This window comes from Podarcis tiliguerta, assembly GCF_965153285.1.
Source record: "Podarcis tiliguerta genome assembly, chromosome: 7".
Taxonomy (NCBI): Eukaryota; Metazoa; Chordata; class Lepidosauria; order Squamata; family Lacertidae; genus Podarcis; species Podarcis tiliguerta.
The window spans coordinates 12,964,808-13,030,455 of NC_139540.1; the positions used below are offsets into that span (position 1 = coordinate 12,964,808).

A 65,648-nucleotide genomic window follows, 5' to 3' on the forward strand; every position below is an offset into this window, starting at 1 on the left:
TAGGAGGGGTGCTGGGTGGGGAATCAATTTTGATCAAAGCGAGGCAGTCAAATGACTGATGTGCCAATTTTGCTTCATCCACTTAGTGTAGTACCTGAGAATATCAAGGCAGCTCAGTCCTTTTATCTCCTAGGTTTCCTTCCACAAGAATAGAGAAGATAAAAAATTTAAGCACCACCCAACAAAGAACTTCTGAGGATGAAAGCAAAATGTTGAAATCCAAGTGGCATTTCCTTATTCATGTGACATACATATATATCTATCTCACACACCAATTTTGTGTGCAAGGGATTCCTGCTCCGCAGCTTGATAACATTTTTGCAAGTCCATTCACCTAAAGATGTACAAAAGCACCCCAACAAGGCATTTCTGAATGCCTTTCCCACATTTTGCTTCTCCGCAAAATTGATTGGCTGTTTTCCCTCTTGCAGAAGCCTCCGCCTTCAAGTCTAATGTTCCCTTCAGGCAGAATTCAGCAGCAACTCTAATGCCAGATCTCTTAAGCTTCTCCCACTGCATTGAGAGTTTCATATGAAAGAACGGCTAGGTCAGACCAAAGGTCCATCTCATCCACCAGCCTGCCTCCAACAATAGCTGCCTAAATGCTTCCAAGAAGCATCCCCTGCACAGTCATTATGTGAGTCCATCAAGATAAGGTAAGGGGTTATTGAACTAGAGTCACACAGAATGCAAGAGCAATAGAAGAATTCCTGTTATTTCTCAGAACCTGCAAAAGGGAACAGTCACTTGTGGACTGACTTTGAAAATTGGAGTACCGGAAATAAAATGTTGCAGTCAGTGTGGAGTGCTCGTGTTTGGGACTCCAGCCAGCCATGCCCTTTTCCAGGACACTCTATTCCAGGCATGGGCAAACTCAGCCCTCCAGACGTTTTGGGACTACAATTCCCATCATCCCTGACCACTAGTCCTGCTAGCTAGGGATGATGGGAGTTGTACTCCCAAAATATCTGGAGGGCTGAGTTTGCCCATGCCTGCTCTATTGCATTCCTCTCCCCGCTGCCCCATTAATTGTCTGCTTTTCCCTCTCAGAAAGTCAGCCAAAAGGGTTGCCCACCTGTCAATCACCTGTCAATCATAAGGGCATCAGGTGATGCTTCCCTTGGTAGCCCCGATTGTCTAATAGTCTTCAGCAGGCATTTGAAAATTAATAAGGGAGGCACCTGTTGAATCTTCATTGGAAGAGCATTTCGCAGACTCAGATTTGTAATATTGTAAAATGGGGCTGACCAACTAGGAAAAACTCAGTAACACTCCATTAGATGATCTCAGTGACTGGGTTGGGATATAAGGGCTCATGTCACCCCTAAAGTAAAGGTAAGGGGACCCCTGATGATTAGGTCCAGTCGTGGCTGACTCTGGGATTGCGGCGCTCATCTCGCCGAGGGAGCTGGTGTACAGCTTCCGGGCCATGTGGCGAGCATGACTAAGCTGCTTCTGGCGAACCAGAGCAGTGCACGAAAATGCCATTTACCTTCCTGCCAGAGCGGAACCTATTTATCTACTTGCACTTTGACATGCTTTCGAACTGCTAGGTTGGCAGGAGCAGGGACCAAGCAATAGGAGCTCACCCCATCGCGGGGATTCGAACCGCCGACCTTCTGATGGGCAAGCCCTAGGCTCTGTGGTTTAACCCACAGCACCACCCGCGTCCCAAGAGTACCCCTAAAGTACCCTAGGCCTAATTTATTCAGGGCTTTGAAAATGAATTTTGAAAGTTAATAAATGATTAAAAACAAGGATTTTCCCAACATGCGTTGCACTCAGAGTTGTTGGCATCTGTCTGTCTCAAGAGACAATGGAGTGTGCCTTCAGGGTGAAGTCAAACCATTGCATTAGCAGCACTGAAATGCCCCCCACTCCCACAAATACATTTAAAATGACAAAGACTGTTAAACTGGATATGCCATTGCTGTGAACAGTGTTTTCTCTTCTTGCTGTGAACAGGAATTTGCCCTGCATCCTATTCCTAAGCAGCAAGTTGAGTCCAGTTGCTGCCATCCCCTTGGCTTGGCAAGCTTTGCCAGACTCCCAGCTGAGCATCCCTTTCAAAAGGCTGGCATGGTTGGCAAGAGAGAGAAAGAGAGATGTAAAAAAAATAAAATCTAATTGCACCTCATCTGCCACCCAAATGATGCCCAGCAGGATGGCACGCGAATCTTCCAGCCAAGCCTCGGTTTTCTGGCATTCAGGTTGGTTGCTTCTCATGTCTCCCAAACCGAAGCCAAACTAAGGGTTGAGCTGGTAAGGTTGGATGTTGGACTTAGAGTGGAGGGAAGCTGGGTTTAACTCCCCACACTCAGCCATGATGCATCCTAGGTATTATTATTATTATTATTATTATTATTATTATTATTATTATCCATTCTTTATCATCACACTTTCATCCAGGGATGTCGAATAACTTACAGAAAAATCATTCAGTCGAAAATCTAACAATAACATGCATCAAAATCATCCTCCTATTCGTTATGCATATACTTTTATCCCTACTCATTTATCCCAAAATTTTTTCCTTCCTCCCTTCCCTTTAAACCCCCCCCCCCAAAAAAATTGTTCTCTCTTCAAATCTTTAACCATGTGCACAGATTATTCATTCTAATTTGGATGCTTGGGTTGGCTTCCCCCCGTGCTATCCAATTCCTATAACTTGTCCATTTATTCAAAATCTTTTGACATTTGTTTTCCCATGTATCTTCCATCATTACCTGTTCAAATATATCAGATTGTATATATTCAAAAACATAGTCATTCCATTTTTCCATTGTCCATTTATCCTTTTCTTTCCCTCCTGATGGAATAATAAGCATACTAGCTAAGATCATAATTTTATACCAATCTTGCTCTTTTCTTTCTATTTTACTATTCCCCAGTATTCCTGAGATAAGCATTTCTCTATTGACTTCTATCTTAACCTGAAATACATCAGGAATAACCTTTATAATCTTTTTTTCAAAACTTACTTTATTCAAAATTAAAACAAAACATATTATCCAGAAACATATCATCCTTATTCCCCCCCCCCATTTTTCCTCCCTCGCCCCTCCCTCCCCCACAACCCCCCCCTGACTTCCCTCAGTTCCAGTCTTTGATTTCTCTGAGAATGCTGTTTTCTGCATGTTACACAGTTGTATAGATCCTCAAACTATTTAGCTGATTATTATCAATAAAAAGTTTGTGAATGTTTATTCAAAGCCAGCCAAGGAGTCCAGTTCGCTTTGTTGCGTCTTCAAATACTTTGTAAAGGGTTCCCATTCATCTTTAAAGTCACAGTTATCCTTGTTCCATAGCTTATATGTCAGTTTTGCCAGTTCTGCATAGTCCATCAATTTTTCTTGCCATGATTCTTTAGTTGGGGTTTCTTCAGTCTTCCATCCTTGTTCTTCAGTCTTCCATCCCTGTATAAATAACCTTTATAATCTTTTGCCAATATCCCTTTACCCAAATACACTCCCGCCACATATGTGCATATACCCCTAACTCTTGACCGCAGTGCCAGCACTTAGGACTCAATCCTTTAACTATATATGCTAGTTGCACCCATGTGTGTTGAGCTGTTTGGCTGAAGGGGAGAATGGCATGCAGATATGTGATAATATTTGGCTCAGTTTTGTTGTCATCCATGTCTTGAGACCCAATGGAGTGCACATCCAGGGGTGAAGTCAAACCACTGTGTTAGCACTGAAGTGACCTTTCCAGGTGCAAGCTTGGGCAGTGTGTCCAGCGGTCCTGGGCTGCCCAGATGACAGCCTCGCTGATGTAGTCCAAAGGAAGGCAGAGCAATATGTTTGCTTGGCTTCAGGAGATACCAGAAGGAGGTGCACAAGGTACCAATCAACTGTCCTAGGGACTCCAATTCGAATTTCTGTAGGGATTACTCCTTAGATTTCCCACAAGGCAGCAGATGTTTGGGATCAGAGTTTTCCTTCTCCTAGATGGGCTACCTTCCCAGGTGGACGAGCCCCATCTGCCCCTCGCTTCCCTCCATAGAGCATGCAGAAACTACCTTCTTGACCATTGGATCCACTATTGGTCTTGTTGACTCAAGCTACCAGAGCCTGTCTTTCAATGCAGGGGAAGTCCCTAACTCATAGAGGGTTTGCAACCCATCGGCTACCCTCACCTGTTTTAGCCAGCCAGTCTCTGTCGTTCCCAGGATGTGGCCGCTGTTGCATGATTACAGCTTCTAGGAACCATAGATGAGAGCTGAGTGGAAGGTGGGTGGACAAACTACCCTGGAATAAGCATGACGTGTTCCCCACCAGAGGTCCTATCCCTTCCCTAATACCCCATACACCCTTTGGTGAGTGGTTTCTCACTAACATGACTCCTATCCAGATCAGAAAGTTGTGGGCAGGGCAGAACTAGGGCTAGGAGTCTAACAGGACACGAAAGCTGAAACCAAGCCATTAGTCAGAAAATAAGAACTACCGGGCAAACTTGGAGGGAGCTAGGAGATTTTCATCCATCTCCCCATATAAAAGGGCCTTGAAGCTTTTATGACAGCTGTTGCTTCAGCAAGGAAGCAACTCAAACTAAGAACTCATGCAGGAGCAGGAGGCTTCACCCATTCCTGGCTCTCAGTCAGGCCCTGATCCGTGCAGGTGTACTTTGGTGGCAGTTGTGAAGCCCCTTCCTGGCTCACCTTCTCCTCTGTTCTTGTGGTCCTGGAGAAGAGGCAGTGTCTGAGAGCTGGCCAGGAACCTAGCCAATTGGTGTTGAGACCTCCAGTCCTGGGGTAGGAATGTTCAGTCTAGTAACCACTTAGGGTCATTGGCCACTTGGAGATCTCAGACAGGTCTATGCAGGGCAGATCCCGGGGAAAGCTAGGCACCGGGACAAAGAATACAAAAACACATCAGAGCTCAGGAAGAAATAATTGATGGAGTGGTGCTCAGTTGGAACAGGAAGCCCTCTTATCCGCCTGTCTAGGAGTGACCAGCCTTGGAGAAGGCAATCAGTTCAGGTTCTGAAAGTCCTTCCCTGAGAAACTGCTACATGCAATTTAACAGTTCATGATATGGGGGTGTTCCACACAGACCAACACTTTTCAGCTGAACATCAACTTGCAGAAGGCTTTCTTTATTATTATTTATTTTATTTTATTTATTTATTATAACATTTATACCCCGCCCTCCCCAGCCAAGACCGGGCTCAGGGCGGCTAACACCAGATCTAAAACAATTGATTGAAATACAACTTTAAAAACAAGATTAAAATACAACATTAAAATGCAACTTCATTTCAGCAGAAACTCAAAAACTTTTTTGGGGATGAAAACGTCAAGTCTTCACCAAGGCTAACTATCCAGACTGGTCCTACGTGTGCCAGAAAAAAGCCATGGAAGTCCCCAAGCAGGAGTTCCATCACAGAAGGAAAAAGGAAAAAAGAAAGAGGGGGAGGGAATCAAATTGGCTCCAAGCCAAAGGCCAGGCAGAACAACTCTGTCTTACAGGCCCTGTGGAAAGAAATGAGATCCTGCAGGGCCCTGGTCTCATGAGACAGAGCGTTCCACCAGGCAGTGATAAAAGGACCCTGGCTCTGGTTGAGGCTAATCTGACTTCCTTAGCGCCTGGGACCTCTAGGGTGTTGCTATTTATGGACTTTAAGGTCCTCCGTGGGGCATACCGGGAGAGGCGGTCCCGTAGATACGAGGTTCCTAGGCCGTGGGTTATCCTGGGTTAGGAGGACCTGTTAAAGGATTTACCAGGAGGATCGTCTCAGAGACTGAACTAGAACTACATTCAGAACAAAAGAAACACGAGAAAATAAAGAAGGGAAAAAAGTTGTTCCTATCCCACTCATCCATGGAAGGTGACTTTCATCGCTTAGATGAGGCCCAGTTCATTATTTGCAAATAGCCTTAATCCCCAAAGGCTCACTGACAACCCCGGGGAGGGTTAATCAACTGGATTCCTCTTGTACACACTGAACTTCTGGAGAAATATGCGAACAGCCACCACCTCGCCCCCTCAAGCAGCGCGAGCTGGCAAAGAACGACGGTGTCCCACTGCTAATATAAATTATTAATGCCTCCTTCGGAGAGACAAATTAATTAATTTCCTGAAAAGTGCAACACTCCAATTCTCTCAAGGGCTTTGGCGCACACAACAGACTCTCCTCCACTGAGACGCTGCTATGGATTCTGAAATGCAAGACTTCCAAACCACACCAGCTTTGATCTGCGGGGTTTTGAACTCACGGTTGTTGGGGGAAGACAGGCGGGGATGTTTCTTCCTGAACTCTCCTGTGCGGTACTGTGGCGCAGCACAAAACGAGAATGAGTGTTTCACTGCAGGAAGCGTTTTCTATCCAAATCAGAAAGGGTGCTTCAAAGTGGAATGGAGCGCTTCATCATTGGGTGTCCCTGTTACTGCATTGTATCGCATCTGTTTAATTCCTTTGTGCCAAATGGAAAGCTCTCCCCATCAAGACCGACTCTCGGAATTAATGCTTGTTGGAAATGTGGAGGAAATAACGGTGACATGATCCACATGTGGTGGACGTGTGAAAAGATTAAGATTTATTGGGGGGAAATATACGAGAGAGGTATAAGAGAGGTATTCTTGTATGCAACCGCAGCGGCTCGTATACTTGTGGCCAAGGGATGGAAAGGTCATGAGGCTCCAAAAATAACAGATTGGCAAATCAAATTACAGGAATTGGTGGAGACGGCTCAACTGACTAGTAAACTCAGAGGAAACTCAAAGGAAAAATTTGTGGGAAAATGGGATGGTTGTAGAAGATATGTTCAAAAATACAATAATAGTTTTGACTCCGTGCTAGCATTCGAGTGATAAAGGAACTAAAAGGAGGTGGACAACAATTAAGGATTTATTATGTTTTCAGAAAGTATTGGAAAATTTATATAGAAAGGTTTATTGTTTTGTGTACATTCGATTGTAAGATAAAATATATGCAAAGGGACTCGACAGGAAATCAAAGTTGAAGAAAAGATTTTGGAAGTTAAAAGGGGAAAAAAATATTTACTTTCATTATTATCATTTTGTGTAAGGGTGTGGGTGTTTGCACATATGTGTGTTTTTGTATGGAATGTTTGGGAGGAAATAAGACGGTAAGTAACAGATAACACATTAAATATTGATGTATGTAATTTTTATTTCTTAATTATATTTAGTGGTAATATGGCTGTATTTTTTTGTAACATAAAATCATTCAATAAAAATTATTTTTAAAAAAAGAGAGAGAGTCGGTCATGGAAATGATTCAGGTCCCATTTGGGTGTTTGCTGTGTGGTTTCTACCTCCAGCTCACAGGCCTAATTCACTTACCAGACTCCCCATTTGGCCTCTGCGGCCATTTCAGCTAAGCCACGCCCACCTGCCCTGCACCTGACACCACAGAATTGTACAGTTGCAAGGTAAAGACCTGGCTCTGCTGAAAGAGTTGGAGGCACCACAGATCATTCCACCTGTCAGCCTGCAAGGGGAGCAGGAGATTGTGATCTGTCCCACAGGGCAGGGGAGGAGAATTGGCGAAAGCCTGAAGGAGCGTCTCCACCTCATCATTCAGCCCAGATGCTGGGGTTCAGCTCTGAGGGCCTTCTGGCAGTTCCTTCATTGTGAGAAGTGAAGCTACAGGGAACCAGGCAGAGGGCCTTCTCGGTAATGGCACCAGCCCTATGGAACGCCCTCCCACCAGATGTCAAGGAAATCAACAACTGTCTGACTTTTTGAAGACATCTGAAGGCAGCCCTGTTTAGGGAGGTTTTTCATGCTTGATGTTTATCTGTTTTTAATATTCTGTTGGGAGCCACCCAGAGTGGCTGGGGAAACCCATCCAGATGGGCAGGGTATAAATAATAAATTATTATTCTTATGCACATTAGCTCCACCTCTCTCGTCCCATACCATCCAACATTTATGGATGGGGAAATGGACAGACACACCCCACAACCCCCCACCCGAACGTCTCACTCTACCACTGGCATGTGACCTCGGACCATGTCCCAGAAGAGGACCTGCTCCTTTTGCTTCATAACTTTATTTCTAGGAGGGCTAGATCCTTGCTTTAAAAAAGTAAGAAGAAACTCAGAGCTTGGGGACCCTGCTGGCCCTAGGTCTGGTACATCAGTGCTCTCCATACCCATATCTTTGTGCCTCTGAATGACATGCACAAGCCTACAGATTTGGGAAGGGGTGAGACCTGTTTCAGACTGGTCAATATGTAGATTATGTAGATATGCAGATGCTTTCCTAACATATTTCATAAGCAACTGCAGAGCACCAATAGGAAAGGGGGGTGGTTGTGCCATGGAATTTCTACTCACTATTGATCCAGAGCAGAGCTCCACTGTATAGTAAACATGTTGTAGTGTAATAAACACGTTAAACACATTGCAGGATTCCCAAAAAAATAGACCAGAGGCAATTTATATTTCATCCAGCAGAGTTTCAGTGATGCTGAAGGCAAATGAGCATAATGGTCACAAATCCAATACAGTCATACCTCGTGTTGCGTTAGGTTCATCTTGCGTCTTTTCAGGTTGCGAATGCAGCAAACCCGGAAGTGTATACTTCCATGTTTTGCCCCACACACATGCACGGAAGCGTTCTGCGTGCTTCACACATGCGCAGAAGCGCTCTATCACGCTCCGCACTTGCGCAGAAGCGCCGCTCTAGTTGTGGACTTTTCAGGGTGCGAATGGCACCCTGGAACAGATTTGTGTCCGCAACTAGAGGTACCACTGTACGTTCAGGATTGCCACTGTCCAGTTGCAGCAGACGTAACTTAAACTTACAATAACTTATAAGTATAAACCTTAACACTAAGCATACTATGTACAGAACACCACACCAGAAGGAAAAGAGATAGAAAGAGAAAGTGAAACCTAGGCTCCTTCTGGACTTATTATTATAGTGAGCATGATCTTGACAGAAAGAGATAACAGAACCAACTTAAACCAGCTGTACTCAGCTTCTCTGAAGGAATAATCCAAACATCATAAACCTTCTGCTTGTTTTTTACACAGAGAAGCTTCCAAAACCCTCTTGAAATAAGTAGACTAGGGAAGATCTCTACACATCAGATCAAATACTTTCTGTACTAAGAAATGCAAACTGACAGCATGTTCCCTACCAACCACCTCAAGTTACTGGTCATTATTCAAAGATTTCCTGCTTGATCTGCCATCTGGGAAGGTGGGGGTGGACTCTTAATTTTATTCCAGGATGTGTTCCACGGTAGTCCTAGCATCGTGTTCTCAAAGCTGGAGCAGCTAACAGGTTACGAGGCATCATGTTCCTACTCCTGACCTTAATATGGATCATTTTGAACCAATCTGGAGTTGAAAGAGGTTGGTCCCCACAGTGTGATAATACAAAATCCATGGACATCTTGTCTTGGCAGAAGCTGTGGCTGTCATAATCCTGTGCTGCCGCCACAGCAGAGCTCAGTGGAGGGAGAAGCGAACCAACCAGCTAGTCTCAGAGGGGTACTTGCCTGGAGGCAGAGTCTGTATACAAAGTTAAGTCCAGTCCTAAGGTCAGGAATATCTCAGTTCACATAGTCAGGGGTCAATAAATCCAAGCATCCAAGGCCACGAGAAGCAAGAAGCAGAAGGTCTGGCCAGGAACGACCAATGTTGTTTCCAGCAACTGACTGAAGCTGGAAAGCCAGTTTAAGACAGCTGGGGGAGGGCTAACCTTTGTTTTGTTTGAGACCCCCAAGGTCCACCATTGATGGATTGGAACAGAAATCACTGCCTTATTAGATCCATAATTCTGAAACCACTCCTCTGGTATTTGAAGAGTATTTGAGGAGGAGGTAGAGAATGTGGTAACGCATATTTGTATAAAAGAAGGTGGGAGAAGGAGAAAGAGCAGCACTTTCAGTTAAGGGGGGAACTACAAAGCTGGAAAGTGTCAAGGATCATTTTCCCCTTCCATGCCCTTTAACTTAGAGACATTCTTCACACTTAAACGACCATCTTTCAACAAATGACATCTTTAGATCAGAATGGCTCAGTCTTTGATCACTCCAAATTTTAGAGAGGCTTGGGTGGACAGAAGAATACTCAAAATGGCACCAGAATTTCCAGACACAATGGCTATCACTCTTAATACCAGTTGCTAAGAATTGCAACACAGTGCTGTTGTGTTCAGGTCCTGCTGCTGGATTTCCCACCAGGGCATCTTGTTTCTCACCTCATTAATGTGAGGATGCTGGACTAGATAGTCCAACAGGGCTCCACTTACATTCTTAGGAAGATATTATCAGAAAAAGGGGTGAAAAGCTGCCACATTTGGTGCTGTTCAGCATGCAGGACAAGAGAGATAAGAAGATTTGGAAAGGAATCTGTTAAGTAGAGGAATTCAGAAGCATCCCCAAAGGAAGCCTTCCCAAAGTAGTGGTTTGTTTTCTATACCAAACCAATCAAAGCAAAATTGGCCGTGATATTGTCCTCCTACGTACAGTGATACCTCGGGTTACATATGCTTCATGTTGCATACGCTTCAGGTTACAGACTCCGCTAACCCAGAAATAGTACCTCAAGTTAAGAACTTTGCTTGAGGATGATAACAGAAATCGTGCAGCAGCAGCGCGACAGCAGCAGGAGGCCCCATTAGCTAAAGCAGTCTTCAGGTTAAGAACAGTTTCAGGTTAAGAACGGACCTCCGGAACCAATTAAGTACTTAACCCAAGGTATCACTGTACTCCAGTTGTTCATGTGAATACTCAAACTAACACATGGCTTTCAAGTATGTTGTGGTCTTTCTCCTTCTCGTGCCCAGTTCTTCTTGTGAACAAGCTCCTGCTGCGAAGCGATGCTCACAATTCACCTTGATCTTTATCTAAATACATATCCTTTCTGCAATGTCTCCACTGAAATTGAGCAATGGGACCCTCCACAGCAACATGGGAAAGATGCTATTATCTGAGTAAATTGAAGGACTTTCAAGTGTACAAAAGCTCTTTCTTATCTCATCATACTGCTTTGAATTTCCCCCATGCAGAGGGAACTTTGAAAACAGCCTTTGATGGTGTTGGTTTCCTTTTGAGGAGGGAGCCCTGCAGACTCCCTGTATCTTTTTTGTAGCTGGTGATTTACAAGTATACCAGCTGAGTGTGGGGAAAGGAAGAGACAAGCAATCAAGGAGGAAATACTCACCTTTACAAGAGAATCAGTCTCCCCAAACCAAGTTTTGCCCCTGTGGCTTCTCAAGGTGGCCAGATACAAGTCGTACAATGTTTTCCATGGACCTCTCCCATGCAGAGCCAACACGTGACCAAATGGATGTCAAGCGGGGATTTCCAGAGGGCCAGCGGAAAAGGAGGAAATTTTGGTGTGGCATCTTCCATAGTAAATTTCCACTGCCTTGCAGGACATCCGCCTCTCCTGGTATGCCCCACAGAGGAACTTGAGAAAATCTTCAAATAAAAACATCCTGGAGGTCCCAGGCCACAGAGAGGTTAGGCTGGTCTCAACTAGAGCCAGGGCTTTTTCGGCTGCGGCTCCAACCTGGTGGAACGCTCTGTCACAAGAGACAAGGGCCCTGCAGGACATGACATCTTTCCGCAGGGCCTGCAAGACAGAGCTGTTCCACCAGGCCTTTGGTCAGGGTGCAGCCTGACTCCCTCCTTTGGCAATCTTTACAAAACTTTAGTTTATGGTTGCCATCAATTTTGATTTTAATTAATTTTTATAATGTTTTTATAATGTTGCACTATTTTAGTGTTGTTAGCCGCCCTGAGCCCGGCTTCGGCTGGGGAGGGCGGGATATAAATAAAATTTATTATTATTATTATTATTATTATTATTATTATTATTATTATTATTATCTACAGAAGACCCTACACAAATCCAGACTGGAGTCCCTAAGATGGTTGGATGGCACCTTGTATGACTCCTTCCAGCAAATCCTGCAGCTGAGCTGGTGCCAAATGCATTGCTCTGCTTTCCTTTGGATCAAAGCTGAGAGGAGGGTTGAGAAGGTGATCTTGTCGTCTGGGCAGCCCAGGACCTTTGTACACACTGCCCAGGCTTGTGTCCCGGGATGGTCACTTTTGTGCTGCTAATGCAATGGTTTGATTTCACCCATGGAAATATCCTGCAAGGCAGTGGAGGTTTAGGATCAGAGTTTTCCTTCTTCTAGATGGGCTACCTTCTCAGGTGGACAAGCCCCATCTGCCCCTCGCTTCCCACTATAGCAAATGCAGAAACTACCTTCTTGACCATTGGATCCACTATTGGTCTTGTTGACTCAAGCTACCAGAGTCTGTCTTTGCATGCAGGGGAATTCCCTAACTCATGGACGGTTTGATACCCATCGGCTACCCTCACCTGGTTTTGCTGGCCAGTCAAAGCCATTCCCAGGGTGTGGCCGCTGTCACATGCTGATAACTTCTAGGAGCCACAGTGGAGAGCCGAGTGCAGGGTGGGAATCAAAGGTGGACAAACTACCTGTGGCGATCACATAGGGTCCCCGGACGTTTAACGATCTATTGATCCCTGTGCCACCACTGTGCTCGCTTCCCCGCTGCCACCAACCCGTTACTCTCTGGTAAAACACTGAGTCCAGACAGTTGTTAAAAGTGAACCAAAAAAACCCCCAAGTTTATTTTACAAACATTAACAAGTTTATGGTTTCTCAGATAATATTCCTGTCAGTATCTTAACTTTAGTTTCTTTACCGGCCTATACCTTCCTAATAACTTCTGACTGATTATCTCAGCTGTTTGACTGACTCCTCTTAACAAATTCTCTCTGACACCAGACTAGCCCAACCCACAGACTTACCTTCTCTGTCTCTTCTAACTCCAGACTGTCTTCTCAACCACCCTAACTCCCTCAAAAAACCCTCTGTGCTAAACCTTATACACAGTTAACTCCGCCCCTTGGGTTCCCATTGGTTAGTCATTTTACAATTAGTTAACGCTTTCCTTATGAACCCAGGATGATGTCACACACCTAGGAGGGCAAACGCCACATTACCCCAGAATGAGCTCAATGTGTTTCAGAGGTACTACCCCTCCCCTGGGGAAGAAATGGAGGCAGTGAGAGATTTTACTTTCTTGAGCTCCATGATCACTGCAGATGGTGACAGCAGTCACGAAATTAAAAAACATCTGCTTCTTGGGAGAAAAGCAATGACAAACCTAGACAGCATCTTAAAAAGCAGAGACATCACCTTGCCAACAAAGGTCCGTATTGTTAAAGCTATGGTTTTCCCAGTAGTGATATATGGAAGTGAGAGCTGGACCATAAAGAAGGCTGATCGCCGAAGAATTGATGCTTTTGAATTATGGTCTGGAGGAGACTCTTGAGAGTCCCATGGACTGCAAGAAGATCAAACCTATCCATTCTGAAGGAAATCAGCCCTGAGTGCTCACTGGAAGGACAGATCCTGAAGCTGAGGCTCCAATACTTTGGCCACCTCAGGAGAAGAGAAGACTCCCTGGAAAAGACCCTGATGTTGGGAAAGACGGAGGGCAGAAGGAGAAGGGGACGACAGAGGACGAGATGGTTGGACAGTGTTCTCAAAGCTACCAATATGAGTCTGACCAAACTGCGGGAGGCAGTGGAAGACAGGAGTGCCTGGCATGCTCTGGTCCATGGGGTCACGAGGAGTTGGACACGACTAAATGACTAAACAACAACAAACCCCTCCCCTATCACCCCATACACCTGTTTTGCATATCCAAAGTGCTATGCAACAGTACTATGGCAGTGGTTTTTGCTTTTTTTTTAAAAAAAGTGAGCAATTGTCTACACTGCTGGCTTCATGCATCTCAAATCATTGTTTGAGTCATTTGGCATGGTAACAGATCAAATTTCCATATAAGAAACACCTTGAGACTTCTCCGGCTGACACCATCAGGCTTTCCTTCTGCCTGTTTCAGGAATCAATACATGCTTGTTTGGATCATTATTTAAACAAATATCTCACAGCTGGCTCCTGCCTCCATGCACATAAACTTCACCCCTTTCTGGCTTTTTCTTGCCAGCTGTCGCAGGCTTGTGAGCTGCTGCTCTAGTGTAACATCTAGCATTAAAAGGGAAATAGAAATACTAAACAACAATAAAGCAGAAGGTATTCAAAGACATCCCTGGTAGCGGCAAACTGATGTGGTTCAGCCTTTCATCCGAAGGAAGTCAAACCTAGGCTGAGGGCATGCAGATGAAACGAAGAAAACAGAAGCAGATGTTGTGTCCTTAGGAGCGACTGTGCACCCGAGAAAGTAAATATTCCTTCAGAAATTCATAGTACAAGAGAGACTGCTTGCTTTTCCTGCTCAGTTCGTGTTTGCACTGGCTCAGTCTCTTTTACAGTGAGCATATCCCTTAAATGTCCCCATATTTAACTGGATGTCAGGATCTGATGCCCACCCTCCCATTTACTATCAACAGGGAAGAGGTGCAAAGATCTCAAAGAACCTACCACCATCATTGGTGTTTCTTGGGTGCCACCACACAACCCAAGGTAAGGGAGGCTGCAACAGTGTCAGGGCAGCAGCTCAGTGTTGCGTTCCCATTTCACCCCTGGCAGCGAAATGGGATGCACCACGCCTGGTAGCTCTTGTGGCTCTGCAAGGCCCAGCCATTGTCATCAAGGACCATGGAGGGGGAGAAATACCAGAGCTCCTGCAGGAAACTAGTACAGTGTAATGGTTAGAGTGTTGTACTAGGAGCTGGAGAAGAGGGTTCAAATGCCAACACAGCCAAGAAGGTCGCTGGGTGACCTTGGGTCAGTCTTCTCTCTCTCTCTCTCTCTCTCTCTCTCTCTCTCTCTCTCTCTCTCTCTGTGTGTGTGTGTGTGTGTCTAAGCAATCTCAGAGGGCAAAATGAGGAGGGGAGGAACCACATATGCCACCTTCAGCTCATCAGGGGGGAATGATGATATAACTGTTACACCTAAATAAAGCTCTACCTGTGGATTTCAGCAAAATGAATAAAGCAGAATAGGGTCAAAATAGAAAACAGGCCTTTCTTTTTTTAAGCCAGAACTCACCAGAACTCAGTTTTGGCAACTCTCAGGTGGACACCATTGCCATTCTAAGAGAATGAGGGATGCGTTCATGGTGAGTTCTGGCAGCACCGTAGCAGCATTTGAATGACCCTTGTGTATATAAAATAGTAAGAAATGAAGAAAAGTTGGTACAATATATTGCAAGAAAGTATTAGAAAATGTATTAAGAGTAAGGTAATAATTATAAGTACATTCAATATTACAAATGCAACTGCATTGGGAAATGATGGGAAGTCTATCTTTGTTATATTTTATTTTATTTTATCTTATTTGATTCTAGTTTAGTTTGAATCTATGTGGAAAGAGAATGTGTAAGTCTAAATCAATACCCTATGGTAAATTTATTCAAGAATATTTTTTCTTTGTATATGCATGTGTGAAGTTAATACTATGTATGATTGTGTAATGAATTTCAATAAAGACTTTTTGTTGGCAAAAAAAAGAGAGAGTTCTGGCACCTCTTTTTCCAGAAAAAAAACACCACTGGTAGGGGGGGAAAGCCCAATAAAATATAAATAACAAATAACAATTTTCTTGATTTTATGACATGTCTAGCTAAAGAACACTCAAGGCCTTCACAGCGCATGTCTCCCTGCTAGGCAGAAAAACATATTCCACCCCATGGAGGTGTCGTAAATTAATAAGCTGGGTGTCTCATGCCATTCCACTCATGAAATACTAACATTCTCCACCTCCCGACATTTCAAAATTCAGTCCATTTTGCCATATATAAATTATGTGTGTGTTCTTCTGGTTAAATTTCCAAGGGGCTAATAAACAAAGCCATGAACAGGACTTTGCTGGGGAAAGAACAGCTCAGCTGTCTCCGAAATGCTGGTATGGAGTCTGTTGATTTTGGCACTTTGGAGGATGGTCAACAGAACGTCATCCTCTTCAATAAATAATCTGCTGATGAGTCTCTTGTTCTTGCACATGTTTATGGGTCCCAGTAATAATTTATCCCAAAATAAATTAGTTCCTTGCTGTGGTGACTATTTGCTACCATCAATCCGCACAGATGGGAAGCGGTACAAGTCTACTGATGTACAGTGAAACATTCCATTGTGGTGGTTTGTTATCTGCGGTGGTTTTGAGTGGCTCGCTTGCTTGTTTTTAATCCACCCTGGCCAGAATTGCATTATTCCAAACACTCTGGAAGCTTTTCATACATTAGTCTTTCATGCATCTCTGACACCACTGATGTGAATAGGAGCATATGGAGCTGCCTTGTACTAAGGACTCAGCTACATTAGTAAAAAATAAAATAAAAATTTACATATCACTTGGGAAGACAGGCGAACCAATGCCAGTGTACTGGAAGAAGCAAAGATTACCAGTGTCAAAGCAATGATTCTTCAGCATCAACTTCGTTGGACTGGCCATGTTGAGCGGATGCCTTATGATCGTCTTCCAAAGCAACTACCGTATTTTTCGCTCCATTGGACGCAGTTTTTCCCCTCCAAAAATTGAGGGGAAATGTGTGTGCGTCCTATGGAGCGAATGCAGGCTTGTGCCATAGCTGCACGCAACCCCTCCGGCAGGGAGAGGCTGCACGGGGCTATGGCTTCTTTAGCCCTGCGCAGCCTCTCCCGGCAGGGAGGGATTGCGCGGGGCTAAAGAGGAAGCCAAAGCAGCCAGTGGGATCCATCCTGCTCGCTGCCTTGGCTTGTTCCATAGCCACGTGCAACCCCTCCGGCAGGGAGAGGTTGTGCGCAGCCTGTACGCTGCTCTTTGGGGCTGGGAGGGGGGAGATTTTTTTATTGATTTCCCCATCTAAAAACTAGGTGCGCCCTATGGTCCGGTGCGCCCTATGGTGCGAAAAATACGGTACTCTATTCCAAACTTAAAAATGGAAAGTGTAATGCTGGTGATCAACAAAAGAGGTTTAAAGACTCTCTCAAGGCAAATCTAAAAAAATGTTGTATAAACACTGACAACTGGGAAAGACTGGCCTGCGAGTGCTCCAGTTGGAGAACAGCCTTTACCAAAGGTATAATGGGCTTTGAAGACACTCGAACTCAGGATGCAAGGGAGAAACATGCTAGGAGGAAGGCATGCTTGGCAAATCCACACTGTGATCAACTCCCACCCGGAAAGCAATTTCCCCACAGTGGAAGGACATGTGGATCCAGAATTGGCCTCCACAGTCACTTACGGACTCACTGTTAAGACTGTGTTTATGGAAGACAATACTACTTGGCTACGAGTGATCGCCAAAGAAGATAATCAAAGTTCCTTGCCCAGTGTATCATCACTGATTTCACCTATCCGTCTTTTGTTTCCCATTTCACCCATCAGGACTTTTGAAGGGCACACCCAGCACAGTCAGAACTCTTCTCACCATGGGATTGTTAGGATATAGTTCTGTTCCACCTTAAAAGGATCAGGCATGACTGTTGTGTGTCACATGCCTGTTTACTTCCAGCAGTCTGCTGGGAACTTCTGTTTTGTATATTGCTTTTGTATTGCTGTTTTTAGCTGGACACGAAGGGGAGCAGACATGTTTTTTCCTTTGCTCCTGAACTATGCTGAATAAATGCTGTAAATATGCTTACACATGACTGTGTCTGCCACTTCCATTGTGGAGGTTTATTCACTCTGCTGATAGAGCATGCCGAGTCTCTAAACATATCTGAGGCTCGTGTCGCTGTTTGATGCTGTTCCAAGGGAGACCGGTGTTCGCCCGGCTGCCGGCCTGTGGCTGGAACCAGCTGGGGGCCTGCCTGATGCCCCCGTCTCCCTGGCAGCATCCCAACAGTGATGTCACACACATGCACTGAGTCATCTGATCAAGATCTGTATTTTAAATTTAGCTTAAAAAATATATTTGCAAATGCTTGTTTCATGCTAGGCAGTAAAAGCTGCTGAGTGCTTTGGCAGTTGTTTATTTTCCTGAACAGGGCCCCTCATTGATTTGTTGCAGTACCTCAAAGTTGTAAAAAGGAGCAAAAGCTGGGAGCAAAGGTCATACAAATTACAGAATACAATCCAAGCTGCAAAAACACTAATTAGAGTTGGTAAATAGTGCCTCCCATCAGACTCAGCCACATTTCCCCAAGGTTCAAGGTATCCTGAGAAGGTTAAAGCGCAAAGAGCTAATAGCAACAACAGCTGGCTGGGGGGGGTGTAAATTGAAGGGGTTGCTTTTGAAACTGTTTTTTACTAAGTTCTTCTCTTCTAAAAATCTATCTATGTTATATATGAAATGTATTGACTTTAGTGTAATTATGCAAAAGATCTAGAAAGTAAGAAATGTTAGATTCTTATGTTAGATTCTTATTTCATTGATGGTGTGTGAGAAGGTGAACTCAAGATCTCTGTTTATGACAAAAAACCATGAGCCATCTGTTTTAGCCATTTGCCCCTGTTGCCAGAAGGGCAGAAGGCCAGAAGGGCAGAAAGGCAAAAGGGCAAAAGGGCAAAGGGTGATCTGGTAATTAAGGTGCCTTGTCGAGGCAAATGTAAGATATATGATAGAAGGAAATATAGCTCTTTGTCTCCCATAAAAGGTAATAGGAAATGGGTGCATCTTTTATGATTGGTTCTAGCAAACAGCCAATAGGAATTTCAACCAGGCTGATTGGACAGAGGCAGCCAAAGGAGGAGTAAGGAGGCTGGGCTGAGGGAATATAAGTGCTGGCCACCAGGGCTGGGGGGTGCACAGCTTTTGGTAACCATATACCACTGTGCCAATCATTTATTTGTCTGACAAATAAATTATTATTTTAATTTCTCTATTGCTGCGTTGAATATTTCATTCCAGCTAAGCGTTAACCACAAGCAGGGTGCTACAGCACCAGTCCCATCTCCCCAAATGTTGGGTGGAACCTGTCCCTCCTGGCTTTGAGTCTCAGGGAGATGGGCTTTTTCACTGGTGGGGCCAGTATTATGGAATGTCTTTCCTGCAGAAATAACATGTAAAGGGGGGTATAGGGGAGGTTTCTAGGAAGGAGTACATTCTAAAGTTCAGGGAAGCTTCTGAACCAAGCCAAAGCATCTTCCAGCCAGACTCTCTTGCATCCCATCAAGCTTGTTTTTCATTCGTTTTAACAAAGTGTTTGAACAGTTCCACAACAAAGAAATAAAGAAGTTCTCCCCCCCCCCCGGTTGATGTTGATGTTGCTGAGCTACTGCTCAAACCCTATGGCATGGAAATAAAAGGTTTTCTACATAACCACACACACAAAAATCCCCAAAGGGTTAAGGCATATTTTTAAAAGGGGAAAGGGGGGGAGAGAGAAAGAAATTCCTCCTCTAATCAGTGCTCTTTTATCTGTCACCGAACTGGATTACATAGATCTGCAGAGAACGGAACGCATTTGTACCAATTGTTCCCCATTAATGTGTCTGCTTCAGTTTTCCTCTGGGGAAGCAATGAATAAAAACAATAAGAGGAGCCTCCTTTTAACTCCCTTCCCTTCCTTCCTGCAACAAAGCACAACAAAGGGAAGGAGGGAGAAATAGGTTAACAGCAGAGGAAGGTTCTTTAATTTTCTAGTGACCTTCCTGTGTTTCTTTGTAAAGATTTGCCAGTGGGAGATCTAACACTGGGAGATCATTGATCTTCAATCAATAGTTTAGAAGTTTTCTGCCTGCCAGTCACCAATTTAGAGATCCGGCCTAAGTCACTACATGGCTGTTCTGGTCCTAAAATGTGCACTTTGATGTCTTTGAAGTGCCTTTAGCCCGGGGATGAAGAAACATGTGGTTCTCCAGATGTTGATGGACTCCAGCTCTCATCAGCCCCAGCCAGGATGCCCAATGGCCAATGGCCAAGGAGGATGGGTATGGCTCAAACATCTGGAGGGACACAGCTTTCTCATTCCTGGTGTTGCTCTTTTTGACAGTTCAACCCACGTAAGCAGGAGAGCTGGTTATAACCATCCCCTCTGGCATGCTCTTATGAAATGGTTTTGGAATCATTTGTGCATTCGAATGGTAATTTCTTCAGAGGATTGCCTTCTCTACTCCAGTAGGTTCCCTGCATGATTTAGTGCCATGTTTCCCAAACTTGGGTCTCCAGCTGTTTTTGGACAACAGTTTCCATCATCCTTGACCACTAGTCCTGCTAACTAGGGATGATGGGGGGTTGTAGTCCAAAAAGCTAGATACCCAAGTTTGGTTTCATTTAGAGCAAGGAAAGGGAATGCAGCTCAGCCTAGTGGTCTCAGCAACCCTTCCCAGTAGGTCTTGCCCCTTTGGAGGAGTTGACAGGACTGAGGGTCCCTGCCTTCTACCACCCTTAAGGCCCTTCCTCTCCAGAATGTTTCCTAAGCAGTCTCAAACTGCACCTGCACACTTCTGACCTCTGTTCAGTTCTTCTATTCAGTGGTGGAACATCTCCATTGCATGAAGAAGGTTCAGCCCCTGGCATCTGCAGGTAAGGCTGTGAAACTTTGGAGAGCTGCTGCCAGATAGTGCAAACAATACTGAGCTAGATGGACCAGGGGCCTGACTCAGTAAAAGGGAGCTCCCTGTGCTCCTATGCTAACTTCTGCCTTGTTAGAGTATTGCCAGATGGCTACCAGATAATTAAGACACTTGCTGGGCTCAAGCATTGATTGCCATGTTCTACAGAAGGCATAGGCCAATGGTTCATAAATTAGGGAATGGCAATTATGCTAATGAAATCTGATTAAGACATCAACTGTACTTGCATGGGCTAGTAGCTATCATATTTCATTGCAGTCTAGTTTTTTAAATAAAAATAATCATGTTATTGTGATGTACTGTACTATGCCAGGGTTAGTCAATGTTGTGCCCTCCAGGTGTTTTTGGACTACAGCTCCCATCAACCCCATCCAGCATCACCAATGATCAATAATGATGGGAGTTGTAGTCCAGCAATATCTGGTGTGCATCACATTGGCTACCCTTATACTATGCAGTAAGAACAAAATGTGACATCTGCTTCATTTTCAGCTACAGACTGTGCACAGCTAGGTAGACGTATCTGTCCAAAACCAAGATAGAGTGTAGGTCATCTGGAGGCAAATGAGATTTGTCTTTCATCTGCCTTTTTTGTAAAAAGCAGTATGCAAAGTTTGTTACCTAATAAATAAATAAAACGATAACAGCAAACTTAAGCATATCCAAAACTGAATCTTGACCCCAACAAAAACTCCTAAATAATAGTCTCTGTGTATCCTGAGTAGGACATCTTGCATGACTCACAGGTAGGGGGGTCTCTGGACCCATCATCAGCCACCGCAGTAGCAATTCTCCAGGGTTCCATCTAGCATCTTGCACCTGAATCTCCTGGCCTGAAAATGGCTGGTGAAGCAGTCAGGTATTAGTCCCTTACAGGGCAGGGCTTCTTCACTAGCTTGCTGCTGTTGATGTCTCCCATGATCCCATGACCAGCTGCCACCCCATCTCACTCCTACAGCTGAGGGGGAGGCGGTGGAGAGGCTTCAAGTGTCGGAGAGGCTCGCCCCACCCCATGAATGGATTACCCTGCCCCCGGCTGCAGGACACGCCCCCCCCACCAGGCACCCGAGCAGCTAGCTACGCTGCCGATTCCAGCTAGACAAAAACCACTCAAGGAGGGAATGACTGGGAAGTAGAGTCCCAAAGGTCAGAGAGGTTCCCTGTCCCTGTATGCTACATGTTGAACAAACATCTACTTTAGCCATAAGACAAAAGCCATGAGACTTAAGTCAAGAGGCAATTTTGAGAAAAAGGAACATTTCTTAGAGTCACCAGAGGACCAACTGAGTGGAGGCAGGTGATTACCAGAGAGAGGGTCTTTTTTTTTTTCTGTTCTGGATCTTTACCTTTGGAATAAAGGTAAAGGGACCCCTGACCATTAGGACCAGCCGTGGCCAATTCTGGGATTGTGGCGCTCGTCTCGCTTTATTGGCCGAGGGAGCCAGCGTACAGCTTCCGGGTCATGTGACCAGCATGACTAAGCTGCTTCTGGCAAACCAGAGCAGCGCACAGAAACACTGTTTACCTTCCCACTGGAGTAGTACCTATTTATTTACTCGCACTTTGATGTGCTTTCGAACTGCTAGGTTGGCAGGAGCAGGGACCGAGGAATGGGAGCTCACCCCATCATGTGGATTCAAACTGCCAACCTTCTGATCGGCAAGTCCTAGGCTCTGTGGTTTAACCCACAGCGCCACCCACGTCCTTTTGGAATTGTTGTTGTTGTTGTTGTTGTTGTTGTTGTTGTTTAGTCATGTCTGACTCTTCATGACCCCACGCACCAGAGCACACCAGGCACTCCTGTCTTCCACTGCCTCCCGCAGTTTGGTCAAACTCATGCTGGTAGCTTCAAGAACACTGTCCAACCAGCCTTTGGAATAACCACCCCTAATTGACTCATCCGGCACCTCAGTTTTTTAGCATTATGCTACTAAGTTATCACCGTTCCCACCGACCTCCCAAGCCTTTTAAGTGATTGCTCCACTCTTTTATCATTTTTGTGGTTCTTGGGTTTATGAACTGCTGTTTTATTGACTGTGGCGGCGGCTGTTTTCGTTATTGGCAAATCTTCTATTTTTATCGTCCAGAAATTGTTTACATTTTTATTGGTGAGCCTCTGCTGTTCCTGTTGTATGTCACCTTGAACCCCTTGGTAGAAAAAGGGACCCAGAGGGACTACTTAAAATAAATAAATAAGATATGCTCTCTTTGCTCTCACCGCCCCCCCTTGCTCCATCCGAAACTTTGCTATTTCCTAAAGCTGGCATTTTCCTCAGGGTGCGCATGTACATGCATATATGCGCGTGCGAGAGGGAAATTGCATTATACATGTCCATTCCTGGTGCATCATTCTATTACTAATAGAACACTGGGAAGACCTAGAGTGTATCAACTAGGGACAGAATGCAAAGATCTACGTGGAATGGAATAGAATCTGACTTCTCCCAGGGCATTAATTTCAGCAAGACTCCTGGCAACGGTGGAATTGAGAGAGAGAGCCTTTTGGTCAAAGAACAGTGTATATTTTCAGAAAATCCATCATCTGTGCAGCTGTTCGGCAACTCAGCTGACACCAATCTATACTGGAAATGCAGGCGAGAGAAAGAGGACTGAGCTACTTTATCATCCCTGTTCTGGATCTAATGGGAAGACTTTGCCTTACATGTGGTAATAAACTCCCCAGCAGATGGCTTGGCTGGAAGTGATATTACTGCACGATCAAAAATGCAAATCAGCGTTCGGAAAAGGCTGGTGGGACTTCTCTCGCGGAGAGTTTCAGACTGTCCTTTAAAAGAGGAGATTGGAAACATATTCGGCATGTTGTTAAAATAAAATCTGGGTTTTGTTCAGTGAGAAATTATTTAGGGACAGGGGAGCAGCATGGAAGGAATTAAACTGAGAGTTGAGTTCTAGTATTGTAAATAAGACAGTGTTTTGTTTATAAAAAATGATTTTGTATCCTGGAGGATCCCAGATAAAACAGAAAAGCAGGGCAAACGAAACCAATCGGCTCCCTCACATGGTGGCCACCCTACAAGATGGAAGACCCTCACTAATAGCGGCCATTTTGGGTGGCAGCTGCCATTTCCCCCAACCTTCCCAGAATGCCCTGGGATGACTCTATGCCTGGGGCATTGTGGGCTGGGGAGAAGATGCACTGGGGAAAACTTTAGTAGCCTTCATGGAAGCAAAAAATAAAGACTAAAACTAAAGACAGCCATTTCCACACACAGATCCTAATGTTAAGGCTCCCTAACAACTTCATTGCCTTCAGCTCTGGTTCCTGTTTTCCCCAAAGCCTCCTGAAATTCCCAGGCTTAAAGATTGGGAAATTCCCAAGCTTTTTAAATTTAAAAAAAGAAAGATATTTTGACTTGGTGCTAAACAAAAAGCAGGGCGTCTATATAATATAGTTCCCATCTCTGCTTTGTATCCAGGGTCGCACTTTTTTTCTAGCTATACTCCTGTGTGTGTGTGTGTGTAAGAGAGAGAGGGGATCTATCTATCTATCTACAGTGGTACCTCTGGTTAAGTACTTAATTCGTTCCAGAGGTCCATTCTTAACCTGAAACTGTTCTTAACCTGAAACACCACTTTAGCTAATGGGGCCTCCTGCCACTGCCGTGTGATTTCTGTTCTCATCCTGAAGCAAAGTTCTTAACCTGAGGTACTATTTCTAGGTTAGCGGAGTCTGTAACCTGAAGCGTATATAACCCGAGGTACCGCTGTATCTATCTGTCTAATCTCTTGTATGGAATGGCAGAGATTGAGCAATCATTAAAGCAAATAAATGAACACACACACACACACACACAAATATATATCCAAGTACTTTCTTTCGTATACATGTGATCGGAAGACACCAACCACTCAAAGAACAATGACCCCACTCTGTAGCCCCACAGGGTATATTTCAGCTAAGTGGAACCAAACAATGGCGGTGGGAGGCAGAGGATAGAGGCATTTCACTTCCCGGAGACAAGATTCTCTGTTCAGAAATGCTTGAAAGAAGAATGTCGCAGGCCGTGCTTTAATGCTATGCATGCAGAGAGCTGGCTCCTTTATCTAATTTTTCTTAATATGTGTGAAGCTCCTCGAGCTGTGGCGAGGCGCAACGCAGGGTGGGATATCAGCATCACAACACGCCATGCTTCACGCGCACCAAAGGGAACGTCCCAGAGGCGCTTGCCATGCAGAGAATCATAATAAACAATTATGGAATATTTTACATTTATATGGAGTTCTTATATACTGAAGGAGTCCAAAGCAGTTTTAAACCGGTATGTGGAATTGTACACGGGGCGCCCTTCTCCCTCCCCAAATGAGGCGAGTCTTATACACAATACAGCACAAATCAGATTTGTCTAGCAGAAAGCCGAGGGTAACGCCAGCGTTAATTAGAACTGCACAGATGCTGGTGCTGTAGCAGAAGCTGCGATTTTGGCTCGAGATGCCAGAAATGACACTGTCACTTTTTCTCAATTATGAAATTTGGGGGGCGTCTCCTCACACTTTCCTGTCTGAGGTTGCATAATTAGAAGCACTGCATTTAAAGCTTGGTGTCAAAGCTGAGCTGAAATCCCTTCTTCTTCTTTTAGATATTTTTGAATATATTTTTTAATACCACCAAAAAAACGATATATTTAAAAAATCAGAATGCTTAGACCCCACTTTATAACCCTGAGAGGCTCTTGAAGCAGCTTATGGAACAATTCTCACAATAAAAATGATATCGAAGAAATGCCACAATCGTGACAGCGTTGCTCAGGTGGGATTTCCTTCCTTCGGGCTGGGCCTTCCTCTGTGTTGTTTTCTGAGGTAAAGAAAGAAGATTGAGTGGCTAAATCTCATTCAGGCCATAACAGAAGCAAGTATCCTCTTGCAGGCATCTGCCAGTTGCCAAGTTACAGCTCCCATCCTCTAGGGCAAAGCATTGGGCCTGATCAGCCGTAGGTCGCTCAACCCATAATGGAAGCAAGTCTTCCCTTCCTGGCAGCTGGCGTTGGAATATGGAGCAGCATCTGCAATAGACAGGCTTTGTTGCCTCAAAACATTCCTCAGTCACAGCAGTCGGCGCCGGGACTCTGAAGTAAATGGCGCCGTAATAAATGATTAATGCACAAAGCAAAAGCAATATTTATTCATTCATTTATATCCCGTACGCATTTCAACATAGTGGGGGACAAGTCTGTGACCAGGTGGTTTGTGTGACAACTGAATCCCTTTCCCAGGTATTTTACCTGTTAGTGGGCAACGTCTTAGGGCTCTTTACCTTTGAATTGGAGTGGATTGGCCTTTGAACAGAGGGGGGTCCCCTGTAAAATAAAGTACCTGTGCTGTCTGCCTAGTAACTTAGCATTCATGTGCATGAATCCACCCCCGTGAGATAATATTCATCCAACCCACACGCACGCATACAGAAACACATAGTTATCTTCTCTGAGAATTAACTTCCAGAGACCCTGGGGAGGGAGCCGAGCTCCGAAGAATGACAACTCCAGCAATTAACAAAGTATTGACACAGCATCTACAAAAGGCAGAAATTGGGGAAATGGTTTTCCAAGCGCACGGGCCAGGAAAGAGGGACCGCACACTGGGAAAGAGGGACAGCACATCTGCTTTCCCAAAATAATTAAGGCTGTGGGGTGTGCCTGCTTTTAAAAAGAGAATGGAAACGCAATCGCAAGGACATTCACCAAGGCGAGTCTGCAGAAGAGGCTCCACGGATCCTGATGTGAAACATTTCTGGTCACCAGAGATTCCAGTTACATACCCTCCAACATTCATCAGATGAAAATAGGGACATTTCTCACTCTCCCCAAAACTGACTCTCCTCAACCCCCTATTTTTGTCCCCCTCCCCCAGCAGAGCATTTCTTATCCTAAGAATGGCAAGTGCCACCACCACTTTAGGTTTTTATAAGGAGTCTCTATGGGAGTATATTGTATTTAAACATGGGGTATCAGAGTTTCTAGGGGGCTAACCAGGTTGGGATAGCTGGGATAGCAGGCTTGTGGGTTTTGAATGTCTGGTGTAGGTTTTTCAATTTCGTTGTTCTGTATGGGACAATGACAATAAAGATTGTTGTTGTTGTTTAGTCGTTCAGTCGTGTCCGACTCTTCGTGACCCCATGGACCAGAGCACGCCAGGCCCTCCTGTCTTCCACTGCCACCCGCAGTTTAGTCAGATTCATGTTTGTAGCTTCGAGAACACTGTCTAACCATCTCGTCCTCTGTCGTCCCCTTCTCCTTGTGCCCTCCATCTTTCCCAACATCAGGGTCTTTTCCAGTGAGTCTTCTCTTCTCATGAGGTGGCCAAAGTATTGGAGGCTCAGCTTCATGATCTGTCCTTCCAGTGAGCACTCAGGGCTGATTTCCTTAAGAATGGATGCATTTGATCTTCTTGCAGTCCATGGGACTCTCAAGAGTTTCCTCCAGCACCATAATTCAAAAGCGTCAATTCTTTGGCGATCAGCCTTCTTTATGGTCCAGCTCTCACTTCCATACATCACTACTAGGACAATAAAGATTATCGTATCATTATCGTATCATTTCCAGGAAGTGGTACAGTGGTACCTCGGGTTACATATGCTTCAGGTTACATACTCCGCTAACCCAGAAATATTACCTCGGGTTAAGAACTTTGCTTCAGGATAAGAACAGAAATCGTGCTCTGGCAGCACAGCAGCAGCGGGAGGCCCCATTAGCCAAAGTGGTGCTTCAGGTTAAGAACAGTTTCTGGTTAAGAACGGACCTCCGGAATGAATTAAGTACTTAACCCGAGGTACCACTGTACTTGGAACAACAGCACAAACACGGTTGCTCCCAACCCAAGGCCAAACGGATCACTTTGAACACTGGTAGTGTAGCACCCTGCTTGTGGTTAACGCTTAGCTGGAATGAAATATTCAACGCAACAATAGAGAAATTAAAATAATAATTTATTTGTCAGACAAATAAATGATAGACACAGTGGTATATGGTTACCAAAGCTCTGCCCACTCCAGCCCTGATGGCCAGCACTTATATTTCCTCAGCCCAGCCCCCTTGCTCCTCCTTTGGCTGCCTCTGTCCAATCAGCCTGGGTGAAATTCCTATTGGCTGTTTGCTAGAACCAATCATAAAAGATACACGCATTTCCTATTACCTTTTATGGGAGACAAAGAGCTATATTTCCTTCTATCCATAAATGGCAGACAAGTAGCCATATATCTTATATTTGCTTCGACAAGGCTCCTTAATTACCAGATCACTTTTTGCCCCTGTTGCCCCTGCATTCCAAAACAAATGGCTAAAACAGATGGCTCATGGTATTAAATTCTATCTTAAACAGAGATCTTGGGTTCACATTCTCACACACCATCAATGAAATAAGAATCTAACATAAGAATCTAACATTTCTTACTTTCTAAATCCTTTGCATAATTACATTAAGCCAATAAATCTCATACATAACATAGATAGCTTTTTAGAAGAAAAGGCCTTTGCAAAGAAAAAGGAACTCAGTAAAAACAGCTTCAAAAGGAAGCCTCTTCAATTTACACCCCCCTTTTCCAGCCAGCTGCTTTTCCCATTAGCTCTTGCCCTTTAACTCTAGGAAAATATGGCTAGAGTCTGATGGGAGGCACATGGTATTATTTTCTGTTAAACAATAAATCTTACTATTTACCAACTCTTAATTAGTGTTTTTGCAGCTTGATTGTATTCTGTAATATGTAGGGTCAGTATAACCTTTGCTCCCAGCCTGTAATTCCCTTTTACAACTTTGAGAAATTTGTCTCCTGCTACTGCTATAAATCAGGGGGGCCCTATTCAGGAGGATAAACACTGCCAGAGTACTTAGCCAGCTGCTTTCTGCCTGGCATGAAACATACAAACATTTGCAAATATATTATTAAGCTCATTTTAAAATATAGGCCTTGATCAGATGCCTCAGTAGCCCTCGTAGAATCATAGAATTGTAGACTTGGAAAGGACCTCAAGGGTCATCAAGGCCAAACCCCTGCAGTGAAGGAATCTCAGCACACAGTACACCATCCAATTTGAAACCATACCAGAATCTGCTTAGCTTTGCAAAGATGCTATCAGTCTTACCGTTGTCCCACCACTCAATAATGGTGCCATCCAGAAGTTGTTGGACTACAACTCCCCTCAGCAGAACAAGTACAGACAATGGTTTTGGATAGTATAACCCAACCTTTGGAGAGGAGCGCATTAGCTACTGTTATTAAGAGAATGGCTGAAGAGCTGAAGAACTGCATGTCCCTGGAAAAAATTCCCAGCATAGCCTGTGTACATACCCTACATATAAAGTACATTTTTAAAAAATGGCTTCCCCCGCAGAGAATCCTGGGAACTGCAGTTTGCTCCTCACGCTGCGCTGTTAACAAACTACAGTTCCCAAAATTCTCCAGGGGAAGTTGTGCTTAAAATACATGGTGTGTATGCAGCCTTAGACATAAACTCACTGCAATTTCAGGCTTGGCACCAACCACCCCATTTGACAATAATAACAAAATATTGGTCTACTTTGCAGAGTTGATGCAAAGGTTATTGAGATAATGCATGTGAGCACTCCAGGGGGAAAGTGCTATATTAATAACAAGTTTCATCTTCATACTGTAGTTGTTGGTTATATTATGCTGTCACTCGTTTACTCGTACGTCGCCTCTTGCCACCGCCATTTTTTAAACTCCTAATTCCGCAGATGAAATCAAAGTAAATTGACAAGCAACTTTATGTTTTTGGGTTAAAAAAAAACCCACAAAAACAACCAAATAAACAAACAAGGAATGCGGAGAAACATTCTTTATTTGCAAGAATTTATGTTTTCCTGGTGCAGAATTTAGAATAGAACTTACACATCTTTCACGTTCTTTAATCATTCATCCCAGAGGCAGACAGGCAGGCAGATCAGGGCAAGAACCATTACATTTTCATCCCTGAAATGCGATGCTTCGAGTACAGCTGCCTCTGGATAACAAGTCAACATTGCTGTATTGACTAAGAACTGGCCAGTTGCTGGTTCATTGCCTGCACAACTGTGCTGATGGTGTGATGATGCATAATTTCTGAGCTGAGCAGCACAGGAAAATGTATTCTGCTGACTGGGAGAGGGATCTGCTAGATAGAAAAAGAGACAGAAGAGTAACCCTATTCAGATGTCATTGCTCCTCTGTGGGAAGCAGGTTTCTAGCAACTGGTATTCAGAAACAAATTGCCCCCAACAGTGGAGGCAGAACAGAGCCACTCAATCTTGTTGTTTAGTCGTTTAGTCGTGTCCAACTCTTCGTGACCCCATGAACCAGAGCATGCCAGGCACTCCTGTCTTCCACTGCCTCCCGCAGTTTGGTCAGACTAATGTTTGTAGCTTCGAGAACACTGTCCAACCATCTCATTCTCTGTCGTCCACTTCTCCTTGTGCCCTCCATCTTTCCCAACATCAGAGTCTTTTCCAGGGAATCTTCTCTTCTCATGAGGTGGCCAAAGTATTGGAGCCTCAGCTTCAGGATCTGTCCTTCCAGTGAGCACTCAGGGCTAATTTCCTTAAGAATGGATAGGTTTGATCTTCTTGCAGTCCATGGGACTCTCAAGAGTCTCCTCCAGCACCATAGGAGGAGCACCACTCAATCTAGAAGTTCTTAATAGCTTTATCTTCCATGAATTTGCCCGATCCTCTTTTAAAGCCATCCAAGTTGGTGGTGATCACTGCTTCCTGAGGCAGTGAGTTCCACAGTTTAACTATGTGCTGTGTGAAGAAGTACTTTATTTTATCAATTCTGAATCTTTCAACGGTTAGCTTCATTGGATGTCCACACATTCTAGTGTTATGAGAGAGGTTTAAAGACTCTCTCAAGGCAAATCTATTTTTTAAAAAAGTAGTATAAACACCAACAACTGGGAAACACTGGCCTGTGAGCGCTGCAGTTTGAGAACAGCTTTTACCAAAGGTGTCATGGGCTTTGAAGACACTCGAACTCAGGACGAAAGGGAAAAACGCACTAAGAGGAAGGCACGCTTGGCAAACCCTCACCATGATCAACTCCCGCCCGGAAACCTATGTTCCCACTGTGGAAGGATGTGTCAGTCCAGAAATGGCCTCCACAGCCACTTACAGACTCACTGTTAAAACCTGTTTATGGAAGACAATCTTACTAGGGCCAGGGCCTTTTCAGTACTGGCCCTGACTTGGTGGAAAGCTCTGTCACAAGAGACTAGGGCCCTGCGGGACTTGACATCTTTCCGCAGGGCCTGCGAGACAGAGCTGTTCCTCCTGGTCTTTGGTTTGGACTCAGTCTGACCCTTATGTTTCCCTCCCCTTATGGTTTTGATCTAGGGGCTACTTTTAAAATGAGGCTGCATTTTAACCTGTATTTTAAATTGGGGTTGTTTTTTCCTATTGTGTTTTCACTGTAATTTTACTGGTGTTAGCTGCCCTGAGCCCGGCTCTGGCCGGGGAGGGTGGGGTATAAATAAAAAATTTTATTATTATTATTATTATTATTATTTGGCTATGAGTGATCGCCAAATAAGAAGAATGAGAGAGGGAGATAAAACTTCTCCTTGTCCATTTTCTCCACACTTACCTTTTCTCTAGGGACGCGGGTGGCGCTGTGGGTTAAATCACAGAGCCTAGGACTTGCCAATCAGAAGGTCAGTGGTTTGAATCCCCGTAACGGGGTGAGCTCCCATTGCTCGGTCCCTGCTCCTGCCCACCTAGCAGTTCAAAAGCACATCAAAGTGCAAGTAGATAAATAGGTACTACTCCGGCGGGAAGGTAAACGGTGCTTCCGTGCGCTGCTCTAGTTCTCCAGTAGCGGCTTAGTCATGCTGGCCACATGACACATGCTGGCCTCATGGTCAGGGGTCCCTTTACCTTTACCTTTTCTCTAAACTATAAAGCTGTAAACTAAAATGTTGTAACCTTTTCTCTTAGGGGAGTTCCTCATCCCCCTTGATCATTTCAGTTGCCCTATCCTGAACCTTCTCCAATTTCACAACATCCTTCCACATAAGAGCATAACAAGAGCCTGTTGGGTCAGCCAATGGGCTATTTAATTCCGCACTCCCAGTGGCTGTTCGAAAGCACATCAAAGTGCAAGTAGATAAATAGGCACCACTCCGGCGGGAAAGTAAACGGCGTTTCCGTGCACTGCTCTGGTTCACCAGAAGCGGCTTAGTCATGCTAGCCACATGACCCGGAAGCTGTACGCCGGCTCCCTCAGCCAATAAAGTGAGATGAGCGCCACAACTCCAGAGTCGGTCACGACTGGACCTAATGGTCAGGGGTGCCTGTGGTACTAGACACCTGTGGGGTGCTCAGCAGGATCTGAGCACAAGAGCCTTCTTCTCCTGTCCCCTCCTGTGTTTCCAGCAACTTCTATTCAGAAGCATTGCTACTTCTAATGTGGTGATTTTTGAGGCGATTGTAATCTGTGAAGTAGGAGACGTGGCCAGAAGAAGTAACAACAGCCAGTATTTTTTTGTGCTTGCGACATTCCTACAATCACCTCCATCGACATGGAACTGACTCCGGTGTCAATCAGCGGTCCCTTGTTGGCTTGATAAGCAATGATATCTTGCAATTCCAGCCTTGGCATTCTCGGAGCCTCAGGTGCAAGTTTTGTGACATGTGCTATAGAAAAGTTTAGTGCTTCAAAGACCTCTGAAGGACATCATTCAAGCGCCTTTTGAGGTTAAAGAAAATGATAGGCTAGAGAAGGAACGTGGGGGGGGGGTGTGAGGGGAGCTCTTCTAGCTATTTGAATCAATTGCAAAAAATCCCAGAGAAAGGGTGACTGGTGCTTTTGTAGCTTTTCAGCCACAGGCTCTTGCTGTTGTTGGAAATAGCCAGAGTTCACAGTTTTTGAAACATCTCTCTTTTCCGCTTGATTTGATTCTAGTGAGAGATACATTTCAAGAGACAGACACACACACACACACACACACACACAGAGAGAGAGAGAGAGAGAGAGAGAGAGAGAGAGAGAACTCAGCTATACAGCTGCAAATAAACCGTTTTGTGTTGTAAAGTGCATTATAGAAATGTAACACTAGATGGCAATGGTGAGCTATGGCAAATGTGATACATTGTTCAAAACTTTTTTAAAAAAAAGAATTTTCACAACATTTTTTATATGTGTCTAGATTCCAGAAGAGAGAGAGAGAGAGAGCATTAAGAAAGACATTAAGGTTGTCTTCTATAGCACTGTATATCTGCTCTACACCACCAAATCAGCAACAACGGTTAAAGCTCCATACTCTCCAAGTGTCCCAGTTTTCCAGGGATAGTCCTGGAATGACAAAAGCCATCCTTACCGTGTGCACACTACATGTTTAAAGCACATTGTGTACCTGAGGTGCCTGCCCCCTTAAGAGCTATCCACTGGCAGTTGGAGCTGTTGGAACATAGAGGGGAGGCGGCCATTATCATTCTTCCTTTGCTTCCCCTGCTATGCAAGCCTAGAAAAAAAAAAATTGAGGCCTTGTCTCTGCAACACAGGTTAGTAGTTATGGTCACATACACATACGGACACACTGAGGTCCAGCCCTACCATTGGGTAGAGTGCAGCATCTGTGAAGCGTTGGAGAACAGACCTGTGCGTCCCACACAGCCTGCTAATGTGACCCCAAAGCTAACCTCTGACTGAGAGCAGCCACCGAGACCACATAACACTGGTCTTGAAAGACCTACACTGGCTCCCAGTACGTTTCCGAGCACAATTCAAAGTGTTGGTGCTGACCTTTAAAGCCTTAAATGGCCTTGGTCCAGTATACCTGAAGGAGGGTCTCCACCCCCATCATCCAGCCCAGACACTGAGGTCCAGCTCCGGGGGCCTTCTGGCAGTTCCCTCACTGTGAGAAGTGAGGTTACAGGGAACCAGGCAGAGGGCCTTCTTGGTAGTGGCACCCGCCCTGTGGAGCGCCCTCCCACCAGATGTCAAAGAGAAAAACAACTACCAGACTTTTAGAAGACATCTGAAGGCAGCCCTGTTTAGGGAAGCTTTCAATGTTTAACAGACTATTGTATTTTAATATTTTGTTGAAAGCCACCCAGAGTGGCTGGGGAAACCCAGCCAGATGGGCGGGGTATAAATAAATAAATTATTATTATTATTATTATTATTATTATTATTATTATTATTATACAGTGGATGATGCTGTCTTGTCAGCAGTGTTGAACAATGGGTCAACAGACACTTTGGCCATCTTTTGTAGGTGGACTAGGAAGTGGGGCACGATTTTGTCCTTCACCAGAGGCAGCAAAATGTCTTGGGGTAATCTTGGGATCTCCATTCTTAGAGGCAGGAAACATGAAAGTTTACTGTATCAGGTGGTCACATGGCGGGAGATATTTTTATGAGAAAATGTATTGTGATATCATGAGAACCCAATCCCTTTGCAATGCTGGGGTCTGAAACACATATGTTCAAATCTGCAAGTAATATGTTTGCATGTTAGCAATTAAATTAAAAAGTGTCCTTAAATTTTTTTTAATGTCAAAAAAAAAAAAAGTAAAAAGTAAACCTAACATCTGTGAGAAATTCCAGATCAGAAGCTCCTGGAAACTCTTGGACAGGAATTGGAAGCTGAATCCTAGACGATAGCCATAATTCTCCCTTTCCCTTTGGAAATAGGTTGATCACAGGTTGTAGCTGACAAAACAAATTCTATATTTAGTGGCAGTATGATTTTTGGGCACCCAAATCGGTTACCCCATTTGATGCAAAACTTGTCCAACATACTTCAATGCAGGAATAAGCAGCTGTCCCGTACGGGGATCAAACCTGCAACCTTGGCATTATCAGCACCACACTCTAAGAGGCAGGATGTGGAACTGAGAAAAAATTTCCTAGCCTGGGATTTCAAGAACTTGGATTAGGAGAGCCTTCCCTAATCGGGTTCCCTCTAGATGTTTTGGGCAACCCCATCATCCCAGACCATTTGTCATGCTGAGGTCCAGCTCCGAGGGGCTTCTGGCGGTTCCCTCACTGCGAGAGGCCAAGTTATAGGGAACCAGGCAGAGGGCCTTCTCGGTAGTGGCACCCGCCCTGTGGAACGCCCTCCCATCAGATGTCAAAGAGATAAACAACTACCTGACATTCAGAAGACATCTGAAGGCAGCCCTGTTCAGGGAAGTTTTTAATATGGGACATTTTAGTGTATTTTTCATCTTTGTTGGAAGCCGCCCAGAGTGGCTGGGGAAACCCAGCCAGATGGGCGGGGTACAAATAATAAATTATTATTATTATTATTATTATTATTATTATTATTATTATTATGCTGGCCAAGGCTAAAACTAGATTGTAATCAAAAACATTTAGAATGTGCCAGGTTGGGGAATTATTTATTTTATTTTTTATTGCATTGACTGTATTTTTCACTCTGTAAGACGCACCCAACCATAAGACGCACCTAGTTTTTAGAGGAGGAAAGCAAGAAAAAAAATATTCTGAATCTTTTATTTCTGTAGAGCCTCTTTTCAAAAGCTTGATTTTGCAAGTGAACAGGAGAAGCATTTTAACAGGCATTAGTGCTTGGATTTCATTCTCTCACAGGAAGCACGGGGGGGGGGGGAATGGGATCATCTGGCCGTTTGGAGAGACAGAGGCACATGGTTTGGGCAGTGATGGAATCCAAGACTGACTGAAGAGGGAAAACAAGAATAATGTTCTCCTGACTGTTTGTCAAGTTGCTCAGGGGACTAAACAAGGGCTATCACACAACAACCTCACAATAACCCAGTGAGGTTAAGGTGGCCCTCTCTGCGCAGAGCCTCTCTAGAGAAGCAGGAGGAGAAACGGAGCCCCTTCCGTTTTTCCTCCTGCTTAGCTGAAGAGGTGCTGCACAGAGAGGGAGAGCTGCACAGCGCCATTCGCTCCATAAGACGCACACACATTTTCCCTTACTTTTTAGGAGAGAAAAAAGTGCATCTTATGGAGCGAAAAATACGGTATATGCCACCTTTACTCCAAGGAACTTAAGGTGGTGTGCATGGTTCTTCTCGCTGAATTTCCCACAACAACCCTGTGAGGTAGGTTAAGCTGAAAGGCAGTGACTGGCCCAAGGTCATCCAGTGAACTTCATGGCCGAGTGAGAATTTGAACCCTGGTCTCCCAGGTCCTAGTCTGACACTTTAACCACTACACCACACAAGGCTGAGTTAGTGGGAAAGGCTGTTCGAGCTCTGTAGGTAAAGGTAAAGGGACTCCTGACCATTAGGTCCAGTCGTGACTGACTCTGGGGTTGTGGCGCTCATCTCGCTTTATTGGCCGAGGGAGCCGGTGTACAGCTTCCGGGTCATGTGGCCAGCATGACCAAGCCGCTTCTGGCAAACCAGAGCAGCGCACGGAAACGCCTATTACCTTCCCGCCAGAGTGGTACCTATTTATCTACTTGCACTTTGACGTGCTTTTGAACTGCTAGGTTGGCAGGAGCAGGGACCGAACAACGGGAGCTCACCCCGTCATGGGGATTCGAACCGCCGACCTTCTGATCGGCAAGCCCTAGGCTCTGTGGTTTAACCCACGAGTTCTATAGTCTTTTTCTATTTCCAGATAGGTGAATGTGATGAAGCTGCCGAGTGATTCCTGAGCCCTTTTTAGAGGCTGAGATAATGGATTCCCTGAGGGATAGCGACGAAGAGGATGGCATAGAAAAACCTCTTCCGTCTCATGAAGCCTATTTATGTCAGGGTAAGTCTCATGATCTCCCGAGTGGTGGGAAATGGGATGGCTCACTCCTGGGTGGTGGGAACCAAGTCCTGCAGGGATGAGTTGGGTGTGGAAAGAAGAGAGGAATGGCAAATCAAATCAAGACTACACCAAAATGGCAAAACTGACCGGAAAGCTCAGGGACCAAGAAGACAAAAAACCTCAAGAAAGAATGGGGAGAATTTACAATTTATTTAAGAGACAACTGTAAACAGATGAAAAATCGGAAGGATTTTAATCTCACTTGTAATGTAACAAATGCTATGTACAATGTGGATAGATTTAAAATGTAGATTATGAAATAATACGCAGTTGAAAATGTTGACAGTAGGACCCATGGATCAGATGGGGGGAAGTCTTGAGATCCAAAGAAATCTCTCTATATGGATATGTATTTGGTTTTGTTATAAATTTATATTTGTAAAATCAAACTGCGGGAGGCAGTGGAAGACAGGAGTGCCTGGCGTGCTCTGGTCCATGGGGTCACGAAGAGTTGGACACGACTAAACAACAACAAAATTTGTAAAATCAAATAAAAATGATTTCACCACCATCACCACCCCAAAAAAATGGGTGGAGGGAAGTACTGGGCTGTGGGGGAGGGAAGTGAAGAGATTAATCGAAACTGTTAAAGATTGGTATAGGGTTTAAGAGATTTAAATCTTCATAAAGATTCTATAAGGAAAGCAGAAAGCAGCAAGAAATATCAAGTAAGGATATCAGAGAGGAGATCAGTGTAAATGAAAACATGAGACTTATGGTTTTGTTACATATGATTTTATTTTGGAGTTGCCTGTTGTAAAGAATGTATATTATGTGAATAAAGTAATAAAGGATTTTTTAAAAAGGAAGAGTTGGGTGTGGTAAGCCCAGAGAAGAGAAGGTTAGAAGGTGGACATGACAGTTGCCTTCAGATATCTGAAAGACTGTCTTTGCAAACGTTGGAGCAGACGTATTCTCTGTTGCTCCAGAGAACTTAGAACCAATGGGTGGAAATTGCAGGGAAGCAAAGATTCCCAAGCTACCGTTTATGAGAAACAGCCTAATGCTCAGAAGTGAAACAGACTGCTTTGGGAGGTGGTGGGCTCTCCAGAAATAGTATCTAAGCCGAGCTATACACTACTTGTCAGGGAGGCTGTTGCTGCATTCTACATTACAGAGCCTGTGCTTAATATATATATATATATATATATATATATATATATATATATATACACACACCCCGCCCATCTGGCTGGGCTTCCCCAGACACTCTGGGTGGCTTCCAACAAAATTAAAAGCTTCCCTAAACAGGGCTGCCTTCAGATGTCTTCTAAACGTCTGGAAGTTGTTGATCTCTTTGACATCTGGTGGGAGGGCGTTCCACAGGGCGGGTGCCACTAGCAAGAAGGCCCTCTGCCTGGTTCCCTGTAACTTGGCTTCTCGCAGTGAGGGAACCGCCAGAAGGCCCTCGGCGCTGGAACTCAGTGTATGGGTAGAATGATGGGGGTGGAGACACTCCTTCAGACATACTGGACCGCTGAGCTTCAGGGTTAGACAGATGAGCTTCAGGGTTACTTCTGGTTCTATAATTCAATTTCCCCAAAATCTCACTGTTGTGTGGAGAAAGAAAGAGTAGCAACAGCTTCATTTCCTTTCTTCTTTTTAAGGCTTGAAACAGCTATACCAGACCCAGCAGCTATGCGATGTCACCTTGGGCGTGGAAGGAAAGAGCTTTCCTTGCCACAGGTGAGTCTGTACCATTGCAGGCAGTGGTAACCCCTTGCAGACAAAACAAAGCTTGTTTTGATCATGGCCTATTTCCCACCATGACAGGGGACAATGTTGCTTTATGTAGGAGGAACATTTCAGCAGGTGGGTCTAAATGGCTTCTGGGTCCCATGTGGTCCTGTGGAAGTTCTAGGACTTGAGCCATACACTTACTCGGTCAAATGAAAGCGCACTGAGAGGTCTTAGAGCAGGGTTCCCCAAACTTGGGTCTCCAGCTGTTTTTGGACTACAACTCCCATCCTCCCTAGTTAGTAGGACCAGTGCTCAGGGATCATGGGAATTGTAGTCCAGAAATAGCTGGAGATCCAAGTTTGGGAACCCCGTCTTTTTTCCATGGCCAAAAAAGAAAAAGAACATTAGTCAGAGAATCTTCTTGTTCTCTTTCATTATTCATGGCCTTCTCAGTAGTGGCTCCACATGTATAGAATGCTCTCCCCTGACAGGCCCACCTGGCAACTAATTTAATGTATTTCTGGTGCCAGACCAAAAAACCCTCAACCATTTTCATTCTTCCAGGCTTTTTAAGTGTTTCTATTAAATTCTAAATTCTCTACTTTTGCTGTTTGTAATGCAGCTTACCCTCTGGTGTTTTAAAACTGCATTTTGAAGCTTGTTCTGGTTTTTGTGATTTTACTTGGCTTTACTCTTTTCCTGCACAATGCCTAGAAGGCAATAATATTGGGGGGGGGGGTCCCTGTCCAATAAATATAGCTAATAAATTATGTGCACGTTTCTTCTTTCCATATGCAGGATGCTGTTGGCGTCAGTCAGTCCTTATTTCAGAGAGATGTTTGTCCATTCTGAGTCACACAACGGCGAGATCCAGCTTGAGGACATCACTGCTTCCACACTCCATTGCCTGCTGGACTATCTCTACACGGAAGAGGTGTCTCTCACTGCAGAAACTGCCCAGGACCTCTTTACTGCAGCTAGCAAGCTCCAGATCCTTCCACTGAAAGAGACAGCTGGAAGGTAATGCTGCAAGAGTTTTGATCGCAGCAAAATGGAAGAGTAATGAAATCCCCTCTATTCAAGATTGGATCCAAAAGCTGACAGAATATGCTGAATTAGATGGTTTATCAGAAAAAAATAAAGAATAAATAAAAACAGGAATTTGTTTCTAAATGGGAGGTTTTCAAAGAATATCTGAAAAATAAATATAGTAGTTTAAATTCTGTTGCAGCATTCAAGGAACTTCAGTAGAGGTTGTAGGGTAGATATAAGAAATTAGATTTAATGAGAATAAGTTTAATTATAAAAAAAAATGTGTATTGGCAATAAGTAATATGAATTTGAAGTATGGAATAGACGGGAGGTTGGGTCTTTAGTGTTAAGACCAATAGATGTTTTATTGTTTGCTAAGAATATTATGTGTCTATGGTTATTTTTGTAATTTGTGCATAATTTGGTATTTGTGTTTTTTGTTTGTTTGTTTTTCTTGTTGTATAAATAAAAAAAAGAAAGGGGGAAAAAAGGAAGGTAATGCAAGTGTCAAGTAATAATAATAAATTTTTATTTGTACCCTGCCCTCCCTGCCCGGAGCCGGGCTCAGGGTGGCTAACATCATGAAACTAAGACAGGATACAAAGAAGTATAGGAGTTCACTTCTCCCTTCTCACTGATTAGAATTAGCAAGCATTTGGTAGATCTGTAGTCCTTCTATTACAGCATTATGTTGCAAGCACAAACAGGCAAACCTCCGTAAGGATATCATTTGCCTACTCTGACTCCTCCCCACTTCTGCAGCAAGAAGCACACCAGCAGGAAGTCCCTCCCCCCGCCCGTGTCTCCTTTGTTCTCTGACATGCTCGGACCTCTGAGTTTGGGGGGAGGGAGGGGGTTCCCCCCCACTCCCAATTGATGTATCGCCCAGCTGCTCCCTCCCTTCTGGTTGCTTAGCTACTATCTCATAACTGGGTAGCTCCTCTCTCAACTGTGCGGCTTCTGTGTCTGTCTGTCTCTCTGCTTCTGGAAATGCTGGAAGCAGGGAGGGGGATATTCCCCCTCCTCTTCTGTTAGGAGCTGATCTCCCTGTGATTGCATTTCCCAATCTTCCAATCCGGACCAGCCCCTGACAGCAAGGAAGTCGCCCCATTCCATTTTAAAACTTTTGCACACATTGCAAGACTGTCACATTCCCAAGCATAGCAAACTGAACACCAAAGAACATATGGGTGTAAGAGGACACCTGGTGGATCAGGCCAAAGGCCCATCTAGTGCAGCATCCTGTTTGCACATTGGCCAACCAGGTGCCCGTGGGACGGAGCACAACTTTGCACTCTGAACACCTGCCACAGCTTTGTGCACTAACTGCAGCTTCTACATCAAGTGCAAGAAAAGCAATTCACAGAGTGGATGGGTTAGTCATATGAAAAACCAATGAGAAGTCTTAGAGAATCCAAACAACCCAAACATTAGTCAGAGAATATTCTTATCATTCCCTTTAAAAACCTATACATAAATATTGAATAGATCAGGGGTTCCCAAACTGTGGTCCGCAGATGATTAATGACCCAGTGTAAAAATACAGTTAAAAACCGCACAGTGTCTAGCACAGTGTATTACAATTGCTACAACAACCGTGGGGGGGGGGGGGATATTAAGTGGCCTGCCAAGACAAGTGGTCCATGAGAAAACAAGTTTGGGAACCACCAATATAGATCGCAGGGCCTTTTTGGTGACGGCACCCCACAGTTAAGGAACTCTTTCCCAAATGGCTTTCCCCTTTATTGGCCTCATTTAGGCATGAAGTTTCTTTGGAATGTAATCATCCTTTTTGTTGACACTGCTACTCTGTGCATATCATTATGATGTTGATAGAAATATTTTTTATTGATATTGGTAGCCCGGGGGTAGCCAACATGGTCTGTCCAGATGTTTTAGACTACAATTCCCACCAGTCCCAGCCAAGATAGGAAGGATAATGGAAACTGTAGTCTACAGCATCAGGGAGGGGAGGCACCCCTCTGTTAACTGCTCAATGTTTCTGTTGAGAGAAGGGGGGTGGGATATCAACATGGGAGATACGTAATTCCTAGAGCAATATTTCATCCAAACATTTCAATGGGAGAAGGCATTGGCCTCTAAAACTGATGGCATCTCTTTTGTTTCCCTGCCAGGTTTCTCGAGATGAACATCTCCATGAACAACTGCCTCACCCTTTACAGCCTGGCTCATCAGCACAACCACCAGCCTTTGCTTGACGCAGCCTCGTGCTACATCAAGCAACACTTTGTGCCCCTCTCTAAGCAGGAAGCCTTCCTGAACCTGGAACCCAAAGCTTTAATCAGCCTCATCTCCTCAGACGACCTGGAAGTGCCCTCTGAGCTGATCGTCTACCAGGCTGTGCGCAACTGGGTGGAGTCTGCGGCCTCCGTGCGCCTCCCGCTGTACAAGGAGCTCCTAGGACATGTCCGCTTTTCGCTGCTCACCCACGAAGAGCTCGTCGATGTCCAGGCGGACACCGCAGAGTACTACAGGCACGTGCGTCTGAAGTGGAAGGAGCTGGACGGGGCAGGGAGGCTCCAAGCGAGTGGCGGGCTCAGGAAGGGCATGTACGACGACTGCCTTGCTTGCCTGAAGGTCGACGAGAGCAGGACCCAGGATGGAGATGACCCAGAATCCTACCTGTACTGTTTCGACCCAAACGCAGAGAAGTGGGAGACGTTGCCACCGCTGAAGTACCTGAGCTACTCTGGATGTGCCTCCATGGGCTGCAAGCTTTACTTGTCTGGAGGTCAGAAGGCCGACTGCTCTTTTGTTGACACTCTGCATCAGTACGATTCCTTGACCAGCCAATGGACACAACTCCCATCCATGTTCACAGCCAGGGCCCTCCACCCCTTTCTGGCCTGTGACAAAAAGCTGTATGCTGTCGGAGGCTGCAGCGATACTGGCCCTCTCTCTTCCGCAGAGGCCTTCAGCGTTGAGCAGAATGCCTGGGCCCCAATCTCCAGCCTGCCCCTTGCCGTGATGTACCCAGCTTCAACTGTGCTCAGGAATAAGCTTTACCTTGTAGGGGGGAAAGCCTCCAGGAGCTACAAGGGGCTTCTGATCTACGACACAAATGCCGACTGGTGGAATGAGGTGCCCATGGACTTTGCCTGCTACGGTGCAGCGGCTGTCTCAGTCAGTAACGGGATATATGTTTTCGGTGGGTACACCGAGGAAAGGGGCAATTTTCTGGTCCAGAGCGCCATGGCCACTGAGGAGCTCCCCAGCTGCACCAAAGGGAGCTTTTACCTCTTTGAGAATGGCAGGGTGAGCTGGGAAGTCCCTGTCCCAGAGCTACCGATAGCCTTGGCTTTTTCTTGCGCGGTGGAATGGCAAGGTAAGATCTACCTGTTGGCGGGCAAGGACGAAACCCGCTCCTATAATACGATTTACAGCTGGGTTCCAGAGGACACAAGCTGGACCCGGTGCCCTGAGGAAATCCCCACGACGGCTTCCCAGGTGAGACTATCCAGCATCGCACCCCTGAAGATGCCCAAGAAACCAATCCAGCTCCTTCTGTTTGGCGCCGGACTGAGCCCAGCGGTGTCCGGGGTGGATGATGTCAAGAAGCAGCAGCTGAGCTCCTCTTCCTCTCGAGAGGGCTGCAGCCTTAACTGCTGTTGGGGTGGAAGATGATCCCCCAAACGCTTTCAAAGGCTCCATATGCTTCCCTGTGTTTTTAGGAATGGACTCCCATAATAAAGGTCTGTCTCTCATCTGAAAGTAGGACTTTGCTTTGCCTCCAGCTCCCATTTATTTCATTGGTGCTGCTCTCAGAATAATGGGGTTAAGGACAACAGAAACAGAAAATCTTACACCTGTCCTGGAAGCTTAATTAAAAAAACAACAACCCAAGTTCTCCTTGAATTTTGTATTCTGGTATTTTCCAAGGCAGGGATGGAGAATCTGTGGCTCTCCAGACATTGTTGGACTCCTGGTCCCATAAAGCCCAGCAAATATAGCCGATGGTCAGGGTTTTAATCCAGCAAAATCTAGAGGTCCATGGAGTACTTGTTCCTGTTCTAAATAGGGATGGCTCAATCTGTCAATTTCACTTGCTCAGTCCTAAACCCAGCTCTCCACATTTCTGCATCGGTTTCTGAATTCTTTTACTTAAGTCCTCAAGAAAATTCAGCCGCATGTTATTGCAAATTCCTCCCACGCGTTTTTGTATGCAATTTTGCCTAAGAAGACATATTTTTGCAAGGCATTCCCCCCTAAAATAATGCCTTTTCATACGTTATTTTCACTAATATATGCAGTCTTATTTGGCACCGTAAAATTCAAAGAAGTGCACATTTCGAAGGGTGGCCGTGTCTCAGTTTGCAAACTGCTTTGGAAAATGTGGATTAAGTACATTCACCTTTAAATGCAAACTGAATCAAAATTCTCCCCCATCGCTAGTTCTAAGCAACCCACGGGGTTTGTTTTTTCCCATCAGCTTCATTAACCTATAACATTTTGGCACCAATTTAGAGTGAATCAGACCATGTTGAATTTCTGGTTGTTAACTATGAACCCTGATTGGATGTATCAATTACTGTGTTTGGGGGGCCCCTACAATGAAAAAAAAAGGCACTGGTTTGTAAGGGATACAAAATTTCAGGGTTCGTAGTTAATGAAGCTTTTCCTATCCTCACTTGTGCCTTTTGGGGGAGTGGTAAAAAATCCAATTGCAGCATCAGCCTACCCAGTGGGAAGAGGTAAAGTGCTAGTAAGACTTTCCAGATCCGCTGTGGCTTTAAGCTGAACTCTTCCTCTTGAAAAGTTCAGTCCATTATGTTGCTTCCTGTTGATCTGGGCTGAGGACTCTGATTTACCTCTGGCACAGCCTCTCTAAATTTCCCAAAGCCTGTTTCTCATCCCGTGGGAGTAGGAGCTTTTATTACTGATTTCCTCTTGTTATTTTTCCTTTCCTTTTTTTTTTTTTAAAGATGAAATAGGACTATAAATAGTGCTATTAAGAGAGGAGAAAAGAAAAAATTATAATTGAACTATTGTACTTTAAAGTTTATAATTGGCTTACAGGGACGTGAATCGGTTTCCAGCTTTCTGAATTCGTTCTATATGTTATTGTTATTTGCAGATATTAGCTTATGGATTTGTTTTGGATATCAAGATATTTTATTCTTGAATGTCTAACTTTATTAGGTCTCTGTGTTGTGTTAAATATATATATATATATATATATATATATATATATATATATATATATATATACATATACATCGTGCAATTAAATAGTGAGAAGAAACCGGCAATTAAAACCTGCTTTCTCTGCCTCCCCACCCCTCCCCCTTGTAGGAAAGGGGAAAAGGGAAAGGGGCAATTTAGTGAGGATTTTTGAAGGACAAATTTAGAGACGGCTCATCACTAATCTCCCAGCCTGAATCAACAAGAGGCAATATGCAGGGTCTGAACGTGGAAGGGAAAGGAAATCAGTGTTGGAAGAGAAAAATGGACTCCTGCAAATTTCCCCCAGCACTCTGCATTAATATTATGGCAAGAGGTACCACAACAAAATAGTTGCAGTGTGGACGGCTGCTGTTCAGTCTTCCAGCTGCTCCTTTCCACCTCTTACCCAACAAGTTTTCTTTTTTTATATAATAATTTTTATTAATTTTAACATATTAATTATCATACATACAACAAAACTTCACTTCTTATACAATATTTTTTGGACTTCCATCAGCACCTCTGATGATCCACCATTCTTATCACTTCTTCTGCATTTCTTAAATTCATATTGCCTTCAATTACCTTAACTAACAATTCTCCTCTTTACCGTTTTTGCAATAATTCAAATAATTCACCTTACAAAACTTCTTGCAAACCTACAAGCGTAATCTGATCGTCACAATTACTTTTCAAATAGTCCGTAAATTTACACCAGTCTTCTGTGAATCTCTGGTCCCGCAGGTTTCAAATTCTTCCTGTTAATTTGTCTAATTCTGCATAGTCCATCAGTTTCATCCTCCATTCTTCTTTTGTCGGTATTTCTTCTTGCTTCCAATTTTGTGCCAATAATATTCTTGCTGCCGTCATTGCATATAAAAATAATTTACAATCCTTTCTATTTATATCATCTCCTACAATGTCAAGTAAAAATGCTTCTGGCTTCTTAATAAATGTATATTTCAACATTTTTTTTCATTTCATTATATATCATTTCCCATACGTTTTTCACTTTTTTACATTCCCACCACATATGATAAAAAATACCCAACAAATTTTCTTACTGCCACCTCCAGTGGTTAGCTTTCTGTGCAGTTGCACTGCGTCCACCTCAATGCCCACCTCACTCTGTCCCTCCCACTCAGCAGCAGCGACTCACCTGTTTGCAGGTCAGGTGAGCGTCTTTGCCCCACCACAGCATCCACTACTGGTTAGACTCCAGCATCTTCTAGAATATGTGTCAGAGAGAGCTAGCCAAACCGCATTGCAAAGAGATTTGTGTAGCTGTAAAGAAAAAGAAAAACCCAATTATCTTTAAAACGCACAAACGCACGCTTTTACCTGTGCACAGTATTCTTTGAGGAGCAAAGGTTGGCCACAGGAGGCCACAGGTCCTAGATGAGCTTCATCACACATATCCCTAATTGAGCGAAATTTGCAATTACAGCATCGTGGAAGGAAGCTAGTCACTTTTGCCTCTTAGCAAAGTTTGCCAAGGCTGATTGCAAAGTAGCTGCTGCGTTCTCCAAAATTCGACTGCACCTGGTGCATGTCGAAAAGCCCATGCTCTCTCCCACTGTGTAAAGCTCCTGGTGAGTACAGTGGTACCTCGGATTACATACGCTTCAGGTTACAGACTCCGCTAGCCCAGAAATAGTACCTCGGGTTAAGAACTTTGCTTCAGGATGAGAACAGAAATTGTGCTCTGGTGGTGCAGTGGCAGCAGGAGGCCCCATTAGCTAAAGTGGTGCTTCAGGTTAAGAACAGTTTCAGGTTATGAACGGACCTCCAGAATGAATTAAGTATGTAACCAGAGGTACCACTATACAAAGAACTGGCTTCCCAGAATTCCCCACCCTATTTGCCGCACCATTTCACTTCTCCACAGGAGAGAAGTTCCAAGAAAAAGAGACTCCAACTGAACATCAGGAAAAACTTTCTGACAGTAGGGGGGTTGGACTAGATGACCCTTGGGGTCCCTTCCAGCTCTAACATCCTATGATTCTAAGTTCTCCAACAACTTCCTGGGGGTGGGGCTATCCATCAGTAATGGCATGGATTCCTTCTTCGTTCGCTGTGGGAGAGGATTATGCAGCTCCTAGGAAGCTGCCTTATACTGAGTGAGACCATTGGTCCATATTCCCCAGCATTGTCTGCACTGGCTGGCAGCAGTTCCTCAGGATTTCAGGCTGGGCATTGAACCTAGGACCTTCTGAGTGCATGGCTCAGCTTCATCCCTTCGGATGCTCCTCATACTGCAGCCTTTTCCATATGACCCTGCCAACTATGTTCACAATTTACCCACCATTTTGTACCTTCCAAAGAACCCTGGACCCAGCATTGATCCAGGACACTGTTTGAATATGCAAAAAATGGCAGCCTCTGCTAAACTTGAGTCCATTGATTTAAGTGGGTCTGTTCTGGGCAGGCCCATCTTACCCATAGGCGCTAGGGGTGCGGGGCACCCAGGCGCGGGCTCTCAGGGGCACCAGGCTAAGGGTCCGGGGCCGAGATTTGGAGTCTGGGGATTGGGAAGAACTGACAGCCACTGCTGAGCAGATCATAGTCCGTCGGAGCATGGCAGCTCTTCTGCGGGCGAGCAAGGCACTGAGGCAGCCGGTCGGCTCAGCCCTCCTGCACGCCTGGGATTGGTGGGCCGTCAAGAGGCCCACCCAATGCACGCTGCTCACATGAGCCTTGGGCTCAACTATTGTTGCGCTGGGCTCTGCTTGCCCGCCCACCCCAGTGCCCGGGGCCCGCCTTGCTCTCCTGCTGCCACTGCCTTGGAATCCTCTATTGTTGCTGAGGCAGCCGGCCCAGCTCTGCCGTGCACGCCTCACTGGCCTGCCCTAAAAAAAGGTCAACAACTTGGGGCAACCAGGTGGAACTTTGCACCCCGGTGCCACATATGCTTAAGACAGCCTTGGTTTTGGGTATGACTTACTTGGATATCACTCCATTTTTTACTTCCCTTCCCTCTCTAATGATTTGTGTATCTTATATTAGTATCTCTGCTTATGTCAGGCTTCGGGGAAGCAACTTCCTCCCTCCCTTTGGCCGCGGATAAACAGAACAAAGCAAAAATAGTCTCTTACCATTTAAAGAGATTTTAATGATCACAGCGAAAGAACAGAGTCCATTCTCGGAGTAAAGGTGCTCCCAATTAAGGTTTACACCCACTTCCGAGTCACCCTTGTCACTTCCTCCTCTTGCAACCTGATCTCGCGACCACTGGGCCTTCTGTGCAGCTACCTTATCTAATCTCCGTGTCCTTGGACTGGTCAACTGGGCACTTTCCAGGAGTCTGGTAACTCTCTCTCTCTGTGTGTGTGTTCTTCTTCTCCTAGCTGTTCACCACCCAATTCTTCCCAACCTTTGTCTTCTGAACTATGTCCCTCTGCGAACTACTGTTCCAAATCTATATTGTCCCACTGCTCCTGGGAAGATTCAGGATCCTGATTAGGAGCAGGGGGAGGACCCCAACATTCTTCATCTGTGCAACCCTCCTCAGCACAGTCCCTGACATTATATCTTTAAGGATCTGTGGAAAGTGGTTAATAAAAGATTAGATAGATAGATAGATAGATAGATAGATAGAGCTGAATGAAACTGTGAGTCCTAGCCCATGATGCTGAAGGGCCCCTGACTCAACCCAGTCAACCCTCAAAAGGTCCTAAGGTGCAAGAACTAGCCTGATCTGTATTTTATGAAGCTCCATTTTGCACTAACTTGTTTGAATGTCAATGTGACGATTAAAGGTCTGAACAACAGATTTGTGGAAATTCCCTCCAGGTGCCTGATGATCAGTATGCATGCTGATGAGCAAGGCACCTCAACTGAATGTGCACCATTGTCGTTTGAGCTTTTAACTCTCAGCAAACTTGAAGCCTTTACTCTTCGCCCATCTGTCTGATGCTGTTCCAGCAACGTGGCAGCAGGAGGAGATCCCATCACGGTGAGGGCATGCAATCAAAGGGATGCAGAAAGATTGCTGCTGGCTTTTGCTCCTGTCAAGTATTTTGCCATGTCAACCAATTAAAAAATTATATGCAACCAGATGCAAATCATTGAACTTGTTAGTTTGTCCCACTGACAGAGATGCTGGGTCCTTTGTAGAATAATTAGGTGTGGGTGGTGTCAAAAGCTGATTTCCTCATTTTAACCCTTAAAAAAAATAAATCAGCCTCTGGCAACAATTGCCAAGTGGAAAACTTTTAATTCCAGAGAATCCCAAGCCTGCCTCTGGTAGGGATCAGGTGTTTGCCTCCTCCCTTCACTGCATTTCGTCTTGCCAATGAATTATTCAGAATGTTTCCATAGCCATTTTTTAATATAACTTGATTCCGCAGTCGGGAGACACAAAGAGACAACATGAAAAGGCTCCACCAATCTTACCTCCAACACATCCTAAAACGGATGTAGGAAATATGGACGTGCATGATTCCTTCCACATGTTGTGGACTACACCTATCAGTGGTGCCGACTCCTAGGGGCTGAACCCTTTTGGGCCACCCCAATATTCGTTAGGGGGCAGGGCCCCCTCAATGATCATCACATGATCCAGCAACGTGGTGGCTCCTCCCCCTCCTCCACCACCTGCCATGGAGGGGAAGCAGCCCCCAGCCCATGGTGGAGGCAGGAGGCAGAGGAGCTGCAGGCTGCCGTGCGATGCCCAGACATCATGCATGACAGCATCGCATCCAGGTGTCGCATTTGACGTCTGGGCATCACGCTCAACATTATGATGTCATGATATCAGCACCCACAATCACTTTCCCGAGTCAGTGTACCTGACACCTATCATGCCTGACTATTGATCATGCTGGCTGGGGCTGCTGGGAGTTGAAGTCAAAAATATCTAGAGGATATCTGTGTTGGGATGCGTCCTGGGAGACGGGGGCAATTGGCAGGCCCCCAGCTGGCTCCAGCCCACTGACCAGCAGCTGGGCGAAGTCCGGTTCTCAGAACAGCATCAAAAACTGTGATTCAAGCCTCAGAAACCTTTAGAGACTGAGCACTCAAGCCAGCAGAGATGACAACTCTTTGCAACGGAAGAGCAGACAAAGGCATATGTAAGCATATTTACAAGCCTTTATTCAGCATTAGAACAAAGGAAAAACATGTCTGCTTCCCTTCGTGTCCAAGCAAACAGCATAGGCAAAAGCTTTAAACAACAGAAGTTCCCAGCAGACTGTGCTGGAAGTAAACAGACATGTGACCCACAACAACTCCACATGTCTGTCCTAAAGGTGGAATGGAACTATATCCTAACAATCTGTTGGCTACCTTTGCACTAGCCCTATGCAGATGTTCTAAGCCTCATGTCATTAGAATCAGGGGAGGGGGGAGACATACTTTCTGGCCCCACCTACCCACTCTATTATTATTATTATTATTATTATTATTATTATTATTATTTATATACCACCCTATACCTGGAGGTCTCAGGGTGGTTCACATAAAAAGATCACAGTATATAAAATATATAACAAAAACAATAACCCAATAATACCCCCCCCCCTGCCCCCAGCACCAGATTTAAGGTGGTGCGACCAGTTTCCCCGTACAGGACACCAAGTCGAGGGGGTGCAAAATTGGGCAGATGCATAACTGAGAAGATCCATCTGGGGGTGCTACATTTTGGCCCTCCACTATTTGATGGAGGGTAAATGTCTGCACCTAGAGTAGTCATGCAGGGTCCCTCAAAAAGGACATTGTGGAGTTGAAAAGGGCAACGTAAATGTTCAAGGGGATGGATGGAGAAAGGTTACGGCATTCCTGAATTGCAGGTGGTTGGAGTAGATGACCCTTGAAGTCCCTTCCAACTCTATGATTCTAGGATTGGGGGGGACAGTTAGGTGAATAAGAGGTGACATGATAGAAATTTATAAAAAAAATATGCATAGCATGAAGAAAGCAGAGAGAGAAAAGTTGTTCTCCCTCTATCATAAAATGCTAGAGCTCTTGAGCATCCTGTGAAGCTGAATTTTGGGAGAGTCAGGGCAAATAAAACAAAGAAGCTCTTCATGCAGCACATAGTGGAACTTGCTCCTGTAGGAGACAGTAATGGCCACTAAAAGAGGATCAGATCAGTTTGTGGAGGATGAGGATATCAATAACAATTAACCACACTGTAGACATCACCTTGCCAACAAAGGTCCGCATAGTAAAAGCTATGGTTTTCCCAGCAGTGATGTATGGAAGTGAGAGCTGGACCATAAAGAAGGCTGATCACCGAAGAATTGATGCTTTTGAATTATGGTGCTGAAGGAGACTCTTGTGAGTCCCATGGACTGCAAGAAGATCAAACCTCTCCATTCTGAAGGAAATCAGCCCTGAGTGCTCACTGGAAGGACAGATTCTGAAGCTGAGGCTCCAGTGCTTTGGCCACCTCATGAGAAGAGAAGACTCCCTGGAAAAGACCCTGATGTTGGGAAAGATGGAGGGCACAAGGAGAAGGGGATGACAGAGGACGAGATGGTTGGACAGTGTTCTCGAAGGTACCAGCATGAGTTTGACCAAACTGCAGGAGGCCGTGGAAGACAGGAGTGCCTGGCATGCTCTGGTCCATGGGGTCACAAAGAGTCAGACACGACTAAACGACTAAACAACAAAAGGTCATTCTCATGTGTGTGTGTGTGTGTGTTGTGTGTATATAATTTTTATTAAATTTTCTGTTTTACAATTTAAAATACTAATTTTACATCCTTAAGATATCAATGACTTCCCTTCTTCTCTTTCCATGGTTCCTTTTACGAATTATAAATCCCTGCATATTTTACAAAAACTATACCATTCAGTATTCCATTTTTGCATCCATCAAATATTGTTTACACTGTTGAATTTATCTTAATGCTGCCACCGTTTTCAGCTGTACACAGTTATTTCCCATATATTCAATAAACGTTTTCCAATCTTCTCTAAACATATGTTCTTCTTGTTCTCTTGTTCTATGTGTTAAGTCTGTGAATTGCGCATATTCTGTCAACTTGAGTTGCCATTCTTCTTTAGCTGGGACCTCGCTTGTTTTCCATTTTGGGGCTAAAAAAACACGAGCTGCAGTAGTGACATATATAAATAACCTTTTTTGACACCTGGGAATTTCATTCTGAATTATCCCCAACAGAAAGGACTCTGGGTTTCTTGGGAAAGTACTTTTAAACATTTTTTTTCAATTCATTATGAATCATTTCCCAATGCTTTTTTACCCTTTTACAAGTCCACCACATATGAAAGCGCATTCCCTCCACCTCTTTGCATCTCCAGCACTTATCTGATTCAGTCTTATATATCTTATAATGTCTGCTTGGAGTTAAATACCATCTGTGAATCATGTTCAGGTAGTTCTCCTTCAAAGAATAACATGCTGTAAACTTCAAGTCACTTTTCCAGAGTTTTTTCCCCAGACACTGTAGGTGATTCTGAAGCACGTGAATGTAAGCAGTACCCTCTTGGTGTCAATAAGGATCAGGCAGACTCAGCAAATGGAGAATTAGAAGGTGACGTTTATTGCCAGGCAATAAGGACCCAGTTTGGAATCTCTTCCAAAAGGAACTGGGACCCCGATTGACAGAAATCCAGAGGTCTTTATACCTGAGCAGATCACAGCAAATCATAGATCATGAGACAACCATGAGGCAGTCACAATATTGCCAGCGAAATTAGCCAATTAGCAAGCTTCTTGCCCTGCTTCCAACTCCTGGTCAAGCACAGAGTTCTAGTTCTGCTTTCCATTGCTTGCAGTGACGCTCTGTCTAACCTCTCCCCTAGTTATGACAGGACAGGGAGTTTGGAGATTTTGTGGTTTTGCTCTTCCTGTTCTGTGGATTAATTTAGCCTGTATCTGAGGGGATTTTGTACCAGTATCTCTGATTCACGTCTTCCCCTTGTCCAGGGTACACGGATGTTTGTAGGGGAAAGGTCGGCTCCTAATTTTGCTGTTTCAAGCAGTTTGCAGTTAGCTAAGGCACAGCTTCCCTTCGATTCAAAATGGATTATAAAATACTGTAAGCCCTGATTCTGTGTGAGCATATATGAATATATTGATTACTGATAACTGATTATATGGATAGCATAGGGGTAGCCCTTCCTCCTTGCCTCAATTCTCCTCCTCCACAGATCATAGAAATTTCAAGGTTTTAGGCAATTTGCAACCACCTACAGCAGCAGCATGCAGACTCCCTCCAAACACACACAACTTCCGCCAAGACAAGAGGCGTGATTGTACTTCAGGGACACATTTCAGCTAGGCCAAAGCACCCATTAGATAAACAGATCTGAGCCAGCAAGGGACATTGGCCTGGGAATGTGGCATAGCCTAGGGAGAGTCCTGACAGCCAGATAGAGAGGTCTGGTCCCTACCCTACAGGGTCTAGGCATGGTGATAGGCAGATGCAAACATCAGCAATATGATTTGGTTAAGCTCAGTAGCAGATGGAAGAGCAGAGTACTGATGTTCACCTTACTTCTGGTTTATCTCTTCGTTGCTGCATACTAGGAGATAGTGGGGGAGGCTGCAGTGAGGTTGTTGCAGTGCAAACACGCCAGCAGAGCCAATCTGGCACTCCTGCTGGTGCATTTGCACCACGACAACTGGAGGTCAGGTGAGCGCACCATGCCATCTACTACGGGAGATACCTTATGAAAGGAGTTTCTAAAAATCCTGGAGAAGAGCAAAGGGAACTTTACTGGTTGGCTTGTCCTGAAGATAAGAAATCGTTCAGCAAAACGCAACTAGCCTTGGTTTCTTTGGCTGCCTAATCCATGTGTCATCTCAATTGAGTTTCCCGTTTTCAAAAGGACACCCCTATGTGCAGGCGTAGCTGGTAATGCAGTGGGGGAAAAGGTTAAGTTTTGCCTAGGGGAAAGCTAAATCCTCCTTTATTGGCAGGCTCTTTCCAGTCCTCTGAAGATGAGCAGGGAATTAAAGCTGTACTGCTATTAAGGGAAAACAGCAGCCCTCTTTAAGAAACAATGAAAGGACAAAGGAAGATTTCTGACGATTCCTTGATTGATACGTTTTTCAACATTGCAAGAGCAAAATCGGAGATTATGTTATTCACAGTAACACATAGTTTTAAGTGGACAGGTTAAGTAGAGGAGCACAAAAGAACTTTTATTTCATGCACGCATTATCAGACTTGTTGAGCTCTGCATTATTTTAAAAAGTTGCTTATCAGCTCCTAGTGGAGGCTGTTCTGTTAGGGTCAATGGTGCACTAACAGTCTGCCCTCATTCAGCCACCACTTCTTCTTTTTTATAATCCAGGAGGTGGCACTGCCTGTCAGCTTCCTCCTCCGTGGGCCACACTCACATTATTATTATTATTATTATTATTATTATTATTATTATTATTATTACCCCGCATTTATGATAGCACATTAAACAGTTGTGCCTTCACCTCAAGAATTCTGGGAACTGAAGTTTGTTAAGGGTGCTGTGAGTTTTTAGGGGAACCTCCTATTCTGCTCCCAGAGCTACAATTCTCATTGTAACACTCACTCCTTAAGTTCAGGGCAAGGACCCTTTGGTGAGAGAACCCCAGCAGAAGTTATACATGGCAAAACATGAAGAAAAGCCTGGAAATATAGGCTATAAAACCTTTAAAAACTTGCCCTTTCAATAGTTTTCTCCAAAGCATCTCATTCCCCTGGTGCAAAGATAACGCATACATTTAATAAGTTATGAAAATGGTTTACTTACAAAACTGTTCAAAGGTCCGATTCATGTGCTTTTTCATACAGCAGTCAGAAAAAGTTGCACAGGCAGTAAATCACTGCTTGGTTACAAAATGGTAAAAGTTCCTAAACTATTGCTATTTAAAAAAATAATGCAAGTTTCAAAATTCATTCTAGACTGAAACAAAAGTCATGTGGCTGAGCTAGAGCAACCAGCTGAGACCTCCTCACACACTGAATTCACATGTCAACTGACCACAACAAAAATTTCCTTCCAAGATGAGGGGAAGTGGCAAAGGCTAAGCTTGACGGGACAGTTCCCTCTATGGCATTAACCCCTTTGTGCATTAATTAGACTCAAGTAGGCAGGTTTTATGAGGCTGCTTAACATACACAACCAATCTAGATTGAAAGGAGCATGTTGAGGATGAGTGCAAATAATTCTGGATTGAGAAAGATTGCAATGTTGTGCTACCATCAGGTTAGTGAGTACACAGCGAGAGAGTCACTGACAGATTGAGGGAGGAAGAAAGGCTTCCTCTTCGTGACCCCATGGACCAGAGCACTGCCTCCCACAGTTTGGTCAAACTCATGCTGGTAGCTTCGAGTTTGGTCAAACTCATACTGTAGCTTCCCCCTTCATGGATCACTGCCTTGCCGTGGCAAAGGGGCTTGAATAACTCAGAGAACCTATGAGCTATGCCATGCAGGGCCACCCAAGATGGACAGGTCATAGTGGAGAGTTTTGACCAAACGTGATCCACCTGGAGCAGGAACCGGCAAGCCACTCCAGCATCCCTGCCAAGAAAACTCCATGGACAAAGACAACAGGATGAAGAACAGGGATGTGCAATGTGTATGGAAACTAGCCTACAATACAAAGGCAACATTTGCATTTGTTTTTGTGTGTTTTTTTGGCTTTGCTCACACCTCTATCATGTGGACCCCAGAAGATTGCTCGGTTAGGAATGTGGCCCTCAGTCTGAAAAGCGCTCCCCACCCCTGCGGTAGGCACCCAAAAGTATTTATAGAAACAATGTTGCCAGCTGAAACCACCTTCCCTAATCTCTCTCCAAACACTGCAGGATGAGAGATGCAACGCTGAGGGTATGATTAAAATCGCTAAGCAGCAGTTATCCCTCAGGGATTGATTCTTCATCCATTTTCGCTTGAAAAATGCTCAGAGTTCTTCGTGCTAATTAAATAGCAACTAGCATGGCAAGCGCAGAACAATCGTTTATTTTTTAAAATGAATTTTAACCTTATGAAAAATAGAGGCCCATTCATTTCTTATTAAATACTGTTCCCACCCTGAAAAGCTCGAAACCTTTTTATTGCGAGGATAGATATAAAGTAGCCAACAGCTGTTGGGGGTTCCGTTATGCCAGATTGCAGTATAAATCTCAGAATGCTAGTAGAAGGTTGCATCGTCTTGTCAAATGGTCCACGAGACACATGGAGTGTGCCTCTGGGGGTGAAGTCACACTGCTGTGTTAGCAGCACCCAAGTGACCTCTCCAGGGCGCAAGCCTAGGCAGTGTGTACGGAGGTCCTGGACTGCCCAGATGACAAGACCCCCATCTCGGCCTCGTTGATGTGGTCCAAAGGAAAGCAGAACAATATGTTTGGCACCAGCCTGGCTGCAGGAGTTGCCAGTAGGAGGTGTACAAGAAGCCATCCAACCATCTTAGGGACTCTACTGGCCATTTGTGTGGGGTTTCCTTCTTAGGTTTATCTTCTCCTGAAGATATCCCACAAGCCAGCTAAGGTTTAGGATCAGAGTTTTCCATCTCCTACATGGTCTATCTACCCACCATTTATTATTATTCTTATGATTTATTGAATTTATATACCGCCCTATATCTGGAGATCTCAGGGTGGTTGACCAATGATCCTCCCTCACGCCTCTACACTGTGGAAGCCACCAACTTGGGCAGCTTCCAAAGGTGGATAACCAAATTAATAGAATAGAAGGTTATTAAAGGCTTTAGCAGCCTTCCCTACCCGTCCCCACTGTTCTAAACTAAAAAGCTTCAACCAATGTCAGCATTCCTCATAAAGGCATTGCTCCAGCCCCTTGACCATTTTTGGTTGCCCGTTTCTGAACCTTTCCCAGCTCTACAATGTTGTTGTAGGTTTTGGCGTGGGGTCCATCCAGATGCTACCCTGGCTCCATTCCAAACCTGAGATCCTGGTGTATGTGGGGAAGAATCTATAGGAGGAAACCAGCCAAATCTGTTTCTTCCTTAAAGTAATGACTTTGGTGGGTCATTAAATACAAGTCCAAAAAAGGTGGCCATAGAGATAAATGAGTGGACCTTTTCCCATCTCACCTCGATGAATGCAATGTCAACTTAGGATGAATAGCTATAAGTCAAGAGGGACTGGGTATGTCAGGGTTGTATGAAAAAGTTTTTGGCTGCTGCTGGAAATTGGAAACAGAGGCATGTCTGTTCTGTGCTGGATCCACAACACAGTGACTTGAAGCTTCCCTGGAGAGCTAATGAGTATTAAGTATAATTGTTTCGTGTACAATGAAATAGAGAATAACTCCGTAATATAAACTGTGAAGCATGGCATGGAAATATCCACTGAATCTAAAGAAGAGCTGAGAAGAGAGCCTAACAGGTTAATGATTAAGTGGGGCTATATCTTCAGGGCTTAGTCATGGGGTGTTTAAATCACATGAAAGATATAGTGTTACAAGTCTAGGCATATGCTAATCGGTAGGCTTCCATCTTGGGTGGAGTGAGTCTTTGTTCTCAAGCTACTGAAGAGAATGGATATACTAATCTCTCCCCAGGAAAACAGCCTTAGGCTAATAGAGGTTGGAATGGAGATGAGACAGAGCTTAGATTTTTAGCTCTAGGTGGAAGATATTCATTATCTAAGATACGGTATTTAACCAATGCTGGGACCAGTATAAGAAGTTGCGCCTGTAACTGAATGTAACTTTATTGTTTCAGGTTGGGTGGTGTTGTTGTTTTGGAGTTTGAGTTCTGGAAGTAAAGCTTTTGGGTCATATTTTTGGACTGGAGAATTTTTATTTCAAAGAAAAGTCTGTTTTTGTTTCCAATTTGCTTCCAAACTTGCCGATCAGTTCAAATCCCCACGATGGGGTGAGCTCCCGTTGCTTGGTCCCTGCTCCTGCCAACCTAACAGTTCAAAAGCACGTCAAAGCGCAAGTAGATAAATAGGTACCACTCCGGCAGGAAGGTAAACGGCATTTCCGTGTGCTGCTCTGGTTTTCCAGAAGCGGCTAAGTCATGCTGGCTACATGACCTGGAAGCTGTATGCCGGCTCCCTCGGCCAAAAAAGCGAGATGACAGCCGCAACCCCAGAGTCGTCCATGACTGGACCTAACCATCAGGGGTCCCTTTACCTTTACCTAATGAGGAAGCAAGATCTGTTGGGGTGTTAATTCTGTAAGACCCTCCATCCTTTACTCAGGATGTAAGTAAGTAAAACTGTATGTCTTCAAGACACTACAGCCTCTGTTGACCTTCATTCCAAGGAAACACATGAACCCCTGGAGTCTCTCACTGCTTGGAGACTGGGGTGCATGTAACATACAATATCCTTTTTGAGGTGAGGCAACCATAACTGCTCCCAGTATTCCAAGTGTGGTCGCTCCATCCATTTGTTGCATCAAATCTAAGGAGGTAAGCCCCTTAGCACAACTGGCAAAACAGGCTGCAACACTCGCAAAAGTTTTATTTTTTAAAAAAATGATATTTATTAAAAATTAAATAATTACAAAGGAAATAGAGAAAAAACAAAGTACAGTAAAAAAGGAGAAAAATAAGAATAGAGAAAGATTTAAAAAAAAATACATAAAACCACACCTCCAGCCCTCTAGTGAAAAAAAACAACAAAATTATTTAAAAAACCTTCCATTTTTCACAATTCTATCCTCCAATGACTTATTTCCTTGACCTCCTCCCACCTCCCTTTTTGTATTCCAGTTAATAATTAAGGCAGCAAATTCTTTCCATCTTTCATTGTTTACTACCACAATTATCTTAATCCATTTAAACCTTATCTTCCCATCAACATCTTAAAAATTATCTATACTTCAATTTAATAAAGAGAAAAAAAGAACCTTAACTCTTATACCCTTAAATCTTAAAATCTAAAGTCCTTATCATATTTCAACTAAAGTCATATAAATTCATTCCACCATCTACCAACATTTCTTAGTTATATAATATTATACTAAATAATGTTTTAACACTCGCAAAAGTTTTAAATTCATCTTGAAAAAAGGAATGTGTCTTTTTAGGGTTAATATGCGAGCTGGTTTTCCCAATGTGCCCACATTCTACAGAGTGGATTTCATTATGGCGTGCTTAAAATCCCCTGGGTTGCCAGGAGCACCCAGACTTTGCTTTTCTATTCCAAAATCTATCCACAGCACGCACGCATAGCCAGACAGCAGCAAATTGTTCCGTCATACAGCTTGGATCCCCTTTTGCACCCTTCAGCCATCCTTTAGGTTTCCCAGTGGTTATCACCGTAGTGCTGTTTTGTAGCTGATTCCTTAGGCAAAGAACTGAGCATTCCAGAGGATTAAGCAGGGATCTCCTTCTGGCAAGCGAGGGCTTGGATTCAGCATCTGAAGCTGACTGTATTTGGTCCTGTGGCCTTATATCTCTGCTAAGCAGCAGCTGAAGATTAAGGCAATAACATTACAGGCCTCTTTGTGCACATGGCCCCTATCAGAGGCTTCCACAATGCAGGGAATTTATGTACTGCTATCATTTTCTTCTCGGTTGTTGTGCTGTGAGGACCAGGGGCTTAGAGAAAAGAGAACTCCAGTGCATCTGAGTCTGCACTGTACGTTTCAGAGCAAACGTAGTAGTTCCAACCCACGTTTGCCTCACTGTTCAGGTATTCAAGGCGTACACAATGAACGTGCATGAATGTGGAGGTTGGCAGGTTCTGCGACACCCACAACAATCCGTGAGTTTTCTTTTGAACATCTGCAGGGAGTCTCTGCTGGTACATGTCTCTTAATGTGCTGGGTGATGCGCAGGTGCTCCCCACAGCCTTGCTAATGAACATGTGGAGGTCAGGGCAGACCCTCCTCACCAATGAGCATTCATTAGATGTATACCTTGAATGCCTGAACTGGACTAGTGAGGTGGACATGGAACAGCATTTGCAGAGGACAGTCAGCATGTAAGATGCATAATGTTTCCTCTCTTTTTTTTAAAGATAATCTTTGTTGATTTTATGATTACATACTATACATATACACATTACTTTACATTTACGTTTATATTTACTCCTAAGAGTTGACTTCCCTTCTTCCTTCTTATGGCTTTTTTATGTTGTCTCTAAGTTTTGCCTTCATCGATTTTGTATATTGTTGTTCTTCTTTCAGCTTTATCCGTACAGTGTCTATATACAGTGGTACCTCAGGTTACATATGCTTCAGGTTACAGACGCTTCAGGTTACAGACCTCGCTAACCCAGAAATAGTACCTCGGGTTAAGAACTTTGCCTCAGGATGAGAACAGAAATCGTGCGGTGGCAATGGGAGGCCCAATTAGCTAAAGTTGTACCTCAGGTTAAGAACAGTTTCAGGTTAAGAACAGATCTCCGGAACGAATGAAGTACTTAACCCGAGGTACCACTGCACAAATAAATCTTTCTGTATATATACATCTTGTTGTTTGTCTATATTCATTTACAGATACAATTAGTTACCTTGATTGTATTTTACATTTTAATTCATATTGTCATTAACATCCAATAAAGTTTCTTTTAATTTCCCATTATGAGGTTTATTTCCATTCTACTGATTTCACTATTTCACCTTATCCTATGTATAACATAAATTTTTCCCATTCTGTTTGAAATGTTTCATCGGCCTGTTGTCGAATTTTCCCCGTTAATCTGGCTATTTCCACATATTCCATGACCTTGTACTGCCACTCTTCTACTGTTGGCAATTGTTGTTTCCACACCTGAGCCAGCAGTAACCTCGCCGCTGTATCTCTTCTTACTCTATGAAGCCCCATATTCTGCCGTCTTCCTTCACAGGGGGGTTCCTCCCTCCCCTTGGTCATTTTGACGGCCTTTTTCTGAACCTTTTCCAGTGCCATGAGATCCTTTTCCAGGTGAGGCAATTATCTATTCCAGCATCATCTAGCCTGACTCTCCCAGGTCTCAGGCAGAAGCCAGTCACTTGGCAGCTGAGCTCTTCCTAGCTGGAGGTGTCAGGGAATGAACCTGTGACCTTCTCTGCAGCCAAAGAATAGCCTCTTCTCAAAACAGCACTGGGTTCTCCTCAGTGCTTCTCGGGTAACAGGGCCTGCTCATGACATTTTGCTGCCTGAGCCAAAGCACAAGATGGCGCCCTCCCCCAAGGTACCTACAGAAGCCAAATGGACTGGAAGTTGAATCTTATTCCAAACTGGTGAAAGGACAATATATTTCACTTCAGTTGAGGGCAGCAGGCTAGTGTAGGTGATACAGGGCAAGCCACAGAGCACTCTCAGGTCTTTCTCCTCCCTACACATCAGCATATGCCGCCTGAGGTAGCTGCCTCACTTTGCCTCATCGTGAGACCAGCTCTGTCAGGTGGTGTTCTGAAATGAGAGGATTATTACTGGGAGACAAAAGCAGCATGCCTATCATTAGTTTGTTTGTTTGTTTGTTTGTTTGTTTGTTTGTTTGTTTGTTTGTTCATACTGTTATTTTCATGGTACAAAAGATAAATTTTGAGAAAACAATTGTTACAACAGTAAACAAGTAATCAGAAGAAGAAGAAGAAGAAGAAGAAGAAGAAGAAGAAGAAGAAGAAGAAGAAGAAGAAGAAGAAGAAGAAGAAGAACAACAACAACAACAACAACAACAACAACAACAACAACAACAACTTATTATTTATATCCCGCCCATCTGGCTGGGTTTCTCCAGCCACTCTGGGCAGCTCCCAACAGAATATTAAAAACACGATAAAACATCAAACATTAAAAAACTTCCCTAAACAGGGCTGCCTTCAGATGTCTCCTAAAAGTCAGAGAGTTGTTTATCTCCTTGACACCTGATGGGAGGGCATTCCACAGAGCAGGCGCCACTAACGAGAAGGCCCTCTGCCTGGTTCCCTGTAGCTTCACTTCTCGCATGGAGGAAACTGCCAGAAGGCCCTCGGAGCTGGATTGCAGTGTCCAGGTTGAATGATGGGGGTGGAGATGCTCCTTGGGGTATACCGGGCTGAGCCCATTTAGGGCTTTCAAGGTCAGCACCAACACTTTGAATTGTGCTTGGAAACGTACCAGGAGCCAATGTAGGTCTTTCAGGACTGGTGTTATATAGTCTCGGCAGCCACTCCCAGTCACCAGTCTAGCTGCCACATTCTGGATTAGTTGTAGTAACTTGTCCTAATAAAATTACAGACTTTTATCATGCCATCTAAAGGCAGCATGCCTGCTGATCGGCACTGACAGGAAGACCCAGGAGGACCATCGGCACCCTGACCAATGACATCATTGTGATGCTAAGTAAGTGACAGGTTAGTGATCCCCCCCCCACCTGACAAGTTGATCCATGGAGGACAATAGGGATGGAGGATTATGAACCAGCAGTCAGATCCACTTCGTCACCCCCACCCTGGAATGTTCTGGAGAACCCTCTGCAATTCACAGAGGTTCAATGATAGATATTTATAGGTAGCTGGGCCCGTGTCGAAAGGACTCCCTGGGTATGGAAAGTCTGAAAAGCTTTGCCATAAAGAAAAGCATTCATTTGCTCTCAGAACACCTGGAAACTCCACCAAGGAACAGAACATCACATGTAGGCGTCCTAACATTGTTTAACACCAATTGTTCCATATAATTTTGGAAGTACAATTACTTAGGCATTCTCGGGATGTAAACAACGGTGCAAATTGCATTTCTAATGGTTCCAACTGTACCCACAGTATAATTAGAAGTAGTAATTTATTACTCAATGTAATAATTGGCTGTAATTAACCACTGCAAGTAAATTAGAAATAGTGATCCATTTCTTCATATAATGAGCTGCTTTTGCTGGTGCACGGGTGAATATTTAGCAGCTGATAATGACTTCGGAAACAGCACTCACCATTGCTAAGGCTTTCTACCACTCGCCTGCAGGGTGTGATGGCCTGGGATTCGGACTCAGAGGTTGAACCTGAGGAATCCCAGCCTGCACAGGAGCCAGATAAGCCGGGGCTGGGGCCTGAGCCTGAAGGGGCTGGCCCCTGAGGTGATGGAGGACCCATTGCCTGCAAGTGCTCCACTCTCAACCAGGTTGCCTCTGGGTCCGGTGACCCTCCAGCCTCTCCTGAGCTGCAGAGGCTCAGGGCAGAGAGGCGGAGGGAACTAAGTTCCCGCAGGAGGAGTGCTCGCCTCCAGGCCAGGAGAGGCGAGTCACCTGTGGATCGGGGCCGCCTTATGCCTCGGGGCAGATGAAAGCCAGTCAGCCCCAGTCCCAGGTTGCGGGAGCAACGTTGTTGCTAGCCTGTTCCTGCCTGCCCCCTGTCCTGCTCTTCTGCCAGAGTTCCGGACCCCACCCGACTCCCTGCCTTGGACCCAGCTACAACTTTGACGGACAGACTCCATACCGCACCGTCGACCTCGGACTGGACTCGGACCTCGCCTCTCGGTTAGCCCCCAGGACCAGCACACAGGGCCTCAGAGACGTATGTATGTATATATTCATGTCATGTCATTTCTATACCGCTTTATATTTTTAAGAAAAATCCCAAAGCGGTATACAGCGTATTAACCATCAATAAAACAATCCAGAATCAAACATATATGAAGAAAGTCAAATACAAAGTATACAGCCAAAGCAACATAATTAACAGGAAACTAAAATATTATCCTAAAGATTTCAAAATAAAACATTGCAAAGGAGGTCCACTATGGAATACATATTCAACACAAATAAAGTTAACCAAAAAAAAGTCTTAAACATTTCAACAGAAAACAATGCTAAGTGAAGTCAAATATAAAATGCACATTTAAAACAGCATAATTAACAAGAGAATGAAATGTTATAAGCATGACACGGCTGTTTGGCAGGCACAAAAAGACGGGGCAAAAGAATCCAATAATTAGGATTTGTTATCAGGCATAGCGATGTCCCTCTAGTCCCACCAGGAGCCTCTTTAGTAGAGCTGGTGAGTGTGGACCCCACCTCCTAGGCCAGGTAGAGAGGACCTTGCAGGAATCAGAGACTGATTCAGAGAATCACAGAATCATAGAATGCAAGCTTTGGAAGGGACCTTAGCGATCATCAAGTCCAACCTCTGGCTCTGTGTATGAACCTTGCAACTATGATGCATATCATAGAGTCATAGAATCATAGAGTTGGAAGAGACCACAAGGGCCATCAAGTCCAACCCCCTGCCAAGCAGGAAACACCATCAGAGCACTCCTGACATATGGTATAAGAATAACAGTGACCTCATTGTGGGAGTTTACTATAGATCCCCAAGCCAAACGGAGGACATAGATGATGCCTTCCTGGAACAGATGGCCAAGCATGCAAAAGGAAGGGAGATAGTAGTAATGGGGGACTTCAATTACCCAGATATTTGTTGGATGTCAAACTCAGCCAAGAGCATAAGGTCAAACAGATTCCTCACTGGCCTTGCAGACAACTTCATTGTCCAGAAAGTGGGAGAAGCAACAAGAGGAACAGCCATTTTAGATCTGGTCCTAACCAATGTCGATGACCTGGTTAATGGGGTAGAAGTGGAAGGATCATTAGGCGCAAGTGATCATGCTCTTCTGAAGTTTACTATACAACGGAAAGGAGCAGCCAAGCATACTAGGACTCAATTTCTTGACTTTAAGAAAGCCGACTTCATAAAACTTAGGGAAGTGCTGGGTGAGATCCCATGGACAGTAATACTAAAAGGAAAGGGAGTTCATGATGGCTGGGAGTTTGTTAAGAGGGAGATAGTAAAAGCACAACTTCAGGCAATACCAATGAGACGGAAACATGGAAGGTGCCTAAAGAAGCCAGGGTGGCTATCTAAAGAACTTTTAACTGAGTTAAGATTAAAAAAGGATGTGTACAAAAAATGGAAAAGGGGGGAAACCACCAAAGAGGAATTCAAACAAATAGCCAGCACGTGTAGACACAAAGTCAGAAAAGCTAAAGCACAGAATGAACTCAGGCTTGCTAGAGAGGTTAAAAGCAACAAAAAAGGCTTTTATGGGTATGTTCGTAGCAAAAGGAAGAACAAAGAAACAGTGGGGTCACTCAGAGGAGAAGATGGTGAAATGCAAACAGGGGACACAGAAAGGGCTGAACTCCTCAATGCCTTCTTTGCCTCAGTCTTCTCCGATAAAGAAAACAATGCCCGACCTGAAGAATTTGGAGCAAATGATTCAGCAGAGAAAACACAGCCCAGAATAACTAAGGAGATAGTACAAGAATACTTGGCTAGTTTAGATGTATTCAAGTCTCCAGGGCCAGATGAACTGCATCCAAGAGTATTAAAAGAACTGGCAGATGTGATCTCAGAACCACTGGCAATCATCTTTGAGAATTCCTGGAGAACAGGCGAAGTCCCGGCAGACTGGAGGAGGGCAAATGTTGTCCCTATTTTCAAAAAGGGGAAAAGAGAGGACCCAAATAATTACCGCCCAGTCAGTCTGACATCAATACCAGGGAAGATTCTGGAGCAGATCATCAAGCAAACAATCTGTGAGCACCTAGAAAGGAATGCTGTGATCACCAATAGTCAGCATGGATTTCTGAAAAATAAGTCATGTCAGACTAACCTGATCTCGTTTTTTGACAGAATTACAAGCCTGGTAGATGAAGGGAACGCAGTGGATGTAGCCTACCTTGATTTCAGCAAGGCATTTGACAAGGTGCCCCATGATATTCTTGTAAAGAAGCTGGTAAAATGTGGTCTTGACTATGCTACCACTCAATGGATTTGTAACTGGCTGACTGACCGGACCCAAAGGGTGCTCATCAATGGTTCCTCTTCATCCTGGAGAAGAGTGACTAGTGGGGTGCCACAGGGTTCTGTCTTGGGCCCGGTCTTATTCAACATCTTTATCAACGACTTGGATGATGGACTCAAGGGCATCCTGATCAAATTTGCAGATGACACCAAACTGGGAGGGGTGGCTAACACCCCAGAGGACAGGATCACACTTCAAAACGACCTTGACAGATTAGAGAACTGGGCCAAAACAAACAAGATGAATTTTAACAGGGAGAAATGTAAAGTATTGCACTTGGGCAAAAAAAATGAGAGGCACAAATACAAGATGGGTGACACCTGGCTTGAGAGCAGTACATGTGAAAAGGATCTAGGAGTCTTGGTTGACCACAAACTTGACATGAGCCAACAGTGTGACGTGGCAGCTAAAAAAGCCAATGCAATTCTGGGCTGCATCAATAGGAGTATAGCATCTAGATCAAGGGAAGTTATAGTGCCACTGTATTCTGCTCTGGTCAGACCTCACCTGGAGTACTGTGTGCAGTTCTGGGCACCACAGTTCAAGAAGGACACTGACAAATTGGAACGTGTCCAGAGGAGGGCAACCAAAATGGTCAAAGGCCTGGAAACGATGCCTTATGAGGAACGGCTAAGGGAGCTGGGCATGTTTAGCCTGGAGAAGAGGAGGTTAAGGGGGGATATGATAGCCATGTTCAAATATATAAAAGGATGTCACATAGAGGAGGGAGAAAGGTTGTTTTCTGCTGCTCCAGAGAAGCGGACACGGAGCAATGGATTCAAACTACAAGAAAGAAGATTCCACCTAAACATTAGGAAGAACTTCCTGACAGTAAGAGCTGTACGACAGTGGAATTTGCTGCCAAGGAGTGTGGTGGAGTCTCCTTCTTTGGAGGTCTTTAAGCAGAGGCTTGACAACCATAT

At 44.5% G+C, this 65,648-nt stretch overlaps 1 protein-coding gene and 1 long non-coding RNA gene across 3 annotated transcripts; one reads left to right on the forward strand and one right to left on the reverse strand.

Moving 5' to 3' along the window:
• Window positions 1-2,870: 2,870 nt before the first annotated feature.
• Window positions 2,871-3,552, reverse strand: LOC310682251. The gene is made up of 2 exons (XR_014513812.1): window positions 3,430-3,552; window positions 2,871-2,954 (listed from the first exon to the last, which is right to left on the reverse strand). It is a non-coding gene; the product is annotated as an uncharacterized lncRNA (long non-coding RNA).
• A 29,273-nt stretch (window positions 3,553-32,825) lies between these two features.
• LOC310682134 (kelch-like protein 26) lies at window positions 32,826-42,639 on the forward strand. Of its 2 annotated transcripts, XM_083450565.1 has the most exons (5): window positions 32,826-32,939; window positions 35,995-36,132; window positions 37,800-37,878; window positions 38,671-38,892; window positions 41,040-42,639. In XM_083450565.1, the coding sequence occupies exons 2-5, from the start codon at window positions 36,054-36,056 to the stop codon at window positions 42,547-42,549; spliced, it is 1,890 nt and encodes a 629-aa protein (XP_083306691.1). In that variant the 5' UTR covers window positions 32,826-32,939; window positions 35,995-36,053; the 3' UTR covers window positions 42,550-42,639. The 2 variants fall into 2 exon arrangements, with proteins under 2 accessions (XP_083306691.1, XP_083306692.1); XM_083450566.1 differs by lacking the exon at window positions 37,800-37,878.
• The last annotated feature ends 23,009 nt before the right edge of the window (window positions 42,640-65,648 follow it).

Coding starts and splice junctions, on each gene's coding strand:
- LOC310682134 (XM_083450565.1), top strand. CDS start 36,054: ATGGATTCCCTGAGGGATAGCGACGAAGAGGATGGCATAGAAAAACCT. Junction 36,133..37,799: donor TGAAGCCTATTTATGTCAGG/GTAAGTCTCATG, acceptor CTTCTTTTTAAG/GCTTGAAACAGCTATACCAG. Junction 37,879..38,670: donor AAGAGCTTTCCTTGCCACAG/GTGAGTCTGTAC, acceptor TTCCATATGCAG/GATGCTGTTGGCGTCAGTCA.